This window comes from Diceros bicornis, unplaced genomic scaffold, assembly GCF_020826845.1.
Source record: "Diceros bicornis minor isolate mBicDic1 unplaced genomic scaffold, mDicBic1.mat.cur scaffold_77_ctg1, whole genome shotgun sequence".
NCBI lineage: Eukaryota > Metazoa > Chordata > Mammalia > Perissodactyla > Rhinocerotidae > Diceros > Diceros bicornis.
The window spans coordinates 21608-93696 of NW_026691656.1; positions in this window are offsets into that span (position 1 = coordinate 21608).

Below are 72089 nucleotides of genomic sequence, written 5' to 3' on the forward strand. Positions count from 1 at the left end.
TTTTTCTTTTTGTAAACTCAGCCTGCGTTTCCCATTACATATGCAAGCTAAAGCCAGTTCGTAGACATCCCTCGTTGGCAATGAGGAGCAGATCCATACTATTGAGTAATCAAATAAGCAGAACATCTGGTTGGCCCTTTTTAGGATAATGACAGGTTTAAGCCAACCTTCATTGGTGGAAGGACATGGTATAACAGAATTAAAATATCTACCATTTATTATGCAGCTAATCATAAGTCATGCTATTTAAATGAAACTGAATGAATTCTTCTTCTATTAAGTTGACTAGATTTTAGTCAAATTGATGTGTAATTTTATATAGGTGCATTTTTACTTAAAATGTAAAACTCTTTAGAGACCTCTTCATTCAGTTTTAGAGGCATATTTTATATATTTTGGTGATTTTATTTATTTTCCTTCACAGCAGAGAGGCACATCCTACTCTTTTTCTTGCTGCCCTCTCTCTCCAAGATAAAACTCATCCAAGTTTATTTTGTTTTATAAGGCATAGGCTTACATTGTGATGATAAAGAGATTATTTCTGAAACATATTTGGAATTGTAGGGAGCACAGAATTTTAGATTATGCTCAGAATTTTGTGAGGTACCTTCAAAAATGATGGAACATTTAAAGTTTTGCCAAGAAAGTTTTCTCCTACTTTTCGCCACAGTAATTAAAAAAAAAAAAAGTATAGTTTCTTAATTCTTCAGATGGGTGAGTGTAGGAGTTGGCAGGATTATATGTACCCTTGAGAGCTCTCTCTCTGAGTTACTTTTTCAAAACAACCATCCTGGGCAGGCCCCATGGCTTAGCAGTTAGATGATCGCACTCCGCTGTTAGTGGCCCTGGTTCAGATCCTGGGCGCGAACCGACGCACTGGCTTCTCCGGCCATGCTGAGGCCGCATCTTACATACAGCAACTAGAAGGATGTTCAGCTATGACATACAACTATCTATTGGACCTTTGGGGGAAACAAATAAATAAATAAAATTTAAAAAAAGTAATTAAAAAAAAAACATCCTACTTCATGAATATTTAATGGGGACCCTGTCAGTCCCAGAGCTGCTGAGAGAAGCAGTTCCCAAAGCTCCAGCAGGTCCTGGGAGAGGAGAGTGATGGTAATCAGTGTCATCAGTGTTTGGATGAGCAGTAGTCATTCTCTGGATGTTAGAACTGAGTGGAGTTTTCAAGCACTGCCCAATGACTCTAGACCTGAGCCCTGCTCAGAAGCCAGTTGACTTGTCATTCGCTCTGAGCATGGTGTCTTCCCTCTGCTCGTGCCCTTTTTTGTCATTTCTCATGCTTCTCCTGACTCTTTCTCTTTCCTACACCAACTTTCTTCTTTTTCTCTCTTTCTTACTTTTACTCTATTATATTCCTTCTCCTTAGCATTTTTTCTTCCTTGTCTTATTGTTCTCATTCATTTTCTTTTTATTTGATAGTACAGTTACTCCGTACATCACTTTCATCTTAAAATCTTGACCCTCTACAATTCTTATACTTCAGTTAGCTATTTTGAACAGAGTATTTTGATAAATTTCTCTTAGATGTTATAACATGCTGATTCAAGGAGATAAAAACTATCACTAAATGGATGGGGATGGAGAATGAATTCAGTTCAGGTAGCCATGGAATTAGACAGAGGGAAACTGAGAGCTTAGCTGTGGGTGTTCAAAATATTTCCTGATACATCTTTGTTGATCATTGTTGTGGTAAACTGCACACAGTCTTATTTACTGTTGGAGCCCAGAAGTTTGCTCCTCTGGGCAGGTCAGCAGGTCTCGGCCCATAGAAAAGAAGCTAAGAAACACTGCATGCATTTCTAATGTAAAGAACTGTTAGTGTTTCACCAGGAGACATTTTGGGCTGTTCCCTGCACTATCTGAATAGAAAAAGAGGAAGAGAAGCTTTTCTCCATCTGCACAAAACCAGGACTTTATCTTCAGTTTGAGAGAGTTTGCATGTGACTGAAAACAAAAGTTTTCCCGAGTTTGGATTTGCTTTAATAGGATCTATTGGCTGGCTTTGATGTTAAAGGTTTTTATCCAAAATTGGCTACATCTAGTGCTAAGTTCAGAGTGGAGATTTGTCAGTATAAGAGAGAAGAATCCCTTTTGGATTAACTCAGTGAAATATAGTATTTGGGAAAAAGATTATATTTGAAGGCCACTTGTTAATATTCTGTCGCCGCAGTGAAATCTGTTGGTAAGTGACTATTTCATGCTATTCTCGATGATTTCTGTTTGAAAGACACACCCTGAGCTTGATAAATAAATGGCAAGCAATAGGATATATTGGAGCACATGAGGAAGTCATTTGGGGTAAATCTAATTCGGACTGAGTTTGTTTTTCCAAAAGGGCCTGTCGCCTGCATTGTGTATCTGCTTTGCCGTGTCTCAAAGAGAAGACTAAATGCCCTTAACATAAGGATGCAACTTCCCCCTCATTGACATTGTCTTAAGGATAAGCGTTTCTCCCTAGGCTTGGATTTTACTGCTGCACTCATCCTGTGACCACCCAGCTCCAGATAACAGACCTGACACCAGCCATGCCCAACGAGACAGCAAACCTGCTCCACGCTGTTTCCATCTATAGCTATTCTGTCAGGGCAACGTAGCAGGGCGATCTTGTGGCTATTGTAAAAGGGACATTACAATCTTATGTGATACTTGCTCTTTGACGGTATATAACCACTCTGTACACCACACTTCTTCAGTGCCCTTCCTTCCTTATGGAAGGAAGGCCCAGGGCCATCGTCCTCAAAAGTTAGCTAATAACAAATTCACCCCAATTTTGATTTATACATTGGTTATGGATTATTTATGTAGACATTTGTTGGTGTAGTCGTGGCAAGATTTCAGAGAAACCCACCAGAGACCACCTGGAATCTACACTGATCTGGCATTTGGTACCAATAGGAGCCCATTGTGCTCCCCAAATCACTGCATTCTTCAGGTGACCCGAGTGAGTTCTCCTGACACCTGAACCTCTTTATTTTAAGTCGACGGTCCAGAGTTTATTTGAGCTGTTTTCAAGGCTTAAGGCTAGGTGTCTTAAGGGGGTACTGATGCATTCCCTAGGTCAGAGGAACCTAGGGAGGAATTCCTAGGAAAGTGAAATGTAGAGAGAATTTCCTAGGCCAGAGGAGCCTAGGGGGAACTTTTGGAGTGAATGGAGCAGGGTGACTTTTTAATGTGGCTTAAAATTGGGAAGAATTATGTTTCTAAAGTATGAACAAAACTGCTTGATAGAGAAATGAGAGACTGAATCTGTTTAGCTCCAAAGAAAAGGGACATTGCTCCTCCCGACCTTTCGGGAATTCTCAAGCAAATGAGAATCTCATCGGGGGTGTCAGAGACAAACCCCATGACTTGTAACCCTCTTTCCTATAGCGAGCTCCACTATCATTAATGTTAATTTATCACAGGTTTGTCAGGGGACGTGCACGGGACGGTTAGTCACCCGCACTCCAAACCCCCACGGCAGTACCTAGACTGCGGGCGGGAGAAACCAAGGCATGTAAAAGAGTGATTATGACCTTTCTTTAGGGATTAACACTCACAAGCAGCACACTCCTGACCCACTACACAGTCCCTAGAAATTGTTCAGACTTTGTAGCAAAATAAAAGAAAAGGAAAGTGGGAAATTGAGTTTGCTTGAGCATTCCCGGCTGGGCTGCCTGGCCTCTGAACCCAGGAGACTTGCGCAAGCGCTAAGACAGCAGGAGGCCTAAGACTGAAAGAAAAAAGAAATTGGAAGGAAGCTTTCTGCAGATGGAAACTGCTAAATTTTCTAAAACAGCGGCTATAAAATCTTTGTTGCATCTGTCTCTTCTTTATGTGTGTGTCTCTACATGTATGTTATATGTGCGTGGTATTTTACCTCCAGAGTTTATGGTCAAAATCAAGAGGTCTATTCAATTAACTTGAAATAAGCACTCACAAAAGTTAGTTCTAAATCCAAATGTTTTCCAGTTAACGTGATATGAAATAATCTTTGGTAAATAAAAGCTTATTTAAGCTTGTTAGTTTTCAGCATTGGATATAATGCAGATATGCAGCTTTTATTCGTCAAATAAACTGATGTTATTTCTACTACAAAACTGGTCTCAAAAATAATAAATGATGGCTAATATTATCTAATGTCTCATAAAGTCTTGTAGGAAATCTAAATAATTATTGAGGGGCCAGCCCCATGGCTTGGCAGTTAAGTGCATGCACTCCGCTGCTGGTGGCCCAGGTTCGGATCCAGGGCGTGCACCGAGGCAGCACTTCTCCGGCCATCCTGAGGCCGAGTCCCACATATAGCAACTAGAAGGGTGTGCAGCTATGACATAGAACAATCTACTGGGGCTTTGGGGGGAAAAAATAAATAAATAAAATCTTTAAAACATAATAAATAATTATTGAGAACAGGTAACTAGATAGGTGAGTATTAAGTGAACTTTAAACAATAATCATATGTTATACTGTATATAGCTTCTAAACTCTTTTTGGTGACTTAAAAATTTAGGATTTTGCTAAATTTTATGATAAAAATTCATTGAGTATCTAGATCATTTCCAAATAAGATAAGATATTAGACATTGCTAAATATAGGTTTATCTACTTTTGGCTTATTACAGAAAAATTGCAAGGTGTTTTGGGTCTATTGGTAAACATGCCTTGTGTTTTATTTAAAAGATTGTACTATAAAGTAAGATGTTTCCAAAAATTATAAAAAATGTCCCTATATATTTGTCAAGCCAAGAAATGCTAATGTAAAAGAAATTTTATAATTGCTTCCTTAGTTTTTTACTTAAAAATTAAGCTTTCTAAGGGTTAAAAATTTCTAATATGTGATTAAGCTACTAAAAACTTAAGAAAAATATGTTTGTATTCAAGGAGAGTAAGATGTGTGTTTTCATTACGAAGATATAAAAAATGGAAATATTTTTGTTTGGTTAGGAAAGATAAATTTGCCCTGAAAAGTACTAGAAGGAAAAAACAGGAGCGCATGGGAAAAATTCTCAATGAAAACAAAAAGTTATAGAAGGTTTGTTGAAGAGAAACCCTGAGGAGTTTTATACATGGTCGAGTTGGCTAAGATTAAACTAAATCCCACTAAGTAAATGATTTTTAATATCAAAAGTAAGCTGGTACAAAATTCAAATTTGGTCTTCTTCCTTTTAAAAGGATAATCTTATTCTACTCTTTTTTTTTCCCCAAAGCCCCAGTAGATAGTTGTACATCATAGTTGCACATCCTTCTAGTTGCTGTATGTGGGACGTGACCTCAGCACGGCTAGAGAAGCAGTGTGGTGCGTCGGAGCGCACCTGGGATCCGAACCCAGGGCCGCCAGCAGCAGAAGGACACATCCAACCGCTAAGCCATGGGGCCGGCCCTATTCTACTCTTAATCTTCTCTTGATAGAGGTTATTACGTAAAAAGATTTTTATTTACATTTGAGTTAAGTTTATCTAAAGAACAGAGATCTGTTTTGTTAAGGTAATTCCCTATGTTCAAAAGACTGAGGTTTCTCTATTAATCTCTTTTTGACTGCTTAAATGTTGTTTGTTAATTAAGCATGGTTTCACTGCGACAAGAACAGGAACTCCTTGATCTTGTCTGACCAAGTGTTTAAAACCTCTCTGTATTTTTGACAATCTCCCCAAAATTCATATCCTAAATAAAGTCTTTCTTATAACTTTTTTCCTTGAGAATTTTCAAAGATCCATGGCAATTCTCAAGTAAATTTGAACTCTTCCCACAAAGAGGGAGATACTAAACTAATTAGCCTTGTTAAGTATGCTAAATTGCATGGGAAGCATTATCAAGTAAATGATAAAACTTCTTAGGTTACACTGCGTAGGTAAATATTACCCATTATTTTAACCCTGCTATCTTGCTTCCAACATTACAAGAGGAAGGACCACGACTGCATTCTATTTAATTTGGTTTACAGATGGGTCTTACTTAAATGATAAGCAAGATATTACCAAGCTGGATATGCTGTCCAGCCTCGAGAATCCCTGTGTGGGGGAAGAAGGAGAATCCTCCTCTGCCCTTTCCCTTAAGGTTCTTATGGCTGGCCAAATAATTAACAAGACAGATTAGCAGGAGAAAATAATACCAAGTATAATAACATGTATACATGGGAGAAACCAGGGACACTGCATTTCTCAACAAAATAGCAGAAATTCTCATCTTAAATACCGTCTTTACATAAAGACAAAGGAGGAGTTTGGGGGTGGGAGGTGTCAGTTACAGGAGATCACCACTAAAGCACTGTAAACAAGAGTAAGGCTATTATGCAGATTTAAGGCCTCACCTTCCACATTGATAAGTTTCTAGAAATGAGGTCATCCCCCCTCTTCCCAATACAGAGAGAGAGATACGTTTACAAATGGAGATTTCCCTTATAAATGTAAATGTTTGTCTGGCAACTCCTCACAGGGTCATCCAGAGAATATGGCCAGAGAGACAGAATTTCTGATAAGATGGGCTTGTTGGTGCCTTTCTTATTGTAACATCTATTTTACATTATATTACAGCCATCAGATAGAAGAGCTGTTGCAGGAAGGAGTTACTATGTCAAATTCTTTAGGCAGTTAGTGGGGGAGGTCAAATGTCCGTCAGAGAAAACAATCGAGGTAAAGAGATTTATTTCAGGGTGGCCAAATCCTCATCTCGCACACCTGCTAATTCCTATAACTCTGCTAACACAATAAAAGACTTCTTTCCACAGGCTTGAAAGAAATCGCCACGGAAGAATAGAAACAGATATAGCAGTCAAAAGGGGGAATTTTTATCACCCCCTCACAGCTGTGGCTTGCACCTAGTAAAAAAACCCATAGTACTGTGGGGAGACAGGGAAAATCCCCCTCTGCCCTTTCCCTTAAGGTTCTTATGGCTGGCCAAATAACCAACAAGACAGGTTAGCAGGAGAAAATAATACCAAGTTTAATAACATGTATACATGGGAGAAACTCAGAAATGAGCAACTCGTCCCTCTGTCTAAGCTGCTTGCTTAAGTATTGTAGCTAAACGTGAGGAAGGTGTTGGAGGTGGATAGTGGTCTGGGACTTCAGAACGCAAGAAGACAATTATTTTCAAGGTCATCTATAGATAATGTGGTCAGGGAGAGATAGAGATTTTTGATAAAAGGGGCTCGGTGCCCCTCCCATTGTAAGATCTATTTTACATTATCATTACAGCCATCATGAGAGAAGATCTGTTCCTGGAAGGAGCCACCATGTCAAATTCTTTAGGCAGTTAGTGGGGGAGGTCAAATATCCTTCAGAGAAAACAATCAAGGTAAAGAGATGTATTTCAGGGTGGCCAAATCTTGATCTCCCACAGTCCCGCCTTTGAAACTAAAAGTTTCACAGTCCTTTTGAAACTTAAAGAAGTTTCATGGTCCAGAAGCTGAGTTAGTAGATTGTTTCATCTCACTGAACATATTTCTTAGTCCTGATAAAAGATCGGTTCAATTAAGTTCATTTTAGAAGGTGCTGATGCAGGTGGGCTCTCAAGGTTACGCCTATATTTTGGAAGCAAGCAATCAAGTATTTAATAGAAGCATTACTATGTAAACAAAAGATAAACAAGGTTAATTGTTGGAGCAAGTTGTAAAGCAGTTTCTGAGTTTACAGGACAGCCAGTTAAGAAAGTTTTTAGATGTCAGCATCAATGCATCTTTAGTAGTTTAAAATGTCTCTGATGATGTCGTCAGGTCATCTCTCAAGTTTATATCAAGTCCATTGGCTTCAGTTTGTAAGGCTTCAGGAAAAAAGGCAGGTTTATTTCTCAGTGATTCCAAATGAAAGTGATGGAAAAAATGAAAAACATTAGTTTGGAGATCTGTATCCAGATATTTTAGGAGACTAGAAGAAATCAGAATCCAGTCCAGTCAACAGATAGAAAGCAAAAACCTCAAAAGACAATTCACAAAACTTGAATCTAATATCCACAAATATACACTATAGTTTTTACTGAAATATAATTTTTCTCTCTAAAATCACCCTCATTTTTATCAAAGATAGCCAAATTTAGACTAACTAGTTTGTAAAATAAGTCTAGTTACAATAAAGTTGGCCCAATTATTTACATAAGTACATCAATAATAGCAAATGATCATATAAGCTCTTTTAAATCTGCTTTGCTGGAACTTTTCATAAGGAATCGCAGATTGAACTTTAAAGGCCTCTCGAGGCCAGGAAAGCCAAGCCAAGGATTTTGTCATCAGACTTCGCCTGCAATACCTACAGATTTGGGTGAATTCCTCTCTTCTGAGGTTCCCCCAAATATTTTGAGGTTCCTTGTACCTTCTAGATAAGTGACATTGTTTACTTACCCAGTAAATGCTGCTTGGAACATTGAACGTAAGGCACCAGGCCAATATTTCCACACAGCTTTATTCCATAAAGTCCAATCTTCATTCCTCAAATCTTTATGGCTATATCGCAAAAATGATGTTCCAGTCACAACCTTGGTAATATAACCAGTGTTTCCAATTGTGTCCTGTTATAAGGAGAACAGATTCTTATTGAACTTATGCAAATAACTATATTGCCATGAAAACAACAATACTTACTTACTAAGAGTTTCTAAATTCTGGAGGGATCAGGTAGAGAGAAAAAGAGAAATATTTTAATATTGCTTACAAAACTATCATTTACCAAATTTCTGTAAGTTATAGCTAGCTCAGGAGAAAAGAGAAAAAGTTTTCCTTAAATATGAAAAAACAAAACATTAAAAATTCAGCAATACTTCAAATGAAAAATCATAAAAATTATAATCATCTTTATCAGTTCATTCAGTCCTGTGTAATCCATTTTTGATCCCAACCTTTTTGTTAGTGGCTTCATGAAGTCATCAGTTTCTCCATCAGATTTCTGTAATTTCTTACCCAGTTCAGTTTTATGATCAGCAAGTTTATCAGAAGCCTGTACTCCAGTGTAACTGTCACAGTCCTTTCCATGAATTTTTCTGAAGTTGAAACATTTCGCAAAAGCATTAGAGCAAAGAAATAAGTCTGTAAACAAGACCTCAAAGTGACAATTGACAAAGAAATTTGGTTAATTTTGTGACATACAACACTTTAAAATAATAATAACCAGAATTATTACTGATAACCAGGACAGATCAGAATTTCAGTAATGTTATACAAGTTTAAAACGCCTATATCAATAACATTTACTCACAAATACCACTTAAGCAGGTTTATCATCACTTGTCTGACAATGCTTCCCATGTAGTTTAACATACTGAGTAAGCCTAAGAAGTTTAGTATCTTCCTCCTTCTAGGAAGAGAGCAAATATCTCCACACTATGATGAGAACAAGACAACATCAGTTGTAGACAGCTGCCCCAAGACTCCGGACCAGGCCTGTATTCTCAACCTTAAATCCACTCATTTAAACCTTTATTATGCTTAAACTGTATACCTATTTTATAATTTGATGGTGCTCTGGGCAAGCTACCCCAGGAGGCACCACTCTGGTATGCGGATTATTTCAAGCTGAAGACAATAAGGACTCAGAGAGCTCACGGAGAATATTTGAGTTTCCCCTCCCAAACCGCCTGAAGAATTTAAAACAAAATATCTGTTTCAAGAAAGAGTTGTTATCATGATGGCTGTAAAGATAATATAGGATAGATGTTACAATAGGAAAGGCAGCAAGCCTCTTTTATCAAAAACTCTGTCTCTCCCTGACCACATTACCTATAGATGACCCTGAAAAGAATTGTCTTCCTGCCCTCTGAAGTCCCAGGTTACTACCCACCCCCAACACGCTCCTCGCCTTTAGCTGCAATACTTAAGCAAGCAGCTTAGACAGTGGGACGAGTTGCTCATTTCTGAGTTTCTCCCATGTATACCTGTTATTAAACTTGCTATTATTTTCTCCTGCTAACCTGTCTTGTTAATTATTTGACCAGCCATAAGAACCTTAAGGAAAATGGCAGAGGGAGATTTTCCCTCTTCCCCCGACAAATTGTTACAGTTAAGATTTTCAGAATACTATCATACTTAAGGAAAGTGATTGATTTGGAACAGACTGGTCTTAAAGTCCAGGCATTTATCAGGAGGCTCCTAATATAACTTAATGGTTATATAGAACAAATCTCTGGCCCTTGCCTACTGGCCTGATGGCTAAAACACCGCACCTGATCTTCCCTTAAATGCAGGGAAGGAGTCACAGTGACAACTGCTGCCAACATTCCTCTGCTTAAGGCCAGATGGGCTCATTCAGTGTTCCCCTGGTATCACCACCGAGCAGCTAGCTATATTTGTTCCTTTTTTAGGGCTAAATGATGTCACATCACATACAGAAGCCCTTAATGACAGTCAAGCAGGAATTGCCTTATTAAATACTAAGTAGTCTTTAATAAAAAGACTGTCCTTCAAAATAGAATGGGCTTAGATATTTTAACTACATCCCAAGGTGGTACACGTACAATCATTCAAGCTGAATGCTGTGTTTTCATACCTGACGAGTCTTCCAGTGTGTCATCTCTGCTAAAGCACATGAATAAGCAGGTGAATGCCATAAGCGATCCTGCGTTCAGTCTTGAGTTTTTTGGTTTGCTCCCTTCTGGTATTGGTTCCCTTTTTCGATCTGGACTGAAATTCCTATTTCTATTACTTCTTGGAATACTTGTATAATCATAATATTTAAACTAATTGCTGTTTTCTTTACTCAGTGCTGTGAGACTGTCATGTAAGCTGGAGTAATGAAAGCTGAGGTGGCCGATTCTTCTTAGATCCTTGGACAAACTTCCTTTTTTGATAAGGACTAGGCCTAAGAACTCATTTTAAACTAATCTTTTCAAAGATGTTAAATTATTATCATTGTTACTGTACTTGTTTTATAATTGTGAATAGCATAAATACCAGGAGTCATAAAAAGCACATATGCAGTGTTTGTGCAACAACATAAAATTAATCCAAAACCCATGAAATGCTTCCTCTATTAGTATATATATATATACCTCTTTGTTTGTCCACTATATCTAATTAATTCCCCCCAAGGTGGACAACTGGGCAAATAAATGAGACAAAAGCCTGGCACCGAGGGACATGAGGGACCCAGGGCAGGCAGCAACCACTCTGTGGCCGAAAGACAATATTTTGATCATCAATACTTTTTATCAAAAGATTATAGATCTGAAAGGAGAAAACGATAAATAAATGGCAAGCAATAGGATATATTGGAGCATATGAGGAAGCCGTTTGGGGTAAAACTAATTCGACCTGGGTTTGTTTTTCCAGAAGGGCCTGTCACCTGCATAGTGTATCTGCTTTGCCATGTCCCAAAGAGAAGAATAAATTCCCTTAAGATAAGGATGCAACTTCCACCTCCTTGGCATTTCCGTAAGGATAAGCATTTCCCCCTAGGCTGGGATTTGACTACTGCACCGATCCTGTGACCACCCAGCTCCAGACAACAGATCTGACACCAGCCACACCCTCCCCACTGTGTCCATCAATAGCTATTCTGGCAGAGCAATCTGGCAGGGCGATCTTGTGGCTATTGTGAAAGGGACATTGCAATCTGATGTGAAACATGCTATTTGATGGTATATAACTGATCTGTATACTCCACTTCTTTGGTGCCCTTCCTTCTTTAGGGAAAGAAGGCCCTGGGTCATGGTCCTCAAAAGTTGGCTCATAATAAACTCACCCCAATTTTGATTTATAGATTGATTATAGATTATTTACGTTGACATGTTTTACAAGTAATATCTTGAAAGGAAAAAACAATAAAGCAGCAGCCCTGCATTACACATGAAAGTTGTGCTCCCCCTGGAGGGAAAATGAGGATACAACATTGGTCGAGTACTTGATTTTATAATCCACTGGTGCCTTTCAAAAATATAGTATTATTGTAAGAGTAAAGATATCCTTAAGAATACTGTCACAAAACAGGTTTTCCAGCTTCTTTTCGTCAGAGATGAGACCGACATCAGCCTGGGGCACTTGAAGAGGCATGGTGGACTCAGCTGAGGGTTATTTAATTACTGTGAGTTAATTAGCCAATAGCTAATAAGATGCAGAATGATTAAAAAGAGGTAAAGGGACATAAAGTTGGAAATAATTAAGAAAAATAGTGCCTTCAAAATATCCTCTCATTATTTTTATAGCATTTGTTTTGAGGCATGACTAGGATAGTATGTTAGATTTTTCTAAATCCTTATCTCCAGAGCATATATTACTGAGTTCTTTATTATATATGATAATGCCAAAGAAAACCTTGACAAAAGTATTCTGTACTATCAACAAGGACAAAACATGTACAGCATTGCTCTATATATTAAGATTCCAGCTGTAATAGTCAAAATATATATTCATGTGTGTAAAATTATAATGATTTTCTATTTTTCTCAGGCCGTGAACCATGGTAAAATATATAGTAATAAGCAGAAAACCTGATGAACTAGGTGATTTAAAACACCTGATGTTACAGCTAGGCCATTCAAGGGTGAAATAGATCAATTTAAATTTCACACCTTCTCCTTTCCTTGTAGCCAGTGCAGTGTCTGGAATACCGAAAACACATAAAATTAATTGAGAGTTAACAGTGTTTGGAAGCAGTTGAGGTTAAGCCCTCAACAATGGTGGCCCTTACTTCAGGAGCCATTGACTCTTTGTCATAAGTTTATTGTATAGACGAGTTTTATTCTTAGATGATTTGTGTATGTTTCATAGAAGAGAGACAGGGCAGGAGAATTAACTATCACTCTACACCTGTTCCTTTACTGTATTACCTCATGCAATTCTTACAGTAATCCTTTAAAGTAACTATTATAATTCATATTTAACTGATAAAGAAAACCATGTTTAGGGGCCTGCCTGGTGGGACAAGCAGTTAAGTGCGCGCATTCCGCTGCATCAGCCCGGGATTCACCGGTTCTGATCCTGGGCAAGTGCCAATGCACCGCTTGGCAAGCCATGCTGTGGTGGCGTCCAGTATAAAGTGGAGGAAGATGGGCACGGATGTTATTCCAGGGTCAGTCTCCCTCAGCAAAAAAAGATGAAGATTGGCAGATGTAAGCACAGGGCTGATCTTCCTCACAAAAAAATATTTTAAAAAGACCATGTTTACAAAATTGATCGAGGGTAAAAGGGAAGATCTGAACATCAGTCTGTTGGGTTTTATGCCTCATATTCTCTCCACTGTGATAAAAATGGTGCTTCAACATGGGTACTCATCATCTGGCTATTTAATACTGGCTCCTAGCACCAGCATTGGATGAGATGAGATGAGAAGTTTATTTCCAAAGTTATTCTATTATATTTAAATTATACTATTTATGAGTCAAATGTCAAGTCATATTTTAGAGGCATAGAGAACAGCTGATTACTTCACCTACACATTTTCTAGTCTTACTATAACTTTCGTGTGCCACATTCTGTCAACTTTGTGTCAACTTTACCAACTTTAGTGCTTCACTGTTCTTTTTTTAAAAACTTACAATTTCATTTTCCATGTAAAGCACCTTGCTGTTTTCTTCCTAGTCACTAGATGGCAGTTCTGTATCTCTGTAAATTACCATTGCAGCAGGAAATGAGAGGTCTTAAGCCAGTTTGTTCTGTACAAATGATGGACATAGGAGGACTTCTGCTCCATCAAGGCTGCCTGTGTTATTCCGTGGCTGTAACGGGGATGTCCAGGACTGTTTAGTCAGGCATGAAGCAGAGTCAGAAAGCATCCTCTACTAAGTTCTTCTTCAGATGTGAGTTCAGGCACTTACCATCTCACCGGAGCACACTAGAGTTTATTGAATGTGTTCTGACTCTTACTCTCTCTGTGTAGTTAATAAGGCTGGGAGCTCCATACCCCTAGAAAAAAACACATGACACATAAAGCCTTTTCTCAACTAAACGGAGTTGAGGTCTATGGTGTTGCCCGAGAGTTTGAGGCTTAAAGCAAACGCAGCTGGTGCTCATATGGAGGGAAAGAGTGTCAGCTACTCCTGGAGGGCTTTTATTGATGCTCCTATGGAATGAGAAAGTTTAAAATAAAACCACGTGGCTTAAACCTCACTAACTGATTATTTTATTTTCAAATAATATGCTGTGAAAATCTGCTATGTCTAAAAAACTATTTCATAAAACTGAAACAATTCTCTTTTTTATTCTCTGGTATTTGAAATACTATTAAAACTGTAAATCCTTTAACATTCTACAATATACAAATAGGCAAATATCAATTATATTCTCAAAAAATGTTTGTTCCCATGTTAAAGATTAATATGGGTTACCACCCAGTTTTTAACTAAATTGTTGCTTTTGAAATTACATATAAAATTTGTGTTTTGAAGTATTTTGCTAAAACTCAGCATCTTTCTGATATAAATGGACTAGTTGAAAGGTAACTAGAATGAAATTTGATCTTTAAAACTCTAGCTTTGTGTAAGAATTGATAATATCAGGCAGTTGAAAGTTGGGTCTCTCCACATTATGATATTTATTAATTGTGAATAGCCAGATCTATTACAAAGTGCTGAATAATAAAAAGAAATTAAACAATATCAGCACTCTCCTACCCCACACATACAGTTTATATGCAAATAAATTCTCAAAGGTCAGAAAAATGCTTATGATTTCGGATAACTGGTAAAATACTATCTCATTCCAGTTTTAACCTCATTTGAAATGGACTTAAAACTCTTCTCTTAGGATCCTGCTCTGATCAGTGCCTCCTGGTCCCCTCAATGCCACATTTGATTACAAACCTATCTGAGGAATTGAATATTCTTTTCCATTTGTTCTCTTTAAGGTATCTGTGATAGTGCTTTTTATACAATGACCACTTGGTACAATTTATTATTCGTTTCAGAAACATCTTGGGCCAGCCTCGTGGCTTAGCAGTTAAGTGTGCGTGTGGCGCTACTGGCAGCCTGAGTTCGGATCTTGGGCGCGCACTGACGTACCGCTTCTCTGGCCATGCTGATGCTGCATCCCACATATAGTACCTAGAAGTATGTGCAACTATGACATACAGCTATCTAGTGGAGCTGTGGGGAAAAAAAAAGGAGGAGGATTGGCAATAGATGTTAACTCAGAGCTGGTCTTCCTCAGCAAAGAAAAAGAGGAGGATTAGCATGGATGTTAGCTCAGAGCTGATCTTCCTCACACACACAAAAAAGAAACATCTTTATTTAGAAACAAATCAAGGAAACAGATGTGAGGAATGTAGGGTCAACTAGTATGGTGCCTTTTTTTTTTAAATGTTTTGTTCATTACAGTAACATTGGTTTATAACATTGTATAAATTTCAGGTGTACATCATTATACTTCTATTTTTGCATAGATTACATCATGTTCAGCATAGTGGCTGCACCAGTTTGCACTCCCACCAACAGTGTATGAGACATCCGTTCTCTCCACATCCTCTCCAACACATGTTGTTTCCTTTCTTGTTAATTATAGCCATTCTGACGGGCGTGAGGAGATATCTCATTGTAGTTTTAATTTGCATTTCCCTGATAGTTAATGATTTTGAACATCTTTTCATGTGTCTGTTGGCCATCTGTATATCTTCTTTGGAGAAATGTCTGTTCAGGTCTTTTGCCCATTTTTAATTGGGTTGGTAGTTTTTTTGTTGTTGAGATGCATGAGTTCTTTATATATTTTGGAGATTAAGCCCTTATCAGAAGTATGGTTTGCAAATATCTTCTCCCAATTGTTTGGTTGTCTTTTCGTTTTGTTGATGGTTTCCTTTGATGTGCAGAAGCTTTTTAGTTTGATGTAGTCCCATTTGTTTATTTATTCTATTGTTTCTCGTGCCCGGTCAGACGTGGTGTTTGAAAAGATGTTGCTAAGACTGATGTCGAAGAGCGTGCTGCCTATATTTTCTTCCAGAAGTTTCACAGTTTCAGGTCTTACATTCAAGTCTTTAATCCATTTGGAGTTAATTTTTGTGTATGGTGTAGGGTAAGTGTCTACATTCATTTTTTTGCACGTGGCTATCCAGTTTTCCCAACACCATTTGTTGAAGAGACTTTCTTTTCTCCATTGTATGTTCTTGGCTCCTTTGTCAAAGATTGCCTGTCCATAGATGTGTGGGTTTATTTCCGGGCTTTCGATTCTATTCCATTGATCTGTGTTTCTGTTTTTGTGCCAGTACCTTGCTGTTTTGGTTGCTACAGCTTTGTAATATATTTTGAAATCAGGGAATGTGATACCTCCAGCTTTGCTCTTTTTTCTCAGGATTCCTCTAGCTATTTGGGGTCTTTTGTTGTTCCATATAAATTTTAGGATTCTTTGTTCTATTTCTGTGAAAAGTGTTGTTGGAACTTTGATAAGGATTGCATTGAATCTATAGATGGCTTTAGGAAGTATGGACATCTTAACTATGTTAATTCTTCCAATCCAAGAGCATGGAATATCTTTCCATTTCTTTGTGTCTTCTTCAATTTCTTTCAGCAATGTTTTATAGTTTCCGTGTACAGCTCTTCCACCTCTTTGGTTAAGTTTATTCCTAGGTATTCTATTCTTTTTGTTGCAATTGTAAAAGGTATTCTATTATTTTTGTTGCAATTGTAAATGGGGTTGTATTCTTTTTTTTTTTTTGAGGAAATCAGCCCGGTGCTAACATCTGCCAATCCTCCCCCATTCTTTTTTTTTTTTTTTGCTGAGGAAAAGTGGCCCTAGGCTAACATCCGTGCCCATCTTGCTCCACTTTATATGGGATGCCGCCACAGCATGGCTTTACAAGTGGTGCGTCGTTGCACACCCAGGATCTGAACCGGCGAACTCCGGGCTGCCGCAGCGGAGTGCCTACACTTAACCACTTGCGCCACCAGGCCAGCCCTGGGGTTGTATTCTTAACTTCCCTTTCTGCTACTTCGTTGTTAGTGTATAGAAATGCAACTGATTATTGTAGGTTGATGTTGTATCCTGCAACTTTATCATATTTGTTTATTTCTTCTAAAAGTTTTCTGGTGGATTCTTTAGGGTTTTCTATATACAAAATCATGTCATCTGCAAGTAGTGACAGTTTCACTTCTTTCTTTCCAATTTGGATTCCTTTTATTTCTTTCTCTTGCCTGATTGCTCTGGCTAGGACTTCCAGTACTATGTCAAATAGGAGTGGTGAGAGTGGGCATCCTTGTCTGGTTCCTGTTCTTAGAGGGATAGCTTTCAGTTTTTCACTATTGAGGATGATATTAGCTGTGGGATTGTCATATATGGTCATTATTATGTTGAGGTACTTTCCTTCTATACCCATTTTATTCAAAGTTTTTATAATAAATAGATGCTGTATCTTGTCAAATGTTTTCTCTGCATCTATTGAGATGATCATGTGATTTTTATTCTTCATTTTATTAATTTGATGTATCACGTTGATTGATTTGCAAATGTTAAACCATCCCTGCATACCTGGAAGAAATCCCACTTCATGATGGTGTATAATCTTTTTAACGTATTGTTGTACGCGATTTCCTAGTATTTTGTTGAGGATTTTTGCATCGATGTTCATCAGTGATATTGGCCTGTAATTTTCTTTTTTTGTGTTGTCCTTGTCTGGTTTTGGTATCAGGGTAATGTCGGCTTTGTAGAATAAGTTAGGGAGCTTCCCCTCTCCATCAAATTTTTGGAAGAGTTTGAGAAGGATAGGTATTAAGTCTTCTTTGAATGTTTGGTAGAATTCACCAGGGAAACCATCTGGTCCTGGACTTTTATTATTGGGGAGGTTTGTGATTACTGTTTCGATCTCCTTACTGGTGATAGGTCTATTCAAATTCTCTATTTCTTCTTGATTCAGTTTTGGAAGGTTGTATGATTCTAAGAATTTATCCATTTCTTCCAGATTGTCGAATTGGTTGGCATATAGCTTTTCATAGTATTCTCTTATAATCTTTGGTATTTCTGAGATGTCTTTTGTAATTTCTCCTCTTTCATTTCTGATTTTACTTATTTGTGCCTTCTCTCCTTTTTTCTTGGTGAGTCTAGCTAAAGATTTGTCAATTTTGCTTATCTTTTCAAAGAAGTAACTTTTGGTTTTATTAATTTTTTCTATTTTTTTTGGTCTCTACATCATTTATTTCTGCTCTGATTTTTATTATTTCCTTTCTTCTACTGATTTTGGGCTGTGTTTGTTCTTCTTTTTCCAGTTCCTTTAGGTGCATTGTTAGATTGTTTATTTGAGATTTTTCTTGTTTGTTAAGATAGGCCTGTATTGCTATAAACATCCCTCTCAGAACCGCTTTTGCTGTACACCATAAATTCTGGTATGTCATATTTTCATTTTCATTTGTCTCCAGGTGTTTTTTGATTTCTTCTTTGACTTCTTCGTTGACCCAGTCGTTGTTCAGTAGCATTTTGTTTAATCTCCACGTATTTGTGGCTTTTCTGAGTTTCTTCCTATAGTTGATTTCTAGTTTCATACCGTTGTGGTCAGAAAAAATGCTTGGTATTATTTCAATCTTCTTAAATTTATGGAGACTTGTTTTGTGGCCTAATATGTGATCAATCCTGGAGAATGTTCCATGTGCATTTGAAAAGAACGTGTATTCTTCGGTTTTTGGATGGAATGCTCTGTATATATCTACTAGGTCCATCTGTTCTAGAGTATCATTAAGGCCAATGTTTCCTTATTGATCTTGTGTTTGGATGATCTATCCGTTGGTGTAAGTGGAGTGTTAAAGTCCCCCACAATTATTGTGTTACTGTCTATTTCTCCCTTTATGTCTGTTAATAATTGCTTTATATATTTAGGTGCACCTACATTGGGTGCATAGATATTTACATGTGTTATATCCTCTTGTTGGATTGTTCCCTTGATCATTATGTAATGCCCTTCTTTGTCTTTTTTTACAGTTTTTGTTTTAAAGTCTATTTTGTCTGATATGAGTACTGCTCCCAGCTTTCTTTTCATTGCCATTTGCATGGAGTATCTTTTTCCATCCCTTCACTTTCAGTTTGTGAGTGTCTTTAGGTCTGAAGTGTGTCTCTTGTATGCAGCATATATATGGGTCTTGTTTTTTTATCCAGTCAGCCACCCTATGCCTTTTAATTGGAGCATTTAGTCCATTGACGTTTAGAGTAGCTATTGATAAGTATGTACTTACTGCCATTTTTTAACTTTTTTTCCTTACTGTTTTAGTAGTCCTTCTCTGTTACTTTCTTCTTCTATACAGAATTGATGGTCTCCTTAGTTTGACCTCTGTCTGAAAGCTCTACTCTTTAACTTCCCTCCTCCCTCCTTTTATGTTTTTGATATCATATCTAACCTCTTTTTCTGCATTTCTATCCATTACCCTCTTATGATGGAAATAAATAATTTTTCCTATTTGTTTTCTTCTCTTTTCCCCTTAAATCAGTCCCTTTAACTTTTCATGTAGCACTGGTTTCTTGGTGATAAACTTCTTTAATTTTTGCTTGTCTGGGAAATTTTTTATCTCTCCTTCTATTTTGAATGATAACCTTGCTGGATAGGGTATTCTTGGCTGTAATTTTTTCCTTTTTAGCACTTTAAATATCATGCCATTCTCTTCTAGCCTGTAAGGTTTCTGCTGAGAATTCAGCTGATAGCCTTATGGGGTTTCCTTTGTATGTAACTTGTCTTCGTCTTGCAGCTTTTAGAATTCTCTTTTTATCTTTAATTCTGGACATTTTGATTATGATGTGTCTTGGTGTGGGCTTCTTTGGGTTTATCTTGTTTGGAGCTCTCTGTGCTTCCTGTACTTGGATGTCTCTTTTGTCCCTTAGGTTAGGGAAGTTTTCATCTATTATTTCTGGAAATAGATTCTCTGCCCCTTTTTCTCGCTCTTCTCCTTCCGAGACACCTATCACACAGATGTTAGTGTGCTTGATGTTATCCCAGAGGTCCCTTAGACTGTCCTCACTCTTCTTAACTCTTTTCTCTTTTATTTGTTCAGCTTGGGTAATGTCTTCTAGTCTTTCATCCATCTTACAGTTCCGTTCTTCCGTATCCTCTACTCTGCTTTTGAGTCCCGCTAGTGAATTTTTCATTTCCAGTATTGTATTCTTCATTTCTGATTGGTTCTTTTTATATCTTCCATTACTTAGTTGGCATTCTCACTGAGATCGTCTATTCTTCTCCCCAGATCAGTGAGCATCATTAACACTCTTTGTTTGAACTCTCTGAAAGGTAGGTTGCTCATTTCTGTTTCACTTAGTTCTTATTCTGGGGTTTTGTTCTGTTCCCTTACTTGGAATGTATTCCTTTGCCTCCTCATTTTGCCTCTTTCCCTGTGCTTGTGTCTACATATTACGTAGGTCAGCTACATCGCCTGCTCTTGGATAGGTGACCTTATGTAAGTGATGGCTTAGGAGGCCTGCAGTGTGCTTCCCTATGTTCTCAATGTTCCAGGGGTGACCACTATGTGGGCTACATGTGTCCTTCTCTTGTGGCCAGTTTGCTCTCCCTGTAGGCGCCCAGGGAGGCTGAGTTATGCTCCTGGCCAGCTGTTGTAATGCTCAGCTTCTTGTATTTGTTGTGGGCCCTTCAGTCTCCTTATCAGGTGTGGGGAGCCCCAGCACAGTTGGCTGCAAGTTCTAACACCACATTTGTGTTGCAGTATTTCTTTTAAGTGAGTAGGCCCCCAGTGTGGCAGGTTGTTAGGCTCAGGGCCTTACAATTGCTATAAGCCTCCAGCCTTTAGGTCTCCTGTCAGCTCTCTGAGGATTGCAGCTGGGTGGGGCTGGCCTCAGGCATGGGAGCACCCAATTGTTTCAGGCTTTGGAAGGTGGGGCAAACCCCCTCTCTGGGTCTTTGAGAAGCACAAGTCTTCTGCAGCTGACAAGCCTTGCAGCCCACAGGTCCACACACACTGTCAACACAGTCCTGCCCCATGTGCGCACCCCAACCTCCCGAAGCGGACCCAGTCTCTCCATGGCTGGAACCCCACACACTCCACCACCGCCCCACACTCTCCACCTGCTCATTGTGCACACCCTGCCCCAATGAAATTGTCTCAGTTGCCAGGCTGCAGAGAATACTGTCACCAATCTATGCAGGCCCACAAGTTGCCTGAGGGCTTGCTGTTGGGTGGGGCCAGTCTCTATGGTGGGCTGCCTGCCCTGGCTGAGCTGGATTAAATTGGTGCTCTAGCGGGTGGGACAGACCCTGGGCTAGCAGACCTAAGGGAGAACTCCAATGGCGTCTATGTCAGCACGCCCACACCAGGCCACAACAATATTCACCACCAATGTCCCAGTCCCTGGAGAGGTCTCACCTCTCACCAAGATGCACACAGGGCCTATTAGGTGAGTCTCTTTTCACCAAAGCACTGTGCACCTTTCTTTCTGGTGATTTTAGGTTGCTTTCTGAAACAGGTGAGTTTGTGCATGGGCCCTTTAAGAGCCGGTTTCTAATTTGATTGTGAACCAGCTTTTCTGGTCGTACTCCCTAATGTTTTAGTAACAGGCAAAGTCAGTTATTCTGCCACTCGTCTCGATTGTGCTGGGTCCACAACATGCCCACAGTGGGGGTGCTCCCCGTCTCAGCGCCCCGCTCCTCGAGGGAGGGCTGCCTACCTTTGGGTGACTCCTGGGCGGCCGTGAGGCGCTGCGGCTTGTGAAGGTGGCATTTTTCCTCTCCAGAAGGGACTTTCTTCCTCTTCTACCTCAGTTAGGATTGTCCGTTGTTGTAGGAGTTCCTCTTATCCAGTTTTCAGTTCTGTCTCAGCGGTAATTTTTCCACGAGTAGTTGTAAATTGGCCGTGTCTGCGGGAGGAGGTGAGTTCAGAGTCTGCCTGTGCTGCCATCTTGACTTCCTCCTCCTGATGGTGCTTGAGGCATTTCTCACGTGAGTCTTGGCATAGAAAAGTTTAAAGAGTAAAGCAGCATTGGTCAGAATAAAAGTGTTGGATGAACATAATTCTGAAGGAATAATGATGGAGACATAAAAACAAGAAGCCACTTGAATTGCTTTGGAAGGTATTAGAGTCATCAAAGGTCTGCGAAAAGCACCTTGTTTAATATAAGTTCTTTCTAAACTCTAGGGCGAAAAGTAATATGAATTTACATGGTAATTATAAACCGCTAAACAACAATTCACAAGACAAGTAAACAACTAAAATAGAAACCAGAATAAGAAAAAGAGAAGTTAAAGGAGAGATGGAGAGTGATGGTTGGTGTCAGAAAACATGGCTTAGTCATCCTTGAAGTCTCCTTCAGACTCTGATCATTCTTACTGCTCAGTGAACACTTTGAGCCCATCAACCTGGGGAGGGGCAAAGTGAGAGGTGGTTGGAGGGGAGACAATGCAAGGATACCCTTGTGGAGGCACTGACATTGAAAATCAGTGACATTTTGCAAAGGTGTTTACCATAATATATTAAGGATTATTCTGGAATGTTAAGGATTTTTCTGGAATGTACATTTTCATTTTATGGAAACTCCAACTAACACAGAGAACGATTTAGACATTTCAGCTTTAGAAATAAAGAGAAGAGCCACCCCTGTGGCACAGCGGTTAAGTGCGCACGCTCCACTGCAGCGGCCCCGGGTTGACAGGTTTGGATCCTGGTGCGCACCAACATACCGTTTCTCAAACCATGCTGTGGTGGCATCCCATATAAAGTAGAGGAAGATGGGCACAGATGTTAATCCAAGGCCAATCTTCCTCAGCAAAAAGAGGAAGATTGGCATCAGAAGTTAGCTCAGGGCTGATCTTCCTCACAAAAAAAAATAAAAATAAAAAATAAATAAGTTGATGGTCCAGGAGTTTATTTGAGCTGTTTTAAAGTCTTGAGACTAGAGGCTTTGAAGGGTACCAGTACATTTCTTAGGTGGAGAAAAACCTAGGGGGAATTTCCTAGGCCAAGGGACCTTAGGGGAAGCTTGGAGTAAACTGAATTGGTTGTCCTTTTAATTTGGCTTTAAAATTGGAAAGAATTATGTTTATAAGGTGTGAACAAAACTGCTTGATAAAGAAATGAGAGTCTGACCTTGTTCACCTATGAAGAAAATAGACATGGCTCCTCCCGGCTGAGAAGGCGTTTTACAGGTGACGGAAAATCCTCAGTAGGAGTGTCAGAGGTGAACCTCACGACGTATAGCGATCCTATAGGGCGTTCCATTATCATTCACATTAATTAATTATAGCTTCGTCCAGGGACTGGCACATGAGGGTTTGTCACCCGCACTCCGAACCCCCTCGGTGGTCCTAGACTGTCAGCAGGAGAATCGAGACAGGTAAGAGAGTGATTACGACATTCCTTTAGGGAATAACACTCAAAGCAGCACACTTGTGACCCACTACACAGTTCCTAGAAGTTGTTCAGACTTTATAAAAAAACAAACAAAAAAACAGAACTAAAAACGGGAAACCATGCTCCAAAAGCCTGCTGGCTTCCAGATGGACAACCCCCCACGGGGACTCCCGCTGGTTTCATGTATACTGCATACGGAAAAAATCCTTGCAAGTATTTAACTAAATGGGAAAGGTTAACTAAGGATGACTTAGGTCATAAATGGCCAAAATTGTGAAGTTTGACTTCTGAAAACTACTGTATTTGCACACACAAGTTGAAAAAGCCTGCAATAAAACCAAAACAAAAGAAGAGGAAGCTTATTATGATTGACACTTAGAGGCTTCAAAGAATAATAATGATAAAATGACTTCTTTACGGGAGACTAACCATAAACTGACTGAGACCATTTCTGAATTAAAGAGAGAGAAGTCACAAGCTGTCCACCCCCCTCACCTCCTCTACCTCCTCCACCGCCGCTGCTTTCAGCACCTCAGAGCTCATCTCCTTTCCCTCAGCACCCGTGTATCCTTTCCTTTCTGAGCTTCCATACCCTGACCTATCCACTTCACCTCCTCCTCCCTCACCTTCTCCTCCCTCACCTCCTCCTCCTCCCTCTCCTCCTCCTCCCCCACCTTCTCCTCCTCCGTCACCTCCTCCTCCTCCCTCACCTCCTCCTCCTCCTTCACCTCCTCGTCCTCCTTAACCTTCCCCTCCTCCTCCACCCCTAGAGAAAACAAGGAGTAACTCTCAGGGAACAGATACTGAAAGTCCTAAAGCTGTAGTGGCTGCCTTTAAGCAGAAACCTGTTACTGGGTGAGGTGAGCCTGCTCTTGTGTATACTCCTTGGACTAGAAGTGAATTTAAGAATTTGACGAAGGACTTCCCAGACCTTTTGCAAGATCCTTTAGGGTTTGCGCAAAAATTTGATTTTATTGTTAGAACATATGCACAGGATATTCAGATTTATATCAGCTTGTGCATTTGCTGGTGTCTGAGAACAAAGCAAATGAATGGATAAAAGAGGCAGATTGGAGAAACCCCCTGGAGGATTTCCATAGGCATGAGCCTCATGACCTTAAAGAGTGTAGGGTTGTCACTCAAAACTTACACAAAGCCATTCCAGTAGTTTTTCCCAGGAAGCTAGATTGGGCTAAAGTCCATCAATGTAAGCATAGACCCGAGGAATCTATCTTTGATTATTTTGAAAGGCTTGAGAAAACCTTAGAACAGCACTCTGGGCTGGCTCCTGAATGTTTTGAGGATCATTAAAATGATTCAATTTTCAATGCAATTTCCTTAGAAGGATTAGATGAGGAATTAGCAATGTTAGTTAAGAGACATGAACTGGATTGGACTTTAATGCACACTAGTGCTCTTGTCACTATTACAGATAAACTATCTAAAACCTTCCAGAAAAAAAAAGGCCACTATGGTTATGAGTATACAGCTACAACAGCTTCGTGGCACAACCAAGGGTATCCTTGAGGGTATAATGCAAAGTGAAATAAGTCAGAGGGAGAAAGTCATATACCGTATGATTTCCTTCATTAAGTAGTAGATAATAACAACAATAAACAAACATATAGGGACAGAGATTGGATTGGTTGTTACCAGAGAGGAAGGTGGGAGGGAGGAGGGTGAAAGGGATAATTCGGTACATGTGTGTGGTGATGGGTTGTAATTAGTATTTTGGTGGTGAACATGATGTAATCTATGCAGAAATAGAAGTACAATGATGTACACCTGAAATTTTTACAATGTCATAAACCAATGTTACCGCAATAAACAAAAAATTAAAAAAAAAAAATCTAACCGGAAACGAAATCACCGTTTCTGTTACTATTGCAAAAAGCCTGGTCGTTTCAAACAAGACTGCCATAAACTCAAACGGGATTTAGGGGTTGACAACAATAAACAGCAATAGGGCTGCTCCGAAGATTACGAGAGGGCATTTCCCCTCCTCCTCACAAATGCCGTAGGGGAAATTGAGATAACTGTTGGAGGGGAAACTTTAAAGGTCCTTGTAGATACCATGGCTACCTTATCTGTCCTCAACCCTACCCTTATTCACTGCCCTCTCCCTCGGAGTAAACAGTTCAAATGGTAAGGGTTTCGAATTTCCCAATGCAGGTTTTTAAATCAGAACCAGTAATTTTTCAATTAAGAACCATCACAGGAAAAAATGTGTTTCTCCTGGTTAAATGTGCTCCAATTCATTTGATTGGACGAGATCTTCTAGAAGCATACAACGTCCTTTTCACAAAAGGGTGAAATGTTTCTAGATTCAGAAAATCGGGATGCTGACCAGACTGTAATTGCTGAAAGGTTGATGATTGTGAAATCAGTGACTCAAATAGAAGAGAAAACTGATGACCTGTTATTACAAGTGCCTAGAGAATTATGGTCATCATCCTCTTCAGATATTGGGAAAATTAAATCAGCCACTCCTATTAAGGTGACTTTGACAACTCTAAGCCTCTATCTAACATCTGGCAACATCCACTTAGACCAGAGGCATTAAATGGGATAAGCCCTATCATTCAGGAATTTCTTGAAAATAGACTTATAATTCCTTGTCCTAGTCCCTGTAATACACCTATCTTGCCTGTAAAAAAGCCGAATGGGAAAGGCTGGACATTTGTTCAAGATCTGAGACCTATAAAGAACATCGTGATTCCCCAACATCCTGTGGTTCCTAACCCACACATTTTGCTCTCGGCCATTCCAACTAACAGCTGCTATTTCTCAGTCACTGATTTGGGCAGTGCCTTCTTCAGCATTCCCGTGGAAAAGAATAGTCAATATCTTTTTCCTTCACGTGGGAAGATCGCCAGTATACCTGGACAGTGATGCCACAGGGCTATACTGAGACGCCCACTTATTTTACCCAGATACTCAAGGCTGACTTAGTTAATATAGAATTCCCTAATGACTGCACTTTAATTCAATATGTGGATGATTTCTCTTGCGTTCAAACACTAAGTTGGATTCTCAGAAGGACACAATTTATCTGTTGCAACAGCTAGCATCTAAGGGGCATAAATTGTCCAAGGACAAATTACATTTTTGCCTGCCTGTTGTAAAATATCTAGGACACTTGATATCTAAGGATGGACTGTTGATTGATTCTGAAATGATTAAAGGAATCCTGGTTTTTTCTCTCCCTAAGACAAAGAAACAGTTAAGAGGATTCCTAGGACTAACTGGATATTGCAGGAACTGGGTACCTAACTTTTCACTTATTGCCCAGCCCTTATATACATTACTAAAGTCTGAGCAGTCTGATTTCATTGTATGGACACCAGAAGGAGAGACGGCAGCAACTACCTTAAAGTCTGTTTTGGCCCAAGCACAAGCCTTAGGACATCCTAATTACAGCTTGCCATTTTTCCTCTTCATACATGAAGATAAAGGAAATCCCTTAGGTATCTTAACTCAAAAACATGAAGGTCGACATGGACCTATATGTTATTATAGTCAGCAGTTAGACTCAGTGGCAAAAAGGCTTCCGCCTTGTATGAGAGCCATTTCAGTAGCAGCACTCTTATGCAAGACCAGTGAAGAAATGCTGATGGGGTCTCCTTTGACTATCTATGTTCCTCACTCAGTCAAATCTCTCCTAAATTCTCATCACACTCATCATTACTCTTTCAGCCGACTAGCCTCCTATGAAGTTCTGTTGCTCTCTGCTCCTAATATTACCTTAGCCCTGTGTAATAATCTTACCCCTGCAACTTTACTTCTAGCATCCCAAGAAGAAGATGGCCACAACTACATTTATTAACTAATTACCTACTTACTCCTAGGAATGATTTGCAAGAAATTCCCATTGATAATGCTTATCTAATTTGGTTTACAGGTGGATCTTACTCAAAGGATGAACAAGGATGTTATCGAGCTGGATATGCAGTAACGTCCACAGTAGATGTAATCGAGAGTTTTTACTTAGCAGAGATAAAGTCAGCACAGCAAGCCGAGTTAATTGCTTTAACTTGAGCTTGTCAATTGACCAGAGACCAGGTAGCAAATATCGACACTGACAGTCGTTATCCTTTCAGAGCAGCACATGACTTTGGAATGCTGTGGAAACAACGAGGGTTTTTAACCTCTTCAGATCAGCCTATAAAGAAGGGGAAACAGGTTGCAGAATTATTATATTTTATACAGCTACTGAGACAACTAGCGATTATTAAAATGCCAGGGCATCCAAAATTTGATACTTTGGAAGCTAAAGGAAATCAGCTTGCTGATGCAGCTGCTAAACAAGCAGCCTTGAAGCCTTGCCCTACCCAGCCTCGAGAATGCCTGCTGCTTCCTATTAACTCTGCTAACCCAGTAAAAGACTTTCTCTACAGGTCCAAGAAGTGACCATGGGAGAAGAAAAACACATATGACAGTCAAAAGGGGGAATTTTTGAGACCCCCTCACAGATGTGGTTTGGGCCCAATAGGAAACCCATGGTACTTGTTGGAGCACAATTGCCCCTGCTCCAGCATATACACCAACTAACCCACTGGGCACCTGAAAAGGTGATTTTATGGGGAAAACAATACTTTTGGAAACTTTTTCCCACAGTGGCCCATAAAACTTATACTCGTTGTGTTATATGCCCAAAGTATAATCCAGGGAAACCACTTCATGGGTCACAAGGCCACTTTCCCCTTCCTAAGGGACCCTTTGAGGGCAATTGAACTTTGTCTAAATGCCACCATCTCAAGGATATAAATATATCTTGGTAATAATCTGTGTGTTCTCACATTGGGTTGAGGCCCTTCCTTCCAGAAGAGCAACGGCTCTAACAGTAGGTAAATTACTATTAGAGAGAATAATTCCTGCTTGGGGAATTCCTACCGAGTTACATAGTGACCAGGAAACTCATTTCACCGGACAAATAATTAAATCCATTGGTAATATTTGGCCAATAATGCAGAATTTCCACTGCACTTACCATCCCTAATCCTCAGGATCGGTGGAAAGAACTAATAGCTCGATCAAAATTCAGTTGGCAAAGCTTTCAGAAGCATTTAATCTCTCATGGCCAAAAGCTCTTCCACTAGTGCTCCTCAGTCTTAGATCTACATCCTTTGGTAATCATCGACTGTCTCCTTTCGAAATAATAACTGGACGACCAATGCAATTAGATGAAGAAATGTAGGAACCAACGTTACTTAAAGGAGATAGTTTATATTACTGTCAAGGTCTCATTGAGGCTCTTAAGAGAAATGATAAATTGGTAGCTAATTCTTTTCACAGTAAGCTCCCAGGAGACGAAGACCTTAAGGATCATGGATTACAACCTGGAGATTTTGTTTATTGGAAAAGACACCTGATAAAGGACTCTTTGCAGCCCCATTGGAAAGGACCATATCAGGTGCTTTTAACCAATCCGTGTGCTGCAAAATTAAAAAGCGTAAACTCATGAATTCACATTTCTCATTTAAAAAAGCCTTCTCCACCTGAATGGACTTCAACTCCAGTCTCTGACACCCAACTTCGACAGACCAAGACGAATATCTCCAAATCAGGATGAGAAGAAGACGACATCTGTTGTAGGCAGCTGTCCTGAGACTCTGGACCAGGCCTGTATTCCTAACCTTATAGCTCCTCATTTAAACCTTTGTAGTGTTTAAGCTTTATGTAATTGCTAAAATAATCAATTTCTAGATTGTCTTACAATTTTCCTACACCAATGCTTTACCCTTCAACTTTATAAGATAGATTAGAACCTAATTACAAAACCATTTGTTGATTACAAAAAATAAATGCCATTTAACGTTTCCCTAATGCTATGTTTGTTTTTCCAATCTACATCTGAATGGACCTCTGATGGCAATGATTTTCTGCAATGGGCACTTTCCTTTGCTACACATAAAAATCAGTCTACTTGTTGGCTATGTGGCCAACTTCCACTTTCTAAGACCCTTGGTGGGTCTTTTCCTTTCGAGGCACAGATTGGAAAACTCTAAACCAATTTATTGTGATACAAAGATCTAGTTCTAATGTTCACATTTCGTCTGATATTACTAATTATGATCCTGAAACATGGTCAATAGCCCATACTATTAGTAATACAGGACACGGTTATTCTTTTCTATTACTCAAACCATCCAATTATCTCAACAAATTGCAGATAAACAAAAGAAACCAGACATTACAGTAAAAACCATGGAAGGTTTCACACAAATTTGGGATAGATATGTTTGGCTTACTCCTAGTCATGGATCTTTCAACATACCAGCACCTTTATGTTGGGAACAGAGAAATCATTCCAAACAAAATCTACTAAATTACACTCTAAAGATGGGCTGGATACCCACCGAGTCATGTCAGAATACTATTATACGTAAAAAAGTGATTGGTTTGGGACAGACTGGTCTCGAAGACCAGGTGTCTATTGGATGGGTCCTAATGGAACTCACAGGTTATGTCGAACAAACCTCTGGCCTTGGCTGTCACCAGGATCATTAGGGCGCTGCACTCTGGGCTTCTCTTGCATACAGGGAAAGATTCGTCCAGAGCTAACATCTGTGGCCAATCTGCCTCTCCTTAAGGCCAGATGGGCTCATTCAGTGTTATACTTGTATGACCACCTAGTAGCTATATTTGCTCCTTCCTTGGGGCTGGAAGATGTCATATCACATATAGAGTCTCTGACAAAATTTACTCAACAAGCCCTTAACGATAGTCAGGAAAGAATAGCTTTTTTAAATACTGAAATATCTTTAATGAGAAAAGCTGTCCTTCAAAATAGAATGGCCTGAGATATTCTTACAGCAACCCAAGGTGGTACATGTGCGATCAAACTGAATGCTGTGTGTTTATACCTGACGAGTCTTCCAATGTGTCACCTCTACTAAAGCACATGGAAAAACAGGTGAATGCCTTAAGTGATCCTACACCCAGCCTTGATTTGTTTGGTTGGCTCCCTTCTGGTATTGGTTCCCTTTTTCGATCTGGATTGCAATTCTTATTTCTATTACTTTTTGGAATTCTTGTACTAATCATTATATTCAAACTGTTGTTTTCTTTACCTAGTGTTGTAAGGCTGGCATGCAAACTAGAGTAATGGTGGCTCGGTGACTTGAGATGGCTGATCAATCTTATAACCCTGGACAAATTTCCTTTTCTGATAAGGACTATGCCTAAAAACTCATTTTAAACTAATCTTTAAAAAAATGTTTAATTATTATCATTGTTACTGTGTTTGTTTTATAATTGTGCACAATGTAGCATAAGGGGCTATATATATTTAAAAAAAAAGCACATATACAATGTTTGTGCCACAACATAAAATTAATCCAAAATCCATGAAGTGCTTCCTCCGTTTATATATATATACCTCTTTGCTTGTCCACAATATCCGACTAATTCCACCCAAAGTGAACAACTGGGCAAATAGATGAGATAAAAGCCTGGCACCGAGGGACGTGATAGACCCAGGGCATGCAGCAACTACCCTGACTCTGAGGGACAATATTTTGATCATCAATGCTTTCTATCAAAAGATTATACATCAAAAGGGGGAAAATGATAAATAAATGGTAAGCAATAGGATATATTGGAGCACATGAGGAAACCATTTGAAGTAAAACTAGTTGGGCTTGACCTAGATTTTTTTTTTCCAAAATGGGCCTGTAGCCTCTGTTCATCCATTATATATTATATATCATGATATATATATATATCATCCATTATATATCATCCATTTTAAGCAATTAGCATGTCCCAAAGACAAGAACAATACCCTTAAGATGTAAATGCAGCTTCCCCCACATTGGCATTTCCTTGAGGATAAGCATTTCCCCTAAGCTAGGATTTGATTGCTGTGCCCATCCTGTGACCACCCAACTCACGACAACAGCCATGCCCATGGAAACAGCAGAGCTGATACCCACCGTGTTCAACAATTGACGTGCCGACAGGTCACTGTCGTGGCTATTGTAAAAAGGACATTGCAATCACATGTGGTACACGCTCTTTGATGGTATATAACCACTCTGTACACCCCACTTCTTTTTTTTTAATAATTTTATTTATTTATTTATTTATTTTTCCCCCAAAGCCACAGTAGGTAGTTGCATGTCATAGCTGCACATCCTTCCAGTTGCTGCATGTGGGACGTGGCCTCAGCATGGCCAGAGAAGCGGTGCGTCGATGCGTGCCCAGGATCCAAACCTGAGCCACCAGCAGTGGAGCATGTGCACTTAACCGCTAAGTCATGGGGCTGACCCTGTACACCTCACTTCGTTGGTGTGCTCCATTTCTTCATGAAAGGACTCTCCCGGGCTATATGGTCCTCAAAGGTTGATTCATAATAAACTCACCCCAATTTTGATTTACAGATTGGTTATGGATTATTTGCATCGACATTCTATTTGTCCCTCCAGTATCTAAACACAGTACTTGACACCTCTGGTGCACTCAGAAAATGTTTGATGAGTGAATAATTATGTGGGAGACCACACTGACTGGAGCAGAAGGGGCTTTTCGGGGAGTGGTAGAAAATTTGCTGACATTCCTACCATTAGTAGTTGAAGCTCTGGGCTTTGGACCAGTTTGTCTGGTCACCAATCCCAGTTATTCCACTTTTAACTGGGGAATCTGTGCAAATTATTTACTCTCTGAGCCTTAGTTTCCACATCTATAAATGGGGCTACTGAGAACTCACGTCTCATAGGGTTTTAGTGAGATTTAAATACATTAACTAATGTAAAGTGCTTAAAAGAGCTCCTGGCACATAGTAGGCACTAAAATGTTAGCTGTTATGTTATCATTATTGCTCTTATTTCTGAGCAATTCTCTGGTTTTGAAAAGATGCTTTCATAATATAGTTGATCCTCATTATTTGTGGAGTCCGTGGTTGCACACTTGCCCACTAGCTAAAATGTACTGGCAGCCCCCAAATCAACACTCTCGGGGCTTTCATGTCCATTTGAAGATAAGCACAAAGTGATGAGAAATTTGATTCACTCGACGTGCATGTTCCCAACTGAGGGGGAACCAGGTGACACTCTGCCCTCTTGTTTCAGCCTATACTGTAAACAAGTGTCCTTCTTGCAGCCTATTTAGTGACCCATTTCTCATCTTTTTGTGCCTTGTGTTGGTGACTCTGCTGTTTAATATGTACCCCATGTGTAGTGCTGCAATGCTGCCTGGTGTTCCTCAGGGCAAGAGGCTATGACGTGACTTTACAAAGAAAGTATGCGTGTTCTACAAGTTTCTTTCAGACACGAGTTACAGTGCTGTTGGTGTGAGTTCAATGTTAATATATCAACAATATATATTAAATAAGGTGACTTTAAAGAGAAACACAGAGAACAAGGTTATGTATTGATCAGTTGAAGAAAATGTGACTAAGGCTTGCAGGAACCTAACACTGCATTTCCCATAGGAACAGTGGGTCATATTCCCTGATTCAGTGTTCACAGTGACTTTATAGAATGTCATACTTTGCATAATTAGAACTGTATGTATCTTATGTAATCCTCACATACTCCTTTATAGTAGGTAGTGTAGGGAACAGGGTGTCCATATTTTGCTATTAAAGTAAGGCTATTACAGACCTTATGAACAAAGTAGAGAATTTAAAATGTCTTGTGTTCAGCATAAGAGCTATGATATTTTTTTTTTTTTTGGTGAGGAAGATCAGACCTGAACTAACATCTATTGCCAATCCTCCTCTTTTTGCTGAGGAAGATTGGACCTGGGCTAACATCTGTGCCTATCTTCCTCCATTTTATATGGGACGCCGCCACAGCATGGCCTGACAAGCGGTGCATCGGTGCACGCCTGGGATCCGAACATGGGCTACCAGCAGCAGAGCGTGAGCACTTAATTGGTACGCCACGGGGCTGGCCCCTAGTCATGAGTTTTTGAGCAAGGAAGATCTATGATGAACTCATGTTTAAGGAAAAATTACCTGACAAGTGAATGTGGTATTGAGAGGAAGAAGGAGAATTGAGCCGGAAATGAAGACCAGCTGTGAAACTCTCGAAGAATTCTCTTTGCTATGTGAGGATATTCAAAGCTAAGGTGCTGATGTGATAAAGGAAAAGTCGCAGCCAAATGATGAAATAATGGGTTTTGTAATCATATATAGGGTATAAATCAGGCTGTGGTTCTCAAAGTGAGGTCCCTGGACCAGCAGCATCAGCAGCACCTGGGAACTGGGTAGAAATTCAAATTCTCTGGTGCTGCTGCAGACCTGCTGAACTGGAAACTCTGTGGTGGGGCCTGGCCATCTGGGTTTCAACAAGGCTCCCAGGTGCTTCTGGTGATCATCAAGTTTAAGAGCCAATGAATTAGAAAAATGATTCCAACACGTCACCATGTCCAGGTAAGCTGCAAGGCAGGGAGGTGGTATTTGTTTGGAGGATAAGATGCATTTTAAATTTTAGGAAAAAGTAGTCAGCATCTGTTTCATTGTAAGGTTTCCAGAGATGCCATTTTAGCTCTCTACCTGTGAAGCTCTTTTTTCCACAATATGTTCTCCTTTAGAGAGCCCTTGCCACTTACCACATGTTCTGAGAATCCCTTCTTCCCTGAAATCCCCTTTCAGACTTGAATACGTACTTTATTTTTGTGCACAATCTCCTCTATTTAAAATCTGGATTTCTCTTCCTATAGGATCATGTGTGGCACATGCAACCTTACTGTCAATTTGGAATGCCATTGGTTTGTTCCAAAACCTTAGAAAGTTTTAGAATTTAGAACCTGATTAATAGAGAATGTATAAGCTTTTGTGTAGGACTCATATTTTTCATATGTCTAGAGATATTCCCAACTTGCCAGTAATGTGGCCTTAGATTTAGCAGAACTTGAAAATCTGAATATAGTAGAAAATGACTTATATAACTCATACTAACATTTACAAAATAAATGATCAGAATGTTAACTTACCAATAAGCACTTTCCATAGTCTAAGCTCTGAATGTATCTTGCTTACATAATAAACATGATAAAGTTTCAAAGATGAGCCAATTAACTTTTGAGCAAAAGCTTGACTTGAGTGTATCTTGGCTTCCTTTTTGACAGTTGTAGCCTTAATGTTACATTAGCCTTTTCTGGGAATCAGATGATCTTGTATTTGGTGAACATTTTAATTTTTAATGGCCACTTGTATTTTGTGATACGCACGTCTTCAAACAATCTATAAGAACTAACCTTTACCACCCACATATAAGAGTATACAGGAATGGAGGAATTTTGGCTGACATGTGTTTAATTGTTAAGCCAAAGCAGATGGCAGACTCTACCACATACAATGATTTAAGGGTTTGAAGCAGTATTTTTAAATACAAATAATCTCAAAATTGATAATATAGACAATATAGTACTTACTGTGTTAGCTAACCAAAACAGTTAAATTTGCTATCTTTCCTCCATTTTTTAAGCATGCACTCATTATATAGATTCTGTACAAAATTTCAAAGATCACTTTTTCCATTTTCAAAATTTATTTATTTTAATTTTTAATAGTGATAACCTTAGTGTTGGGTAAATTGTTTCACAATTACTGGAAATGCTGAAAGTCTTTTGGAAAAGTGTAGAAGTCTAAAGATAATGAAAAGTACATTTCTCCAATGTCAAGTCCTTTGAGCTTCTGTCTAGTTGTACTCTGAAGAGATGGAAGATTAAGTACCAGCACAGGACACAAGGGAACAGGTTGCCAACTTGAGGACTTCCCACGGACCACAGAGTGCCTGGCAGACTCTTGGAGATTAAATCTGGGCTTTGTCCATGGGTGGGCCCTGAGAGGAGGATTTTGCTTAAATGACCAGAGAATAGACAACCTTTTTTCTTGATAATAAGTAATATTTATCACGTAAATTTCTTTATAAGTCTCTGAATAAAATAAAAAATCGGAGCCCGTATAGCAATCAACTCTTACTGACAAGCCCCACAGCCTTCTCTAGAGAGCTCAACAGAAAATGTCTCCACTGACTGTGAATTGCTCTTCTCTGAAAGCCAGCCAGCCCTTCACTAATAGCCCTGGGTAAGGAAGGTCAGATACAATTCTTTGAAGATGTTTAGCTGAATTCAGAGCCAAAAATCCTACCTCCAGTTGTCTCCTTTGTGAGACTGGATGGCCGGCCTTATTTCACAGTCTGGGCAGTTGAGGTTTCAGATGAGCTTAATTGCTCTCTTCCCCAAGTATGGAAAAGGAGGCTTAGAGATGAGATTTTGCAGGTAAAGATAGGGTCATAGAGGGGAATAAATATTTCAGCAAATTGGTTTTTTGTTCTCTATAGTGGAAATAATTTAAGAAGCAGATAGTCTCTTTCTCCAACTTCTCTTCCCTTTTCTCTATTTGCAATATCGCTGTAAAAATTCTCTCTATAAAAATTTCAGTATTATTTCTTTACAGTCTGTTTATTATCATCTTTATGAATTCTTTGACTTCACCACCTTCTTGGCACCACAACGCTAGCCACTGAGATATTATTATAGATTCAGTTTTGCAATTTCATCCTCTTATCTCTATTTCCTCTGCCATTTATTAGTTTTAGTTCATTTTTTTTAAATTTTTTGTTTATTGCAGTAACATTGGTTTATAACATTCAATAAAATTCAGGTGTACATCATTATACTTTTATTTCTGCATAGATTGCATCACGTTCACCACCCAAATACTAATTACAACCCATCACCACACACATGTGCCGAATTATCCCTTTCGCCCTCCTCTCTACCACCTTTCCAACTGTTAGTTTTAGTTCTTATTGCATCTTATGCTTCAAAACATTTGAAGCTTACAGAGTATATCAGTTCCTTATTTTCTCAACTTTTTATTATCTGTGTCCTCAACTATCACTTTTTTTTTAAAAAGAAGTGAAATACATAACAGAACAATACACTGTAATAAATTGACCACTTATAACATTAAGTTCAACCTGAAATCCCTCCCCACTTAACAGAGACAATCTTTTATAATTCACCATGATTTAGTTCAGGCAGGATCAGTTTATCAATGATTTGTGGATGCTTTAAACCACATGAGATAAGTACAGTGTAAAGTAAAATGGTTAATCTTGCAGAATTTGTAGAATGTCTTGATGGTTAAGGAAGTTGATGGTGGAGAGCCTGAATCACATGAAAAATAGTTGATTAATTAGCACCTGACAGAGTTTGTTAATTTGGTAAAGACTTATATGTTGAAAAGATAAGTTTGCATATCAGAGTATTGTCAGATGCCACTGGGAAAATTCATAATGTTCTCAAAAACTACAAAAAATGACCATTTTTTCATAAAAGATGTCACACATAATGGCATCATATACCTCCGTCAGAAAATTTGCAATGAAGAAAATTAACACTTGAGTCATTTTAATTCTAACAATTTGTTTATGCTTACTATTAGGTTAAAAAAATTTTCTAGAAATAAAGTGATAAGTGATATACTTGCTTAATTTTTAATTTTTTTAGGAAAAAGCATTTGCACATTTTAAAAAAATATTTATTTTTATTTATTTTATGCTGAATTTATTTCTGGGCCCAAAGACTTTTTTTTAATTAACAAACACCAATTCTTTTCAAACGCTTTCCAAAAGTTGAAGAGGAGAGAATACTTCTAAAGTCATTCTATGGGGTTAGCACTACCCTGATATCAAAGCCAAATCGATTAAAAGAAAAGAAAACTACAGGTCAATATCTTTGATGAAGAGTGATACAAAAATCCTCAATAAAATAATAACAAACCAAATTAAGCAGCATATTAAAAGGATTATGCATCATTTTTCTAAAATAATTTTATTTATTTACTTAATTTTCCCCCCAAATCCCCAGTAGATAGTTGTATGTCATAGCTGCACATTCTTCTAGTTACTCTATGTGAGACGTGGCCTCAGCATGGCCGGAGAAGCGGTGCGTCGGTGCGCGCCTGGGATCCAAACCCAGGCCGCCAGCACTGGAGCACGTGCACTTAACCACTAAGCCATGGAGCCGGCCCATTTTAAGTGGGATTTATTCCTGGAATTCAACATGTTTCAATATATGAAAATGAATCAATGTAATAAACCACAATAACAGGATGAAGGAAAAAAACACACGATCATCTCAATGGATGCAGAAAAAGTGATTGAAAAATAAACATGCTTTGATGTTAAAAACACCAAAAAACCCTCATAGTAAAAGGAAATTACTTCAACATAATAAAAGCCATATATAGAAATCCACAGAGAACAATGTATTCAAGTGTGAAAGAGTGAAAGTATTTCCTCTAAGATCAGGAACAAGGCAAGAAGATCCACTTTCACCCCTTCTATTCAACATGGTATTAGAAGATCTAGCCAAAGCAATTAGGCAAGAAAAATAAAGAAATAGCATTCAAATTGGAAAGGAAGAAATAACATTGTATTTTTTCACACATAATATCTCATATGTTGAAACCATTAAAAATTCCACAAAGAAATTGTTAGAACTAATAAATTCTGCAGAGTAGTGGGACACAAAATAAATATGCAAAAATTAGTTGTTCTTCTACACATTAATAATAAGTAATCTGAAAAAGAAATTTAACAACTTTACATTTTTATTTACAGTAGCATCAAAAAGAGTAAAATACTTCAGAACCAACTTACTCAAGGAGCTAAAAATTCCAATGATGTTTTTGCAAAAATAGAAAAATATATCCTAAAATTCGTATGAACTATCAAGGGACCTGAATAGCCAAAACAATCTAGAAAAAGAAGAACAAAGTTAGAGAACTCACAATTTCTGATTTCAAATCATACTACAAAGCAAACAAAACAGTGCGGTACTGGCATAAATACACACAATATAGTAATGAAATAGCATAGAAAGCCCTGAAATAAACCTTTGCATATATGGTCAAATGAATTTTGACAAGGGTGCAAAGACCATTCACTGAAGAAAGGATAAGTTTTTCTAAACATGGTGCTGGGAAAACTGGATACCCACATGCAAAAGAATGAGGTTGGACTCTTACCCTACACCACATACAAAAATTAACTCAAAATGGATCAAAGATCTAAATGTTAGAGTTGAAGCTATAAAATCTTTAGAAGAAAACACAGGGTAAAAGCTGCATGTCATTGGGTCCAAAAGACATTGCCAACAATGATTTCTTTCATCTGACACCAAAGCCATAAGCAACAAGAACAACAAAATAACAAATTGGACTTCATCAAAATGCAAAAGTTTTCTGTATCACAAGATACTATCAACAGAGTAAAAAGGTCACCCACAGAACAGTTGAAAATATTTGCAAATCACATATCTGATAAGGGATTAATAGCTAGAATATATAAAGAACTCCTACAACCCAACAATTAAAAAAAACACAATTTAAAAATGCAAAAAGGACTTGAATAGCCATTTCTCCAAAGAAGATATAAAATGGCCAGTACACACATGAAAAGATGCTCAACATCACTAAGTATCAGGAAAATGCAAAATAAAACCACAATGAGATACCTCTTCACACCCATTAGGATAGTTACTATCACAAAATCAGAAAATAACAAGGATTGGCAAGGATGTTGAGAAATTGGAACGCTTGTGCTCTGATGGTGAGAACATAAAACCGTGGAAAACAGTTTGACGGTTCCTTCAAAAATTAAAAATAGAATTACCATATGATCTAGCAATTCCACTTATGGGTTCTGAAATAATAGAAAATATATTTATTGGTCTTTGCCTCCAATTCCTGGCACAGAGCTACTAAAACCCTTGTACTTTCCTAAACGATAAGGACACTAGGAGCATCTCTTGCTCTAATATTTGTCTTTGACTCCATCCCTGACACAGAGCTCCTAAAACACTTGTAATTTCCTAAGTGATAAGAACACTAGGAGAATCATTTGTTCTATTGAGTCAACTCTGGGTAAGCTCCTGGATGGTTCCTGGATGGGGGCTGGTAACCAGAAAGACCAAGCCCTGATTAAAAGGTTGAAATTTTTAGCCCTACCCCTTATCCATCACAGGGGGGAGAGGGGTTAAAAACTGAGTTAATAATTGATCATACCTATGTGAGGGAACCTTCATAAAAATCCTAATAAAAGGAAGTTCATAGAGCTTCCAGGTTGTCCATGACAGGGAGTGCTTGGAGAGTGGTGAACCTGGAGATGGCATGAATGCTCTGTGCCCCTTCTCACATATCTTTCCCTATGCACCACTTCCATCAGGCTGTTCTTGAGTTATATCCTTTTATAATAAATTGGTGATCTAGTAAATGTTTCTCTGAGTTTTGTGGGCCACTCTAGCAGATTAATCAAGCCCAAGGAGGAGGTTGCGGGAAACTCTGGTTTATAGCCAGACAGTCAGAAGTACAGGTAACAACCTGGGCTTGTAACTGGCACCTGAAGTTGAGGTGAGGTTGGGGTGGGTGTGCAGTCTTACAGGACTGAGCCCTCAACTTGTGGAATCAGATGTATCTCTGTGTTGACAGCATCAAATTGAGTTGAATTATCTGATGACCAGCTGGCATTCCAAGAATTGCTTGTTGGAGGTGTGAAAAACTCTCCCACATGTGAAAAAATGAATCTCAGAACACCATTTATGGGTATACACCTAAAAGAATTGAAGAGCGAGGTAGAAAGACATATGTACACTCGTGTTTTATCAGCATTATTCAAAATAACCAAAAGCTGGAAGCAAGCCAGGTATCCATCAATAGATGAATTGACAAAAAAAAAAAATGTGGTGTATACAGACAGTGGAATACGATTCACCCTTAAAAAGGAAGGAATTCTGACACATGCTGTGACATGGATGAACCTTGAGGACTTTATGCTAAGTGAAATAAAGCCAGCCACAAAAGGAAAAATATTGTGATTCCACTCATATAAGGTACTTAGAGTAGTCAAATTTATAGGAACAGAAAGGAGACTGGTGCAAGAGGGAGGGACAACAGGGAGTTGTTGTATAATGGGCACAGAGTTTCAGTGCAAGGTGAAAATAGTTCTGTGGATGGTTAGAGGTTATGGTTACACAATAATGTGAATGTACTGAATGTCACTGAACTGCACACTTAAAAATGGTTAAAATGGTCAATTTTATGTTATGAATATTTTATGACCATTATAACCATTATTTTCAACAAATGAACAAACACTAGCTACATGCAACAACATCGATGAATATCACAACGATAATCCTGCATAAAAGAAATTATATTCAAAAAGCTATATATTTTATAATTCTATTTGTATAAAATCCAAAAAAGAAACAAAACTGAGATCTGGCTTCCAGTAATGGTTGAGTAGCTTGTTGAACTAACACTCTCACAGATAACAATGATAAAATCTGCATAAAATATTATATATTTTTATATAAAATCATGCATTTATATATAATACAGATAAAATAAATGTGTATAAGTGTGTATGTATAAATCTCTTCCAAAAGCAAGCAGAACTGAGAGGGAGTCTTCCCTTGAATGATGAGAATTGCACCAGGAGATATTTGCAAGCCTGAGTCTTTTTCTTCAAAGCATTCCAAAATCTGTATGTGACCCAGACGGGAAAAACTACAGTCTTACTTGTAATGTTAGAGGATGTATTTTGGGGCTGGAAGAGTACCTGGAAAGTTAGGGGAGAAATTCTGGAAGGGAGGGAACCATAAAGAGGAAACATCTCAAAATATGTGTGTAAGTCTCCTGCACACAGACATCAAATTTGCAGATCTTTGAACAACACACATGCAGGGTAGGCCCCAGAGGGCCTAGTGTAAAAACAGCAGTTGGAAGATGAAAGAACTGAATGAGTATTTCAACTATGCCCACTGTAAAGGAGAGAAGATTGGAATTTCAGTCCAGCCAAGTTAACTCCCTGTTAGAAAAATAACAACACTCTTCAAAGGAATACAATAGAATCCAGAGTCTCTATAACTATGACTCATGGTTTCCAGTACACAATTTAAAAAATCATGAGATTTGAAGTAATAGGAAATTGTAATCCCTATATGACCCAAAGCAGGCACTAGAAACTATCCCAAAGGTGTTGCAATTAGCAGACAAGGATAAGAAATCAGCGATTATAAAGATGATCATGATGGTAAAGAAAAATATTCTCATAATGAATTAACAGATGTTGAAACTCAGCAGAGAAATGGAAATTACAAAAAAGAACCAAATAGAAAGATGAAATAAAAAAATACTTTTGAGTTTACCAGTTGATTAGAAATAGTAGAAGAAACATGAAGATAGAGCAATAGAAATTATCTAACCTGAAGAAAAGAAGGTAAAAATTTTGAAGAAAAATGAAGAGAGCCTTACATGTGAGATGATTGAGTCCCCAACAGAGAGGGGAGAGACAGAAAAATTAAATGAGGCAGAAAGGCAAATCAACAAGTAATAGCATAAAACTTCCAAAATTTGGTGGAAAATCTAAAATTTTAGCTCGAAGAAAGTCAGCAACCTCACAAAATAAAATACAAAATAAAACCATACATAGGCACATGATAGTCAAGCTGCTAAAATCCAAAGATAAAAAGAAAAACTTGAAAGCAGTCAAGGAAATACTGGGGAAGACATTACATACAGGGAGAAATAATGTGAATGATGAATGATATATTATCAAAAACAAAAGAGACAAATCAACAACAAAATGACATCTTTCAAGTGCAGAAAGAAAACCCAAAAGTCAACACAGGATTCTATATTTAGCAGAACTCACTTTCAAAAAGGAAGCAGAAACCTCAATAAGATACCGGGCACCTATTAGTTGGCTAAAATAAAAAATAAAATTGCGAATACCAATAAAATTGAAAATACCAAGTGCTGGTAAGGACTAGAAACAACTAGAACTGGGAATGCAACATGATAGTTGCATTCGGAAAACAGTGTAGCAGGTTCTTATAAAGTTAAACCTACACTTATTATGTGACTCAGATATCCCACTCCTAAGGATTTACTGAAGCAAATTGAAAACTAATGTTTAAACAAAAATCTTTGTACGAATATTGATAGCCATTTTATTCATAATTGTCAAAAGCTGGAAATAAACTAAATGTCCTTCATCAGGTGAATGGAGAAAGAGACTGTGGTGCACTGGAACATTAGAATACTACTTGGCAGTAAAAAGGATAAACTCTTAATTCACACAACAAGATGGATGAATCTTGGATGCATTTCTCTAAGTGAAGGAGGCCAGATTCAAAAGGCTATCTACTATGATTCCATTTATATGACTTTCTATAAAAGTCAGAGTTAAAGGGATGGAAAATGATCAGTGGTTGCCAACAGATGGAGTGGGGGAAGGGGTTGACTACAAAGAGACAGTATGAAAGAATTTTGGGGGTGAAAACAACAGCTCGGTATGGTATTGTGGAGGTGGATACACTTCCATAAATTTGTCAAAACCCGTAAAACTGTACATCACAAAGAGTGAATTTTACTCTGCAAATTTTACAAATCCATCAGGATGCTGAGGAACTCAGATGGAATGCAGTGACAAATGAATCTCACTGTATTACAAGTATGTGACATAACCACGCTGAAGGGCTGCGGATGGAAGGTCCTAACCTAAGTAACTTTGGAAGACAGTGTTTTGATGGGATACTGTAGAATTAAAGTACTGGACACAAACACTGTACTCTAGGTGGTAAATTTGTTTTCATAAGGGTATGGATTAGTAATTCTGAAACTAGTTGACACATTAGTAAATATTGCAAATATCTGGAGTTAAGTTTCTCACTGTTGGTGAAAGAAGTGACGAATAAACAAAAGGAAAAGGCTAGAATAAATTCTGTGGTGCTGGATTGGAGTTGGAAATATCAGTATGAATCCATGTCTCTTTTAATATATCTATCCAAATAGAAAGATAGATTGCTATATAGATTGAAAGATCTATAGATGGATGTGTATACCTGATTTTATATTCATACATACATTTCCAAGCTCTGCTGAGAGAGTCTAGAAGCAATGACACTCGAGTATCAATGAGCATACCTAGCTCCCTGATCTTGGTTTCTAAATATAATTCTCCAATAAAAAGAACCAGGTTTTCTTGGAGAAATGGCTGATTCTAAAGCTTGAGATGGAAAATACAAAGTGAGCCTGGAGCATCTTCTAGTGCCAGAAAGTAAGAAAGTGCTTTAAAAAAACACAGAAAATGATGAGATGTGTCAAAAGGAATCAATCTGAAAGACATCCCAGTGGCTCAAGCTAGAAAACTGTGAGCAGCAAAATAAATAACAGTAGCATTGGATTATTACCCAGAGAATAAAATAAATATCCATGAGTCTATACTGATATAAAAAAGATTAAATAAGAAAGGAAGAAAGAAAGAAAAAAAGGGGAAAAAAAGAAAGAGAGAAAGAAAGGAAGAAGGAAGGGGGGGCATCTTCCTCACGGAATTCCAAATAATAAATGTGGCTGGATAGCATGAAATAGAAAATCGCCACTAGAACGCTACAGTAATAATTACTGTGGGCAAGACTGACTGATGAATGCAAAAACTGTGGGTGAAACTTAAAGAAGAAACAGTACCTTTGCAGAGCCTCAAAGCATCTCCCTCCAAATAATTAACTTTTTTCTCTTAAATTCTTTAAAAGACTTATGACTATTTAAAGCAAAAATTATAACACTGTATTGTGGGATTTATAACATGGGTAGATGTAAATTTTATGACAACAATAGCACAAAGGACAGACAGAGGTAAATGCAACTGTTCTCTAGCAAGACTTCCATATTTTACATTGAATATGTAAATGCACTATTAAGTCAAGGTAGACTGTGATATGTTAAAGATGCATATTGTAATCTGGACCAACCACTAAAAACTGCAAAGGTGAGTCACTTAAATGCTAATAAAGGAATTAAACAGCATACAAAAAGCGTTTATACAAGAATTTTTGCAGGAGATGACCTGCACGTCCCCAGGAGGAAGATGAGCCTACTGCGGGGCACCGGCAGAGCAGAATGCCCTCAGCTGTTCAGATGAGCAAACGCTGACACACACATGCTGTGTGAGCCTCACCATCCTCATGCCGAGGGAGGCAAGGTGGAGAGAACACAATACACGTGGGCCAATTTCAGCCAAGATGAACCTATGGTGAAAAAACCAGAACAGTGGTTGCTTCAGGGGTAGGAAAAAATTGCCTGGGAAGGAACAGGAAGGAGTTTTCTGGGGTTGATGGAAATATCCTATTCTTAAAGGGGTGAATGTTATATGGGAATGTTTATTTGCCAAAACTATACTGTTCTTATTTCTGCCTTTCAGTGTGCATACATCTTACCCCACCCCCACACACAAAAGACTAAAAGAATAATAACGTGAGGTGGGAATGGGATGGAGTGTGGATGAAACAAAAATGGCAGATGATTAGTAGTTGAAGCTGGGTGACAGGCCTACTATGCTATTTTGTTTATTTTGTATATTGTTTAAATTGTTCTGTAATAAAACACTTGTGTAAGAAGACAAATTTGATACACAGTGTTCACTGGTAAGATACTGGTTATCATTGGGGAGGAAGGAGGGTGAAAGGGATTGTTGGGGCCTGAGTGAAGATGGTGCTAGTTTTTAGTCACACAAGTGTGTTCACTTTGTCATAATTCTTTGAGGTTTACATAGATGACTTCTCCATATATTTCTGTACATGTTATACATCAATAAACATTTTAAATCCTGCGTATATGCACAAAGATACTAACTCATTATCTCAGACTAACAGCAGTGTATTGTTTTAAAGTGGAACACGTTTACTCATGACACCATTAGATGGATTATCATACTCCCAAGTATCTATTAATGCCCTCACCCTTGTGCTGCACCGTGGGTCTTTCCATTTTTGCCTCAATTTGGCAAGTGGCATGGCTTTGAGTTTTTATGATGCAATCATTTTCCATCAAGGCCCACCCCCACGATGATACTCACTAAGGCCTCAACACCTAGCACAGTGCCGTGTTCACAGCATGAACTCAAGACTTGTGGGACTGGGTTGAATGAGGAAGAAAACGAGGAGCAATGATGTTCATAATTTATGTCTAGGTGCCATAACGTGACTTAGGAAATTGGTAGGGTTTTTCAATAGATTTGCTATGACTTGTAATTTTTCCTATTTAAAACAATGGGAAATAGGATCTCAGAGTTCATTCTCAGAGAAAGTCTGACATTTCAGGCACAGATTACTGACAATTATTAATGGCATATGACTTTCCCACCTCATCTTAGTGTTAAGTTTTTAATTCCTTACCTTGGAAATGACCTAACTTTGCTTCTTCCAAATCTTGTAGTAATACTGAAGCTCCAGAAAGTCTGGCCACGGATATTCTTCTGTTGCGCGTCCTCCCTGCAAAGAAGTGGAGCTGTGCATCCACCAGCCTGAGAAGCGTGTGGTGCTGTAGTATTTGGAGTCAATCAGAAAATCTAAATGGAAAAATGACTTCAGAGAGTTATCACCATAACCCTCCACAGCAAAAACTTATTTTGCTTCATTATTTTATGATTCTGAGGGTATATTTAAAAAGGGATAGTAAAACTGGTTCCCAGGAGCCAGCCCTATAGTAGACCAGAAATTGCATATTATATTCCTCGACGAACTTGCCTAACATTGTGGGAAGGACGAACGGGAAGTTTCAATGCTGTGGCCTGTGTCAATGAGGTCAAGAGGTCCAGACTGGGATAAGGAAGTCCAGTGAACAAGCCTGTGTGCAGCCTCAGCGAAGGGGCGTGTGTGTGTGTCCCTGAAGTGGCTTAGGGGTCACTTACCAGTGCACGTGGTTTTCCTGTCTGTATAATGCAGGAATGGGGCTGTCCACTGTGATGTTTTCTCCTTTTAATGACATTGCTCAGGGCAGTCCTTCTAAGACGCCTGACCAAGGTATGGGGCCTTCAGGTGGGCGGGGTCCAAAGGGAGGGTCCCTGCAGCGACCCTGACCACGAGGTCCAGAGGGAGGATCATGGCAGCCTAGAAGGATGGAGGGGATGGTAGGACAGGTGGCCTTGAAAAGGCAAATTCCAGGATCCCAGGCACCTGGTATTTCCATTTGAGATATGGAAGCAGAAAGTCGGGGCCCAGGGGCAGGGGGACAAAGCGGGAGTTGGGGCCCCTAGCTGCGCATGTTGGGAGCTTTTGTCTCTTAACCGCTCCCAGCTGGCAGCCTGCATGGCTGCAGGACTACAACTCAAATGATGCTCTGGGCACGGGATGATGCCTAGCCCTGTGGGGAGGAGCAGGGCGGTGTGAGCTTGGCCGAGGGCCAACCCGCCGTTGACTTAGGACTCTGGTCCTACACCTGCTCTGTTTGGACTGAGTTCCAGAGGGATGTGATGGGACGAGAGGGACCACAGTGTTACGAAGGTGTGGCGCCTGCATGGGCAGCTGCGGGCTTGCAGCGTGCAACTACTTTTGTCCAAAATGGAAGCCGCACTCGCGCCTCTTCCCCACTGCCTCCCTCCGTTGCTTGATTCCTCATCCTACCTGCATGCCTGTGGGTCTTTCCACAGCCTCCTACCTAGTCCAGGGCCAGGTGCTTCTCTAAACTGCTTATGGGAACTGGTTTGACATCCCAGAAACTTTCCACTTTGCCTGCTGCCCTCTGCCTTCTCCAGCCTAAGTGCCATCATTTCATCAGCTTTGGGGAGACATTCGCCCTTGTGGTCCCTCTTGCAAGCACAACTTAAGAGCTTTGCAGGGTGGTAACATTGGCTGTTGCTTGCCTTTTTTGCAGATGTGGAAGTTGAGGTATCTGTGAGGTTAATCATTGGTTTCCCCGGGATCGGCTAAGAGTGGAGGATAAAAACCCAATTCCCAGGCAAGTATCTAGTAGGCCGTTTTCACCAACCCATTCCAGTGCAGTGGCCTCCAAAACAGCAACCTTAAGATGAGAATAGCTTAAGCATTTTGCCCTTTATGTTGATCACCTAATCTCAGCTCAGGCCTGAGTGGCCCACCAGTCTCTTAGGGACATGGGTGGCAACTCAGATCCCTCAGGAAGAGAACGGTGGTCCAGCTTTTGGAGAGGGATTTTCAAGGTAGAGAGCACTTGGGCAGCATTTGAAACCCATCAGCTTTAACATCTCTGCTTTGGATTCCGGCAAGGTTCCCAGATAAACATGCCTAGGGATAATCAGATGTATGATATTCTTTAAAAATTGATTAGAGTAGTGAAAAGAACGGAGCATAAAATATCCTGCTTATTTGCAAAAGATAAAATGCAAGCAAGACCTGCCTGTTAATTTTCTTCTGGTCATTCTCTTGCCTGTACAGTACACTTGAATGCAGAAACAAAAAACTTGAATTGCCAAATTCTCTTTTCCTGAGATTAGTAAATTAAGTTAAAAGTCTTATTGAAACCTGTGGAGGAATGGTTAGCAGCTTTCATGATTTACGTCATCCCTAAAAATCTGGGCTTTGATCTACATGAAGAAAAGTCCTTGTTTATATTACACATCCCGATACGTTATCCTTCCGATTCCTCAATGTGGGATATTATCAAAGCAAGTGAAAAACTTGGTCACGGAAAGTGGACCCTGTCACTTTGCCAAGAATTTGCTTCTTTATGAATTAATGACACATGAATTCTTTAACATTTTTGTAGAGAAAGGATGAGAAACTGTAGTGTCTCTGAATGTGACAAGACAGGGAATTCTCCTTAGACCACATCCTTGGGTTCTTCTCTCGTGTTCAATAGGCCCAGGTGATAATCCACGTAGTCAGGTGCAGCGCCGCCACCCCAGTCCCCAGTGTTCCATACTACTCTGGCCTGTGCCCTCTTCAGGGTATTCTGATGACACTCGTCCACAAAGGTTGGAAAAAGACATTGTAACATGACCATTTTCATCATCTTGAAACCGGGATTAATGGAGAGGAAAGTCTCGGGGTCTGTGTGCTCCGATGCACTGCTGTTGGGGTGTGGCCGCAGTGACCACTGTGCTCCCAGCAGTCCCCACAATGGCTACCTCAGACGTTTGATCTCCTGGCGCAGCCACAGCAGCTGTTGACATAGCTGGGCGCTTGTGCTTCAGTGTCTTCCATCAGATTTTGTGGCTCTGACCCTCTTCTGCTCGGCCCCTTCCCATTCCTATCTGTTGCATTGGTTGCTTTGTAGTTGTCTCCTAGGAGCCACTGTATGTAACTGTATTTCAGTGTCTTTAGGGACCCACGATCTCTAAACGAGTCACTACACAACACCCACTTATCCTGGTGTAGCCCGTGTTCACCGTCTCCAGTGGAGCTGTGAAGAGCCCTGCTTACTTGGATACTTGGAGCTCCTCTCATTCTCATGCTGCTGGGGCTGTTACGAAGCTGGGCCTCTTGTCTTTGGTCTCATTAACATTATTCTTTTCATTGATTATTTTGAAGTCGGATATGACTTTGTTAATAATGTGGACACTGGCTGTCACAGGCACTTTTATGTATCTTCCCCAACAGCTCTGTGAAGTAGGCCTGTGATCCCCATTTTACAGAGGAGGACACTGAGGCTCAGAGAGGTCGAGTAGCTTCGTTCACTTCACACAGTTTCTTGGTACATTCTGAGCCTCCTCCTGGATCTCCGCCTCTCAGGTGTGTGCACTTAGCTAGTGTTTCACTTTGTCCCTCTCTGCTAGGATTCCCAAAGGCACACGCCCCATCCTGAGTCCATTGTCTGATTGTTGGCAGTCACCCTGCACAAACAGGCCGTGGGTGGGGTGTGGAGTAGCAGGGCGTGGTCGTCCGGCCTACGCTGGGCAGGGTCTAGGTTCATGGTGAGAGCTGGAGCAGTGGAAGATACTGACCGTCACTAGCCCGGAATGTTTCTTATGTAGAAATACTCCACTGACTTTTTGTAGGTGTCATGTCTTTTTGTCTTCATTGCTCCTCTGGGCTTTCTCCTACAGTCCATGCTGTGCAGTAACATACAGTACAGAGACTGGTGAACATAATACTGTTGCCCTGCACCAAACGGTCACATCACTCATTTTTCTAATTATGAAAGAATTATATACTTTGTAAAAAAAGTCAAATTACACAGATCTATGTAGAGTAAAGTGAAACCTTCCCCTTCCATCCCCTTCCCTTCAAACTCACTCCCCTACTCAGAAGGAACTATTATTAAGAGGTTGCAGCTTATTCTTCTGGACATTTCCAATGAATTCATAAATACACATAAAGTTTTTTTAACATAAATTACATAACTACATCGTTTTGCAACTTGCTGTTTCCCAAAACACATATCACAGACGTCTCTCCTTATCAGTGCACGTCACTCTAATTTAGCTTTTTAGAAGTTTTGGAGCTACTCCAAAGAACAGGAATACCACGATCTGTTTATTTCTTCTTTGATAGAAATGGGGTTATTTCCAGTTTCACTATTATACATAATGCTGCAGTAAGATCCTTGTATGCAATTTATTGCACTGCTATTCAACTGCTCAATTTGCTTTGTTCCCTTTTAGTCAGAGACTATGATATATTTGTAACAATTTTATGGGAATTATTTTATAGGGAAGTTAATTTTATCTCAATAAATACATTTATGGGGAAACTTGACTTCAAGCTCAAGCATCTCAGTATTCTGGAGAAAAATCATGAAACTTAGAAGGTATTATGCTTGCTGCATCACATTCTAACAAGTCACGTTAACAATTTAAAGTTGAATGTTTGGGCTGGCCCGGTGGCGCAAGCGGTTAATTGTGCATGCTCAGCTGTGGCGGCCCGGGGTTGGCGGCGGCCTGAGGTTCGCAGATTCGGATCCCGGGCACTCACCGATGCACTGCTTGTCAAGCCATGCTGTGGCGGCGTCCCATATAAAGTGGAGGAAGATGGGCATGGATGTTAGACCACGGCCAGTCTTCCTCAGCAAAAAGAAGAGGATTGTCATATGTTAGCTCAGGGCACATTTTCCTCACAAAACAAAAATAAAAAGCAAAATAAATAAAGTTGAATGTTTGTATAGCCTCTACAGTCTTTGTTCAGAAGAAGGATGACTTTTTCTTGTCTTGAAATGTTCTAACTCCAGGGGCTCTCAGTTGGGCTTCAGAGAGGATAAGATGTTGGTGTTGTATCTGTTTCTCTTCAGCTGTAGGCTGCATCATCTAAAGATCACAGAATTGAACATGGTCCAATCTATACATACGATTTGGCTCAAAAATTCAAAGTAATGAACCCAAGATAGGAATTTATAACTTTGGTTCTTAATGAAGAATTTCCTTTGATATCCTCAAGTCTCTGTGATTACTAGTAAAAACTCACCTATGGATGAAGAGATGTGGTTCTGCTGGCAATGTCTGGCTTGAACATCCATAGTTAAGGCTGCCATATCCCTAGGTAGATTAGACTTGACCTCTCTATGACCTCTGCCCTTGTTCTTTGACCTGGGAAAAATAAGAATTTAAAAAAATTGTTGTTACTAGCACTGAATGCTAGAAATACCCATTAAAGAGTGAGTTTGATTTGGTAAACCAAAGGGAGTACATGCAGAACAAAGTCTTTAATAGCTATGAAATTTCAAACAGTTCTAATTTTTTTAAATGTAACTCTATTATTGCAACAATGCAAAATGTATATATACGAATGAAATATCCCTCTGTCCATTTCTTAAGTTGTTTCCATTGATTTGATGGATTTATCCTATAATCAGGATTCCAAGTGTGAAAGAACATCTTGGTCTTTCAAAGAAAAGAAGCCATTGATATTTGATTTTCTTTTAACTCGGGATCCTACAGGTTTGAGGAATAAATTATCATGTAATGATACAATGATTCTGAAATCTAATTGTTAATTAGAGGGGTGTAAGGGATAATTGAATGGTGGCTCATCCCCATGGTCAGGGGTATTGTACACATGGATATGTAAACACGATTCAGGAAGCTGCTTCAGCTCCGTAACATCCCTGAGAACCACAGTGCATGAGGATATAGGGGCATAGCCATCTGCCTCGATCTCCTGGGTTACATGTAGATCCAGAGGTCTTGACAGTGGCTTCAGAGCAGCTAACTTTTGTCTATTTCTCCCCTTCCTTCTCTCCAGCTTATCTCACACAGTCCTGACTATCATGTTTTAAAGTAAGACCAATTATAGTTATTTACATGAGCTTCTTGTTCATTATTGCAGAGTAATAATCAGGGATACCATTAAATATCATTTAATCTACCTAATTAAATTTGTTGTGCCTTTTAATTGATTAGAACACTAAAGTTAGTTCAGAGTTTGATATGCACCAAGTGTGTTAATCTGCTTACAACTGCCATGTGCCTTACTCCACTTATTAGTGTATCTTTGGCCCATCACAAGATTTTAATGACTCAAGTCCTCATAAGCTAAGATAATGCACGGTCTTTTTGATGACCGGGAGGCACATGGGTCCATTTTGGAAATATGCCCATCTGTCTTTGCACCCCATGGGAAGTTTCTGGTCACTAGGTCTCCAGGTGGCTTGCACAAGCCCTAGGTCTGTAATAGCTTGGTGCCTCTCCTTCTACTTGGGGTAGAAATAAAGGAGATCAGAGAGACTTATTAAAGTTTTGGTTGCATGAAGTCTTCTATGAAGACCATCCATGCATATTGCTCTGGATAGCTCTCTGTTCCTAAGACTACTAGTTATTTTAAGGGCTTGTCAGGAACTGTGAAAGGTTTGATGTTTTACCTTACCTGCAAATCAATAAGTTTGCCTACAATGGTCTTGCAGATGCTGGCAAAAGTCACGAGTCCCATGCGTCAGAGACAAAGGACTTAATGACACAACAATAGCAGTGGCCAGAATATCAGCATTTGCACCAGTTCACTAAATCTCACTTCCTACAGGGTGATACACAGTGGGCCAGGTGACATGCAGAGGGTTGCAAGATCTCAGAGCCTAAGTAACTCAAATCTTGGATAACGTGCAGGATGTCTGCTAACCTTTGCCCTGGGGGGTGGTTATTTTTAATATACTGGGCAGTAAGCAAGCCTGCCCTTTTCTCCAGAGGAGGCCACTATTTCTATCTTCCAAGGCTGAAAGCTCTACACACATCCTTGAAAAGACAGCCTGGTTTTACTGGCTTTCAAAGATAAGCTTGAATGAGACTTTATCATCGTTCAGTTCTTCTATTTCCTTTATTGGGATTGTGCAAATATGCTCTTTTCTCTGTAAAGTTCACTAACTTTATTCATACATAAGAGATGCTTTTCTTTTTATTTATTAAGTTGAAATTTTCTTATTAGAGAAAATCATGAAACTATTATGGGTTGGATGTGAAAGTATGTTTTTCCAGGAAAAATGTGAAAGTAGATCGGTGCTCGCAGAACTTTGCCACAAGGAGCTGATAGCAACTTAAATGATTTTAATTTGAATACTCCTTTGTACAACTTTCTTCCATCTTACATCATTCTCTCTGCTTCCTGTAATTCCTATATGGGAATGGGGCAGTTTCAGGGATTCACTGAACTCATATACAGTATTCAAATGGTTTTGTCTGTTGTGGTTTTTTTAGTGAGATAAAGTTGACATACAACATTAAATTAGTTTCAGCGGTATGACATAATGATTCAATGTTTGTATATATGTTGAAATGATCACCACAATAAGTCCAGTTAACATCCGTCCCCATATAGAGTTACAAATTTTTTCTCTTGTGATGAGGACATGGCATCTTTCAAGGTGCAGAAGAATCAACGATGATGTCATACATTTCCATATACAGCCTGATGAATTTGGACATAAGCATACACCATTGAGACTGTCACCACCATCAAGGCCACAAACATATCCATCATCTCCCAAAGTTTTCTCTCACCTCCTTTATTAATATTATTCTCTGGCAAGAACTCTTAATATCTACTCTATTAGCAAATGTAACGCAAGCAATACAGTCTTGTTAGCTCTAGGCACTATGCCGTCTCCTAGATTTCCAGAACTTATTTATCTTGATAACTGAAACTTTGTATCTTTGAACATCAGCTCCCCATTTCTCCATCTCCCCAGCCCCTGGCAATCACCATTCTAACCTCTGCTTGTGTGAGTTTGACTATTCTAGATTCCACAAATAAGGAAATATTTGCCTTTCTCTGTCTGCCTTATTTCACTTAGCACAATGTCTTCTAGGTGCATTCATGTTGTCAAAAATAGCAGCAATTCCTCCTTTTTTCAATGTTGACGAATATTCCATTTCTTTATCCATTCATCCATCAGTGACGTTTAGGTTACTTCCACATCTTGGCTATTGAGAATTTGCTACAGTGAACATTAGAGGGCAGGTATATCTTTGAGACCCTGATTTCAATTCCTGTGGGTGTATACCAGAAGTGGGATTGCTGGATCATAGGCTAGTTTTCATTTTTGGAGGAACCTCCATACTGTTTTCCATAATGGCTGTATTAGTTTACATTCCCACGAGGTTTCCTTTTCTCCACATCCTCAGCAACATTTGTCATCTTTAGTTTTTTGGATAATCGCCATCATAACAGGTGTGAAATGATAGCTTATTGTGGTTTTGATTTGCATTCCCTGATTTGTGATGCTGAACACCTTTTCATACACCTGTTGGCCACCTGTATGTCTTCACTGGAAAAAATTTACTCTTGTTCCTTGACCATTATTTAAATTGATTTGTCTTTTTGTTTTTGAGCCAAACAAAAAAAGAGAACAAATTTTCCAGGCATTATGGGTGCTTCCCAGTTGATGCAGATGGCTTTGTATTTACAGTGGTACAAAAAGATCATGTTTCGTGCTTTTTCTTCAGCTTGTCATAAGACCAGCAGTAGCTGCGGCATGGCAGATAATCGGGATCTTCTGGGTTTGGAGATTTACAAAATAAATGAATAGTAAGGAATTTTTTTATTTTTTCAAGGAAATTATTTTGATCATAGTCCATGGAATCCAGGATTGATAGGTGTAGGAGAAACTTAAGGTGAGTATGGTTGATCTGGCATTACTACTGATCTTGAGGGACAGGTATCTACTGTATGAATGTTTGAAGAAAAATATTAAAGATCAGGAATTTGTGGTGGGTGAATATGTTTTCTGAATTATTTACTTTTGAACATAACCATTTGGATTATGTGAACATCTGGATTATGTGAGTAAGTTGCTAACAGGGAGTGGTTGATAACGTCACTATTGATTTAATCTCTATGAACACCAAGTGGTCAATGGATTAAGCAAATGAGTAGACAGAAAACACAGAAATGGTAAGATTTGGGATTTAGTAAAGGACTGGGGACTGACTGTCCTGAGAGTGAGTGCCAAGACTTGTGCTGTTGAGAGTGACAAGGAAAAGAAGAGAATAGACTAACACTCAAAAAAGGAGGGCGTGTTAACAGGATGGAGGGGGGAAATGATCTGGAGGAGCCTTGAGTTTGACCTTGAGCTTTCTGTTCTTGATGCAAATCTGCCTGATGACATCCCAGGAAACAGGTCAGATCTATTCCCAGATGATAGAGGGAGGGTGGAAGTACAAAACAGCCAGGATAATTGTCCTAAGAAGGCAGGCCTCCTTTATTATTTGACCCAGTTTCATGATTTGTTTTTATAGGGTAAAAGGAAAAGAAGAATGATAAGTCACGTCTTCACAGAAGAAGAAACGTAACTGTGGGAACCAGTAAAACCAAAGCCAGGTTTAAGCCTTTCCATTCTTTTGAGGATGTCCAGTGACATATTCAAGAGGCCAGTTACTAGAATCCCATCCCATCCTGGCAATGACTGGTCTCTGAGAGGACAACTTGGACCAGCCCCACCAGATCTGCTGGCCCGAGAGACCACAAGGACTCCAGGACTGCAGCAGTGTAGGACAACTCGTAAGTCCTTTCAATCTTGCCAAAACATTGCAAAAACTTGCACCTAGTCACACAGGTGAATCGCTGCCAGGTGTGCTCACAGGTGGTCTGCATTCCAGGTCCCATGCCCACTCCTGCTGGACTTCAGATTTGGTAGAGATGATTCCAGGAACTGATCTGTGCATTCCACAACTCCACTGTGGAGGTATCAGGAAGGAGTAAAGTGCAGTGAAGAGCACAGGAGCGAGACTGGTGATAGCACTGATGGCGGACAGACTTGCTAGCGAGGCAGAGAAAGTGAGGGTCTAAGAAGGCCGTCCTGACAGCAGATGAAATGGAGCAGGCACATCAGTGAGGTCTCTAGGCAGCATCCCTAATGTTTCCTTGCTTTGAGCTCTTGAAACTTTAAAATATATCGATATTTTCTTTTATTAAACTCTGCTTTGAGACAGAAAATATTGACAACAGTTTCTTTCTTAGGTGAGAGGTTGAGTTTCAGGTGAGGAGAGAAAGATCTTCCTTTTTCATGCTGTTCTCTCCTTTTCCTTTACTATGTATATTATTTATTTGTACTTTAAAGTCAGCAGTGAATTATCAACGTCAGGGGTGATTCAGTTTTTCCCCTCACAGTCACAGTAAAATCTACTAAAAGTGGATTCTTCTTTTTGTATAATATTCTAATAGATTCCAAAACATTATTTCAAACGCACTTTTATGTCTATGTTCTCAAATTAGATATTTACTTCTAGGTCTCCATTTTTCTGTTCTCTGTTGCATGCTAATTCAGAGTTGCATCTAAGGAAATACCAGATTTCCCTCAGTTCTTTAGATCCATATGTGTTGAAAATGTGATTCATGGAAATGGACATGGCAGTTGGGGGATCGTGCTATTATCAAAAGAGATCTTTTCAGCATCAGTAATGCTGAAAGAAACCACTGCTTGTTGGGATTTAATTGTCTATTTGAGGGATCAAGCTTTCACTGTTGGTACTTTCTCCTTGGAGGGAAAGTACAGCCTTCTCAGTCTTTCCATTACCAAATCACTTTCCTGGGTGGCTGTGCCATGTCAGGAATGGCTTGGGATGCCGGGAACCAGGATTCATCTTCAGCTTCTGGTTGTCCAGAGAAGGCTTCCCTGGCAGAGTGCAGCCTGTGTGTCTGGGTGACACTTGCAGCCATCAGAAAGGAGGGGACAATTCACAAGTGTGAATCAATTCATCTGGTCCTTGTCTTACAGGGTGTTCCCAAGTGATGAGGTTCAAAATGCCACTTGGTATCCCTTTGAAAGCTCCTAGTCATGGGGTGGGTTCTCGGTGTGAGCTCAGAGCAGTGTCTGTTCACCACCAGATAGGAAGCATTTCAGCATTTTAATTGGTAAGGCTGTGTTCATGCATGTCCATGGACCATCAGTTCAGTGGCATTCCCTGCTGGAGCACCCCACACCCCTGTCATGCTTCATCTTTCAAAGCTTCAAACAGTGTTCACATCCCAGCAGGTGGTGGTAATGTAACCACAGCACAGGACTGGGGACAAGAACACAACCACCGAGGGGCGACACAGTTTAAGGGCTTGGGCCCAATTGCCCCATTTGGACGAGTTGGTAATACCAACACTTAGTGTGTAAACTGGAGCATTCTCCAAGAACATGGACCTCAGAATGACACGGGCTCAGAAGTCACCTTGGACAGCAAGGGACATGTGAGGTCACTCTCTGGCCAGGATTATGGTCGCTTATACTGGCAAAGTAGAGCTCACCAGGGATCCATCAGGACAAGCGAGGGAGGAGGCTTGGGGCCTTCTGGGGATTATTTGCCCTAAAGGGAATTGCATAAGGAAGGCAGGGGTGCTGAAAAGCCTAGTTGACAGGGAGCAGTCATGTTTATGGAACGAGGCCCAGTAGTAGCCTTAAAAGCTGCGTCACAAATCTTTCTGCCTGGATACAAAACAAGCAGGAAAAGGAATTCAGAGTCTTGGACAAAGGTCCAAGCAGGATTCAAATCCAGGTCAGGGGTGAACAGGGAGCCCCTAGAGGGGCCTCAGGAGCTAGGTCCTGCCTGCTTTTAGTCCATTTGCTAATGAGCTTCCTTGGGCCTTGTCCTCTCCAAGTGCACGTTTTGATCTTTTTACATTGTTTTCCCCACTTAGAGCTGATGCAATTCCAGAGATTGAACTAGAAAACTACAAGTTCCTAAAATTTAGTCAAAAGAAATCTCAAAAAGAGAAGCAGAAAACGTTCCCTGTTCCTCAAGAATGTAGAAAGGTAGCTCCTGCCTGTGGCACGACATGGTCCTGGGTAGTGCTGTTTTAAAGACACCCACATTTCAGTGGTTGTTGCTCTGCCTGTGAAAGTACCTTCAACCTTAAAATCCCAAGAGAATGGGCGGGGGGGCCATGTCTGCTCCTGGAGGAGCTGAATGACACTGAAATGAACTGGTCTTCGGAATTAGGGCGACTTGGGTGTGTTCCCACTAGCCAGCGAAGAGCTGGCCCTTCTCCCTTCTCCCACATACAATAAGCTGATGACCCAGAAGAGTTTGTGATTCAAGGAGAAATGTGAGATTCAGTGTCTCACTTACATGCCTACAGAAAGCGACAGAACCACACCACAACTCTCAGGCTGTAAAGGGAACAGGACTTTAATATAATATTCAAATATGGCATTTATTGTTTACAACAAATAACTACTGTCCCTCCACAATGTGTGAATTGGTCCTGGGGTAGAGACATCAGGGAGCTGGGGTGGGGCCGTCCCCTCTCTCTTGGGTTTAAGGGGACCTCAGAGATCAGCTTACAAAGCTCCCCTTCCCGTCAGGAGGTAGAAGCTGGCCCAGTGCATCGAAAGCCTCCCAGCTGTGTCCCCGCTGCTGAGGATGGGGCTGTGGTCGGCCACTGGTACGAGTGTTGGTGTTGGGGCCTGGGGACTGAGAAGAGTCGGGTTATCCTGGGGGGCCTCCCTCAGAATCATGGCCCCCACCCTGTCCCCACTGCACTGAGTGCTCCAGGCTCTGTGCTCAATGCTGTCAGCCACCAGTACCCCATTTGTCCCTGCCATGCGAGCGATCATTTAGTATCACCTATTTCACAGAGGAGGAAACGGAGTCTTAGGAAGCTGAAGAGAGTCACCCCAGTCACAGGACTGCTCAGCAGTGGAGCTGGGATCCCAGTGCCAGCTATCCGACTCCCTAAGGGCACGTTTAGCCCGAAGTTTTACTGAACCAAAAGGAGTCAGTCACCACAGCCCAGACACTCACTCACGCCTGAAATTGATGATGGCAGGTTCTTCTTGGCCTTGAGTATTTTGCTGGCCAACTAGGTCTGGGTGTCCAGCTGGCAGGACAGGCTGTAGCTTCAGGACAGAGAGGAACCTGTGAGGCTAACAGGAGCCACACCTCAGGTGTCCCCCCACTGCCTGCCCAGCAGCTGGAGCCTGGGTGTTCCAGAGGTCGCCATGCAATAAGGCCTGGGGCTGAGTGGAGGGCCACGGAGACAGGATCTCTGGACTGGCCAACAGGGAGAGTCCACCCCTGCCCTCACCCAACTCCTGCCCGGCCTCACCTATCAATCTCGTTGAGTAGCTCCATGTCCTGGAACCAGGCCCCAAATCTCTCCTCGGGCTCTAGGTTGTAATTCTTTGTGGCCACCTGGATCAGCAGGATCTCCCTCATGACTGGGTATTCCTGGGACCAGAGGGAAGGAGAGGCTGCAGTTAGGGCCTGGGTGAGGGATGCTGCATGGGACTTGTCGGGTGTCAGACGTGGGGCGGGGACGAGTCCTGGGAATCCTCCTTCCCTCCAGTTCCTACCAGGTTTTACCTGTTCTCAGAATGGGAATAAGCAGCCCCTCCTCCAGGACTTTTTCCTAGATGCCATCCTCCCCTCAACCCACCTGCCAACTGGATGGGTCTCCCACTTCTCTGTTATCAAACTCTTCCACTCAATGTAAGATACAGGGGCTGGAGACAGGGACTGTTCTGCCAAGAGGGTCTCTGAATTCCTCTTCCTTCCCCTCCCCTGAAGGGGGTGCGGCAGCTCTTCACTTCAGTCCTCTTCTCAGGTTGATCTCATTCCCTGGAAGGCAGACAGCCAGAGTCCATCAGACAGAGCAGCCTAGCCTGACTAGCCCCCTAGGCCCACCCCTTCTCATGTTGCACTACTGCCAGGTCCCCAGAGGGGGCCGGGCAGGCAGAGAAAACAGGACTTGGACCTAGGCCTTGCTCTGGGCTCCAGAGAAGGAGGACATTTGGGAGAGACTAAGGGACCTGGCAGCACAACCCTCTCTGATGACAGACTTGGAGGCTGAGGCCTCAGGCAGAGGAGACTGCTCAGCCACTTATGTGCTGCCTGACTTGGAGGGGCCCGAATCCTCTCTCCCTCCATGGGCAGCATGGGAGGGAGAGTCTGAGTCCAGCTCAGATAAAACCTCATGCAGCTGTGCCGTCAGGCAGCTCTGAGCTTCCCCATCCTGGGGAATCGGAATGGGTGTCTCAGGTGGAACCTCTGTTCACTCATCCCTAAGATGTGCCTGATGTCCCAGCTCCCAGAGGCGGCTGTGAGGCTCTCATGAGAGATGTGCCAAGTGCCTAGATTTCAGAGCTCACTTTGGGGGCTACCGCATCCCAAGGCTCAGGATGCTGGTCCTCAATGGCTGGTCCTCAGGTGCACCCACCTCGAGATTATCACCCATCAGCAGGTGCAGCATCAGCAGGTGATGAAGGAAAGTGCCAATCTAGGTGATGACACTCTGTGACATCAGAGTGTGGGTGGGATGAGCCCTTGCTCTCAAGTCGGGCCCCTGCAGACCCTCCCCTGAAAAGTCCTCACCCTCAGCCTCCTGGCGCACACCAGGGTCCCCACGGGGAGCAGCCTAGGACGCTTAGCAGCCTCCCCACAATTCCTCCTCCCTTCACACCCCACGAACACCACACTCCTCCTCCTCACCTCCCAGGGCCGGCTTCTGGCAAATCACAGGGTATGCGGTCCCTGGCCCTCCCCACAACCACCATCCTGCACCAGCTCTTCCAGGCCCTCCTCCTGGTCACTTCTACTGGGGGATTCAGGCACTGTGGCAGCAAGAGGAAGGGCCGTCCTCTCTTGATTTGAGGCCTCCAGCTGGGAGGGCAGAGCCCCTCCCCCACAGGCACACTTACCTGCTGCTGCTGCTGCTTCTCCTGCATTCTATGGGGGCTGATCTGCGGGGGGGAAAACGTAGAGGACCCCTCCTGCCAGGGTCAAGGAGAGTGTCAGTAAGGCCATAGTCCCCTCACCACATTTCTCTCCAGCACCACTGGCCTCTGACCCTGGACATCTGACTCCAGGCAACTGGTCCCAATAGCACTCCATCCTCCAAGATTTTGTGATTCTAGAACAAGCCCAACTCCATCTCTCACTCTGGGTGTGAGCTTGGGCTTTGGGCCAGGACTCCCTGAGCCTGTTTCCTCATCTGGAAGGTGTGAGAACTCCAGCTACCTCACAGGTTCTCCTGAGGACTCAGTGTCACATGACATTGTTCTCACCCTCACACTTCCAGGTGGAGCAAGCAGAAAGCTCCCACAGTCCTTTCCTCCCTCTTACCTCATCACCACCCTGTGTGGCCTGCAACTGAGGCTCAACTGGGGGAGGATTGGCCCCCAAGTTCGCTCTCAGATTTTAGCGTTCAGTTTGGACTGAGAACCTGAGTTTCCTTCTGTCTGTTGGCCTGGGCAATCTCGTGCTTCTCTCCTATCTAGGCGTCCACATTGGGCAGCCCTAAAACACTGGTATTTGATTCCTCAGTTACAGGGATTCGACAGAGTGAGAGAGAGAGAGATGGAACATGAAAGAAGGAGTAAGAGGAAGTGAGAGACTGTTTTAGTTATAATTTAGACAAGACATCCCATCACTTTGGCTGTTATTATGTTAAGAAGCCAGTTACTAACTACTTAGTGGTTCCACTGGGATGACTATACCATGGGTGGGGCTTACTGGGTACCACTGTGGAGGCTGCACACCTTATAGGCCAAGACGTGACACTTCGGTCTCATTCTCCATTAAACCGGAAACAATTGAATGGTTTTATGCCGCAGGATGGCAGTATGTAAATTTCCATTAGTTTCAACCCCCTCATGATGCTGACCTGAAAATGAGGCCAAGTTGGAAGCGACTGTTCCAATATCACATTGCTAGAACCCTGGCCTGTTTTGAGCGGTGTTCTGTGCTACCTGTCACCCTTTTTTGTTATTCTTCCATCTCTAAGTTTGTGCCTTAGGTACATATGACACCAGCCCACAGGGGTAATAGATATTATGTCATATACACCGGGTGACATTCCTAGGAAGTAGATTCTAGCCTGATAACCATGGTGCAGGTTTAAAGACTGGGGAGGACATGGGAGGTACAGGGACATTCTCAGAATGAAGAACTGGTAAGAAAAATGAAGTCTGCATTCATCTCTGTCTCCTCAAAGCTACGACCCGACTTAGGTTTCCAGGGAGCTGTGGCTAGGGCTGTGTAGGCTCCTTGTGTACAGTTCAGGAGATGACATGGGGGAGGAGGGTTAGCAGCCAGGGCACAGGGGGCAGCTCTGGACAAGTCTGATTGAGGGAAGGGGCCTAGGTAAAGAAATCTTGAAAAAAGACCTCACTTCCTTGGTCATATACCTCTACAGATCTTAGAACTCTGGTAACCAGGCACCCACAGCCCCCCATCCAGCTCACTTGACTGAAGACAGTCAACAGGAAAAAATATTTTGTTGTTGTATCCCAACTTTTGGAGGATCTAGGCACAAAAAAACCCAGAAAGAGAAATTTTTTGGTCGTTGCCGACGTTGGCTCAGCCTTCATCCCCGACGTCTCTGGGCGTCTGGGAGGAGGCAGTGAAGGGTAACACGGAGCAGCCCAGGAAAGGCTAGTGCAGGCCAGGACACAACTGTGATCCCACCTGATCAGCCCCAAACCCCTTGTCCCTCATCTTGTGTGTGTGTGTGTCTGTGCGTGTTTGTGTGGAGAGGAGGGGCAGGCCATTCCTGGGCAGGAGCTGGTTGTTAGGTGTCGGAAGAATGGTGGGCCTGTCATGTTCATAGCCCAGGTCATGACTGGCAGCATGGGAAGGTGAGCTCCTCTACTCTTATGTTATTGAGCCATAGAGGTTTCATCTCTTTTCCTGCCTGACCACAGTTCTTTGCAGGGATGTCCCTCTGTGCCTGAACTGAGGAGCAGACTTTCTCTTGGGGGATGACCCCAGTGGCAGAGTGCAGGCAACCCCTGATTCCTCCAGACCCAGCTCCAGAGCAGTCTTTGTAGAACTCCAGTAAGAAGGTCATTGAGGAGCTGCCCAGTGGTTTCAATTTCACCAACTCACTAGGCAAGGGGAAGGTGCCTGAGGCCACAAACACCACCCAGTGCTGCTCTGAGATGAGAACAGGAGCAGAGGGTCTCCACACTCAGGACCTTGAGATGACCAGGTTGCACCAGAACTAGGGCTTGACCAGACTGGGGCTGTCCCTTTTTCAAGCTAAAGGGGATGTACACGCAGGTAACCTTGCCTGTTTCGGAGCTGAGCTGCCATGACCCTCTTACCCTTGTCCGGTGTGAGCTTCTGGAGGCCACTGAGGCAGAGGCAGAGGGTAAGGGGGACTGCAGGCGAGATATTCCTGGAAGGGAAGTGGGATCTTTCCTGTGTTTAGAAGGACACATGGAAAGTCAGCTATGTGGGTGAATCTTTCTCTTTATCCCACTGTAGCGCCATCTGCAGAGCTCCAGCCAGTGGCAGAAGCAGAGAAGTGGGCAGTGGTGGAGGTAGAGCTGGCTCCAGCTCCGTTCACATCACCACTACTAGTGCTGACTCCAGCGTCCCCTCCATCAGCAGTGTTGGAGCTAGAGAAAGGGCCGACATCAGAACCAGTAGGAGTGAGAGCTGCTGAGCTGGAGTCACTTGCATGATCATTTCTAGTGGGAAGTCCATCTCCACCTGTGGCTGTTAAGGAGAGTGAGAAGAAGCCCAACCTCATTGCCTTCTCTCCTAAGCTGGTGGTGGTGCAGTTGACCATGATGGATGTGGTGAACAGCTGGGATCTCAGTGCGGGGTGTAGCAGGCCTTCCCTCTGCCATCGTTGCCCCAGACCTGATCCAAACTTCCATGATCTGGGCCCAAATCCCACCTCCACCCCTTACCTACCATATGACCAGGGCAACTTCCGGAACCCCCAAGCCTTTGCTGTCCACCTGCAAACCGTAGAGGTGGACACTAACAAGACCTGCTGCACAGAGTGGCTGTGCCGGCTCCATGAGGTTGAAGAGATGGAAAGCTTGACAGGGCCTGGCCCATCAGTGGTGGAGGGGAACTCACTGTGTGCAGCCAGGTTTACGGTGGCCCAGCCGTCTCCTCAGGAGGCTCAACAGCCTCAGGACTTGACGCCTGATGTGTGCTTCACTATAAGGGAGACAGACAAGGCCAGTGGTTGTAGCTGCCATGGTGGAATGTGCATCAGAATGGGGAGTGAGACCAGAGCGGTGATCAGGGTGGTGGCAGATGCCCCCTTGGCATGAGCAGAGTTGAGCCACCATCTGGAGCTTGGAGTTAGCCAGGATGGGCTGGGTGCAAATGCCCCTCTCCCTTCCCTGCCGGGATTGGGTCCTGCGTCATCCTGTGTTGGGTACTCTCGGTGGACAGGGAAGAAAACCCAGGGACTCTCACAAGGCTCAGGCCACATCCTGAGCTTCCTGAGCTCTAGTCCTAAACTGTGACAACTGTGTGGGACTTTAGTGGCTGTGGACACAGAGGTAGCCTGTGGCAGTGCTGGATGACACTCCCCCTGTCCCCCAGGAGCTCTTCTGGAAGGTGGTGCCCTCTCAGTGCCTGGGATCCACCTGGTACAAGACGAATAAGCCTGGCAGTGAGCACTAGACACCCACCATCCAGGCCACCATCGACCAGTTCAGAAGTGTGGCCAGCCTCGTCATCACCACCTGCCTCAGGGATGGGAGCATGACAGCCCAGGACAGGGCGAGGGTGGTAGATCACTGGGTCCAGGTGGGCCAGGTATGCCGTGGGAGGCCCAGTAGAGTCCCTCTCTGGAGACTTGGGAAATGCCTCTCCACCTTTATCAGCTCCCAGGATTGAAGTGTGTGGTCTAAGCTGCTGCAAGTCCCTAGGTCCATCCTGCCAGGGGCCCCGCTGACCTTGAGTCCAGGTCCCAGTGGGAGGATGCTCACTTCCTACCTGGCTCCTTCCTTGGGTTGAGCTAAACTCCTCCTCCTTGTGAGTGTTACTTTCTGGGTCCTAAATGTCCTTCTGGGGCTCCCTGAGCATCTGTCTCATCCAGGAGGGAAGATTTAAATAGAAGGGGACTGAAGCTAGAGCAAGCGGGGCTCCAGTGCCCAACCTCACACCTCATTCTCTTCCCTTCCCCAGGAGTGCGAGATCTGGAAGAACTTCTCCTTGCCCCGCACTCTCATCTCTGCTCTGCAGAAAACCTCCACAAGGCACCTGAAGAACACACGAGGGTAAGTTTCCCTGTGGGTAGGCCTCTCTGCATAGGAGGACCAGGATGGATGGGGGATCTCCTGTATGTCTGCCATTGGCGCCTCAGTCAGCCGGGAACTCCTGGGAGGAAGCAAATGCTGGGGACAAGGCCTGGGAGTGGGTAGTTGGTCTCTAAGTCTCCTGGTGTCCTTAGTGAACCAGTTCTGCTTCAGGACTCGGTTTCCCTAAATGTCAGCTATTGGGTTGAGCCACATTGGAGATTTTCAAGTGTTTATAACAATAGAACTCTATGTCCAGTTGAAACACATAGTGGTCAAAATAGAGCTGCTCTGTAGACCTGGGGAGTGGAGACCCCAGGGAGCAACAGGAGAGCCCCCTCCCAGTCCCATGAGACCTTAGCGCTCAGAGGAGCCCAGTGAGAACACTACTCCAGGCAGGTTGAATCTCTTGGGTTGTCAAAGAAAAGGGATTTGCACTCAGACCCCTCACATTATCCCTAAATTTATCCTTCCCTCTTTCCCCTCCCCTCGGGTAAAGCTCTGAAAAACTTAAGGAGCTCTATAGCCAAGATGAGTCCTTGAGCAGAGAACTGATGACCAAGATAGAGTGGAGGCTGTGGGTCTGGAAAGAGAGGAGGGGGGAGGCGGCAGGGGTACTGGGCAGGCTGTGGTTTTGATAGTTTCTCACTTGAACTTTCTCTGCAACATTCCAGTCTATCTTGTCCAGGTTAACAAGCAGAGGGATCTGTTCAGCTAATGGGAAGCAGGGTGCCATTTTTGGGCAGGAGGCCCTGGTCATGGTACACAGTGGTGTTGGTTGGGCTGTTCCAGGAGGAGTTGCTGAGCTGGTGCCATCAGCAGGTCTCTGGCTTCCGTGCACGTCCATCCTGCTGGATGTAGCTTCTTCCAAGCTGTTGCGGTGGGTTTAGCCCTCAGTCTAAACCTATCAGGAAGCCAGGTCCCTGCTGCTCCTTCTGTCTTCACGATGTCTCCAAGGGGAGGCCCCGTGCCTGTGCCAGGGACATGCATGGCAGAGGATTCCCATGGTCCAGGTGGACAAACAGGCTGCTCATCCTTGGGCCTGAAAGGCTGGACCAGAGGCAGATGTGTGTGCTTTCGGGGACACCCCTGGACCCCTAGAGCAGTCACTCGAGTCAACAACAAGATTCTCATCTGAGTGCCTGGTTGGCAATGACATATGCCCCCAGGGGCTTATGAGAATGGTTTAGGCAACTCATGGATTCTTAGTGGATCCTGCTGAAAGGACGTTAGGAGCTTCACGTAAATGAGGAAGCAAAGCGTCCTGTCACCACCTTCCCTGTGGATCAGAGGTGGCACATTAGGGGTTCAGTTCCTGAGTGGATAAAGAAAGAGTTCAGGGCAAGGGAATGTCCTGAGGGGTTCCTTGGTGAGGAGAAGGCTTTGGCATGGCCTCTGGCCCAGCCTGGGGGCCAGACACTCCACGAGACTGGGGCAGGCAGGAGCAATGCAACCAGACTCCCAAGACACCCCGTCCTCTCCACTGCTCGGCCCAGGACCAAGCTGTGAGAGCTCAGAGGACAGGACTGTTGTCAGTGGTGGGGTTGCGGGTTAGGTGAGGATGTGGGAACAGGGCATCTGGCTGGGAGGAGCAAGCGGCCTCTCTTCTTTGGGCCCCTGAGCAACTCACTGCCCCTGTTTGGGTCTCTGTCTCCTCATCAGGGAAGGGAGGGATGGTGATTGTGTGGTGCAGGCCTCACACGGTGATGATGATTTAAGAGGGAGGAAAGGACTGTGGGAGCTTTCTGCCTGCTCCACCTGGAGGGGTGAGGGCGAGCACAATGATGACAGTCATGTGACACTGAGTCCTCAGGAGTACCTGTGAGGTAGCTGGAGTTCTCACACGTTCCATATGAGAAAAGAGGCTCAGGGAGGCCAGACCGAAAGCCCAAGCTCACACCCAGAGTGAAAGTTGGAGCTGGGCTTGTTCTAGAATCAAAACACCTTGGAGGATGTATTGGCATTGGTACCAGTTGACTCGAGTCAGATGTCCAGGTTCGGAGGCCAGTGGTGCTGGAGAGAAATGTGGTGAGGGGACTATGGCCTTACTGACACTCTCCTCGACACTGGCAGGAGGGGCCCTCCACGTTTGCCCCCTCGCAGACCAGCCCCCATAGGGTGCAGGAGAAGCAGCAGCAGCAGCAGGTGAGTGTGCCTGTGGGGGAGGATCTCTGCCCTCCCAGCTGGAGGCCTCAAATCAAGAGAGGACGGCCCTTCCTCTTGCTGCCACAGTGCCTGAATCTTCCAGTAGAAGTGACCAGGAGGAGGGCCTGGGAGATCTGGTGCAGGATTATTGTTGTGGGGAGGGCCAGGGACCGCATACCCTGTGATTTGCCAGAAGCCAGCCCTGGGAGGTGAGGAGGAGGAGTGTGGTGTTCGTGGGGTGTGAAGGGAGGAGGAATTGAGGGGAGGCTGCTAAGGGTCCTAGGCTGCTCCCCGTGGGAACCCTGGGGTGCTCCAGGAGGCTGAGGGTGAGGACTTTTCAGGGGAGAGTCTGCAGGGGCCAGACGTGAGAGCAAGGGCTCATCCCACCCACACTCTGATGTCACAAAGTGTCATCCCCTATATTGGCACTTTCCTTGGTCAACTGCTGTTGCTGCACCTGCTGATGGGTGATAATCTCGAGGTGGGTGCACCTGAGGACCAGCCATTGAGGACCAGCTTCCTGAGCCTTGGGATGTGGGAGCCCCTGAACTGAGCTCTGAGCTCTCAGCACTTGGCACATCTCTCATGAGAGCCTCACAGCCGCCTCTGGGAGCTGGGACATCAGGCACATCTTAGGGATGAGAGAACAGAGGTTCTACCTGAGACACCCATTATGGTTCCCCAGGCTGGGGAAGCTCAGAGCTGCCTGATGGCACAGCTGCGTCAGGTTTTATCTGAGCTGGACTCAGCCTCTCCCTCTCATGCTGCCCATGGAGGGAGAGAGGATTCGGGCCCCTCCAAGTCAGGCAGCACATAAGTGGCTGAGCAGTCTCCTCTGCCTGAGGCCTCAGCCTCCAAGTCTGTCATCAGAGAGGGTTGTGCTGCCAGGTCTCTTAGCCTCTCCCCCATGTCCTCCTTCTCTGGAGCCCAGAGCAAGGCCTGGGTCCAAGTCATGTTTTCTCTGCCTGCCCGGCCCCTTCTGGGGACCTGGCAGTAGTGCAACTTGAGAAGGGGTGGGCATAGGGGGCTAGTCAGCCTAGGGGTCTCTATCTGATCGACTCTGGCTGTCTGCCTTCCAGGGAATGAGATAAACCTGAGAAGAGGACTGAAGTGAAGAGCTGCCGCACCCCCTTCAGGGGAGGGGAAGGAAGAGGAATTCAGAGACCCTCTTGGCAGAACAGTCCCTGTCTCCAGCCCCTGTATCTTACATTGAGTGGAAGAGTTTGATAACAGAGAAGTGGGAGACCCATCCAGTTGGCAGGTGGGTTGAGGGGAGGATGGCATCTAGGAAAAAGTCCTGGAGGAGGGGCTGCTTATTCCCATTCTGAGAACAGGTAAAACTTGGTAGGAACTGGAGGGAAGGAGGATTCCCAGGACTCGTCCCCGCCCCACCCCTGGCACCCGACAAGTCCCATGCAGCATCCCTCACCCAGGCCCTAACTGCAGCCTCTCCTTCCCTCTGGTCCCAGGAATACCCAGTCATGAGGGAGATCCTGCTGCTCCAGGTGACCACAAAGAATTACAACCTAGAGCCCGAGGAGCGATTTGGGGCCTGGTTCCAGGACATGGAGCTACTCAACGAGATTGATAGGTGAGGCCGGGCAGGAGTTGGGTGAGGGCAGGGGTGGACTCTCCCTGTTGGCCAGTCCAGAGATCCTGTCTCCGTGGCCCTCCACTCAGCCCCAGGCCTTATTGCATGGCGACCTCTGGGACACCCAGACTCCAGCTGCTGGGCAGGCAGTGGGGGGAAACGTGAGCTGTGGTTTCTGTTAGCTTCACAGGAGCCTCTCTGTCCTGGAGCTACAGCCTGTCCTGCCAGCTGGACACCCAGACCTAGTTGGCCAGCAGAATACTCAAGGCCAAGAAGAACCCGCCATCATCAAGGTCAGGGGTGAGTGAGTGTCTGGGCCGGGGTGACTGCCAGTTGTTCAGTAAGTCTTCGGGCTAAGCATGGCCTTGGGTATTCGAACAGCTGGCAATGGGATCCCAGCTCCACTACTGAGCAGTCCTGTGATTGGGGTGACTCTCTTCAGCTTCCTGAGACTCCATTTCCCTCTCTGTGAAATAGGTGATACTAAATGATTGTTCGCATGGCAGGGACAAATGGGGTACTGGTGGCTGACAGCACTGAGCACAGTGTCTGGAGCACCCAGTGTAGTGGGGACAGTGTGGGGGCCATGATTCTTCCAGGCCACCAAGATAACAGGACTCTTCTACTCAGTCCCCAGGTCCCAACACTGAGTCCCGTACCAGTGACCCATCACAGCCCCATCCTCAGCAGCGGGGACACAGCTGGGAGATTTCCCATGCACAGGGCCAGCTCCTACCACCTGACTGGAAGGGGAGCATTGTAAGCTGATTCCTGCGACCCCTGATCCCCAAGAGAGAGGGGACACACCCACCTGAGCTCCCTGATGTCTCTACCCCAGCAACTATTCACCCACTGGGGAGGCACAGAAGTTATTTGTTGTAAACAATAAATGCCATATTTGAATAATATATTAAAGTCCTGTTCCCTTTACGGTCTGGGAGTTGTGATGTGGTTCTGTCGCTTTCTGTAGGCATGTAAGTGAGACACTGAATCTCACATTTCTCCTTGAATCACGAATTCTTCTGGGTCATCAGCTTATTGTATGTGGGAGAAGGGAGAAGGGCCAGCCCCTTCCCTGGCTAGTGGGGAACCCCCAAATTCCCCTAATTCCGAAGACCAGTTCATTTCAGTATCATTCAGCACCTCCAGGAGCAGACGTGTCCGCCTGCCTGTTCTCTTGGGATTTAAATGTTGAAGGTACTTTCACAGGCAAAGCAACAACCACTGAAATGTGGGTGTCTTTAAAACAGCACTACCCAGGACCATGTCGTGCCACAGGCAGGGGCTGCCTTTCTACATTCTTGAGGAACAGGGAACATTTTCTGCTTCTCTTGTTGAGATTTCTTTTGACTAAATTTTAGGAACTTGTTTTTTTCCAGTTCAATCTCTGGAATTGCATCAGCTCTAAGTGGGGAAAACAATGTAAAAAGATCAAAACGTGCACTTGGAGAGGACAAGGCCCAAGGAAGCTCATTAGCAAATGGACTAAAGGCAGGAAGGACCTCGCTCCTGAGGCCCCTCTAGGGGCTCCCTGTTCACCCCTGACCCGGATTTGAATCCTGCTGTGATCCTTGTCCAAGACTCTGAATTCCTTTTCCTGCTTGTTTTGTATCCAGGCGGAAAGATTTGTGACGCAGCTTTTAAGGCTACCGCTGGGCCTCGTTCCATAAACAAGACTGCTCCCTGTCAACTAGGATGTTCAGCACCCCTGCCTGCCTTAAACAATTCCCTTTAGGGCAGAAATTCCCTACAACGTCCCAAGCCTCCTCTCTGACTTGGCCAGAGGATCCCCGGTGAGCTCTACTTTGCCAGTATAAGCGACCATAATCCTGGCCAGTGAGTGACCCCACACTGTCCCTTGCTGTCCAAGGTGACATCTGAGCCTGTGTCGTTCTTAGGTCCATGATCTTGGACAATCCTCCAGTCTACACACTAAGTGTTGGTGTTAGCAACTCGTCCAAACGGGGCAATTGGGCCCGAGCCCTTAAACTGTGTCACCCCTGGGTTGTTGTGTTTTTTTCCCCAATCCTGTGCTGTGGTTACATTACCACAACCTCCTGGGGTGTGAAAGCTGTTTGTAGCTTTGAAAGATGAGGTATGACAGGGGTGTGGGGGGCTCCAGCAGGGAATGCCACTGAACTCATGGTCCATGGACGTGCATGAACACAGCCTTACCAATTAAAATACTGAAATGCTTCCCATCTGGTGGTGAACAGACACTGCTCTGAGCTCACACAGAGAACCCACCCCATGTCTAGGAGATTTCAAATGGTTACCAAGTGGCATTTTGAACCTCATCACTTGGGAACACCCTGTAAGACAAGGGACAGATGAATCGCTTGGCACTTGTGAGGTATCCCCTCCTTTCTGATGGCTGCAAGTGTCACTCAGACACACAGGCTGCACTCTGCCAGGGAAGCCTTGTCAGAACAGCCAGAATTTGAGGATGAACCCTGGTTCCCGTCATCTCAAGACCTTCCTGACATGGCACAGCCACCAAGGAAAGTGATTTGGTAATGAAAATACTGAGAAGGCCATACTTTCCCTCCAAAGAGAAAGAGAAGTGCCAACAGTGAAAGCTTGATCCCTCAAATAGACAATTAAATCCCAACAAGCAGTGGGTTCTTTCAGCATCACTGATCCTGAAACGATCTCTTTTGATAATAGCACGATCCCCCAACTGCCATGTAAATTTTCATGAATCACATTTCCAACACATATGGATCTAAAAAACTGAGGGAAATCTGGTATTTCCTTAGATGCAACTCTGAATTGGCATGCAACAGAGAACAGAAAAATGGAGACCTAGAAGTAAATATCTAATTTGAGAACATAGACACAAAAGTGATTTGAAATAATATTTTGGAATCTATTGGAAAATTACACAAAAAGAATAATCCACTTTATGGAGGTTTTACTGTGACTGTGATGGGAAAAGCTGAATCATCCCGTGACGTTGATAACTGGCTGCTGACTTTAAAGTACAAATAAATATTGTACATAGTAAAGGAACATGAGAAAAGAGCATGAAAAAGGAAGATCTTTCTCTCCTCACCTGAAACTCAACCTCTCACCTCAGAAAGAAAGCGCTATCTCTATTTTCTTTGTCACGCAGCAGAGTTTAATAAAAGAAAAGTATTGGTATATTTTCAAAGTTCAAGAGCTCAAAGCAAGGAAACATTAGGGACGCAGCCATGAGACCTCACTGAGGTGCCTGCTCCATTTCATCTGTTGTCAGGACGGCCTTCTTGGCCCCTCACTTTCTCTGCCTCGCTAGCAAGTCTGTCCGCCATGAGTGCTATCACCAGTCTCGCTCCTGTGCTCTTCACTGCTCTTTCCTCCTTCCTGATACCTTCCTCAGTCGTCAGAAATTGTTGGCAGTCGAGCTGTGGAATGCCCATATCAGCTCCAGGAATCATCTCTGCCAAATCTGAAGACCAGCAGGAGTGCTCAAGGGACCTGGAATGCAGACCAGTTGCGAGCACACCTGGCAGGGAGTCACCTGCGTGACTAGGTGCAAGTTTTGCAATGCTTTGGCAAGATTGAAAGGACTTACAAGTTGTCCTGCACTGCTGCAGGCCTGGAGTCCTTGCGGTCTCTCGGCCCAGCAGACTTGGTGGGGCTGGTCCAAGGAATCCTCCCAGTTACCCGTCATTGCCAGGATGTGATGGGATTCTAGTCACCGTCCTCTTGAACATGTCACTGGACATCCTCAAAGGGATGGAGATGATTAAACCAGGCTTTGGTTTGGACAGTTTTTCACAGTTATGCTGCTTCCTCTGCGAAGACGTGACTGTCATCCTTCTTATCATCCTTTTTTTCCTCTTACCCTACAAAAACCAATCATGAACGTGGGTCAAAAGATAAAAGAAGCCTGTCTTTTTAGGACAATTATCCTGGCTGTTTTGTACTTCCACCCCGCCTCTATCCTCTGGGGATAGATCTGACCTGTGTCTTGGGATGTCATCAGGCAGATTTGCATCAAGAACAGAAAGCTCAAGGTCAAAA